This window comes from Thalassophryne amazonica, chromosome 11 (genome assembly GCF_902500255.1).
Source record: "Thalassophryne amazonica chromosome 11, fThaAma1.1, whole genome shotgun sequence".
NCBI lineage: Eukaryota > Metazoa > Chordata > Actinopteri > Batrachoidiformes > Batrachoididae > Thalassophryne > Thalassophryne amazonica.
Window position 1 is genome coordinate 82477072 of NC_047113.1, and position 72089 is coordinate 82549160.

Here is a 72089-nt window from a genome sequence, read left to right on the forward strand (position 1 = left end):
GACGATCTCACCCGTCTGGTCACAAGGTCGAGTCTCTGGCAAATACACACTGTATACTCCAGTCTTAAATGCCACCATGTTCCAATCCATATAGATGCACCTCAGCTGTGAGTCCGGACGAGCCGCAGGTGATCAGGGTGAGGTCCTGATAACCTCAGCAACACAGCCACTCAGTCCCAAATGCAAGCCACCTGGAAGGAAAAACAAAAGACAGAAACAAAAAGGCAGCCAGGCCCCCCAGCCACACAACAAGGAGTCTGGAATTGTTGCTGTACTTTGTAATGATATCGGAAAAATATCTCTCCCTAGTTTTGGTTGAACACACATAGCACTACTTTATACCTTTCCTAATGTATTTTTTATTTCATTCTTTACACATTTCATAATGACTCTGAAACTTTGACTTGTGCCATAGAGTGCCATACTGTTTGTATTTCTTCATAACTGATGTAAATGAAGTTCAAGACATATTCAGTGGCAGCTTCAACACAACCACCACAGGGAGCCTCGTCCACAAGAACAGGGAGATGTAAACTTTTGATCAGGGTCATTTGGGTTGTTTCTGTTGCCATTATGATTTAAAAAGAGGAAACACAGTTGTTTGACAATAAATGGCTTCAAACAACCACTAACCATGAGTGATTTGTGTGTGTGTGTGTGTGTGTGTGTGTGTGTGTGTGTGTGTGTGTGTGTGTGTGTGTGTGTGTGTGTGTGTGTGTGTGTGTGTGTGTGTGTGTTGTTATTTATAATGTCTGAAAAAATGGCCCAAAAAAAACCCCCCTAAAAATTCTGCCAGGGTATGTAAACTTTTGCACACAACTGTAAAAATCAACTCCTCACTGAATCAGCAAATTGAATCCGAAGCAGCTGCTTCAAATTAACAGTGCTGTAAACCAATAGAGTGCAGGCTTTACCTTTAAAAACTCATTGTGTTATTCACTTCCTTCTGTTTGCAGTTGCTACCCAAAGCTCCCTCTGCCACCCCTCCACCACCAGTTGGTCCCTGTCTGTCATGGGCAAAGGGCTCCACTCCCCCCACCTCCGTCACTGATGCTCAAATGATGCTCTGCTCATCCCATGATGGGGACCAAGGTCAAAATGAACATTGTACATTATAGCAAGTTGTGCAGTAAACTCCTTTACTTTAATTAAGCAGCTGAGTCTTTTGGTAGAACTGCACACATGGCAGAATGGATCTGGCACACTGTGACAGATTTAGTAAACTGATTAGAATGTATTTAAATCATTTACCCAGCGGCAAAACTGGCCTAATCCATCAATCTCCAATGGATTTGGATGTGCAATGAGCAGAAGACAAAGAGATGCACAAATAAAACTAACAGCTACCAGACCATCACTGTCAACTGACTAACAAGGACAGGAGTACATGGTAAAAACAAATGTGCAACCACTGGGGAAGATCTCAGTCTGATGTCTGCTCAAAGTTTTGAGTATGCACAAACTGTCCGATTTTCAAATACAATTCTAATTTATTACCGAGCTGATCAGTTACATTACAACACACACTACTCTTTGTAACATGAATAAACCAACTTAATACAGTGCACTGTTACACCCAATATAACCATTGTCCACTGTACACTGTACAGTATCTCATTTGGAAAAATTATACTCATATTTTCAGGGACCTGATGAGGGGTGGTGGCCAAATAAAGTTTTAGTTTTACCATTTACTCAGTAAAGCAACATTACCCATCAGTGTACTGTCAATCATTTACTCTACTGTACATACTTTGCATTGCAGTATTAAAAGTATTTATTGTGTACCTTATTTCCTAGTTTTTGGCAGTATAGCCACTCCCCGGTACAGCTGAGATCTGTAGGATAGGTACTGTCTCAGACCCTTCCTGTGTAGCGTCTCCTATCAGACATGGCTACGAAATGGTTTGGATTCTCGTCAGTAAACAGAACAAAAACCGACACATTCTGCTTGAGTGTAATCTCCAAGTTCACCAATTCTGAATATCCTGCAAACACGCCGACATCTTAAACACAATGAGAAAAATATGCAGCAGAGCAGATCAACCTCCCATCTCAGCATTTTCTTTTCTTTCACACTCCAATGTTACGGCGTCGCTCCCCGCCCCCTGTCACCGCGAACGAGTCCAGGAATGTGCACATTACAATGAAAAAAGTGCATTTATTCCAGCATGTGTCTCAGCCAAAGCTAATGAATAGATTTCCTGACTTTGGCATTTGAGCGTAAAAAGCCAAGGAGGAGAGAAAAATGGGAGCTTTCAGAGCTGCTATTTGTTCAGCGTATCAAAGAGCTGCAGACTGTCTTTTTCTTTTTGGTCTCATTTAGCCTCATCTGAAATGAGTTTGGTGCTTACACATGTAACTATCCAAATTCAATTTTCTGTGGATATTTCTAATGTAGTGCACACATTACAAGAAGTATTTGCAGAAACGCAGGCGGAGAGTCTGAAAAGAGAAAGTCCTCCAGTCGGGCTTATTACCCTCACGCCTGGACTCAGGCGCAGAGCAATTAATCATATTTTTGCTTTGGGTTAGAATACTGATTTCCATCTCTGCACACAGGAAATGTAATATTTTTGGAGCTGGAAATTCATCGAGCAGTGAGTATAATTTGGCTCTGAGGCTTTCTGCTCCCTGCCGTGCCGAGCGCTATAAAATAATGTGAGAGGAGCTACAAGACAGAACGTCTGCTGCTCAGCTGGACGCTGGAAATGGACCGTTCGTCCATCCGTCTGCACACTGGTAATGTGCTGCAGTGCAAAGTGTCATTTGTTTGATGTTCAAAAAAGCAGATTTCAGTGAGACATCGTGAACTTCAGACTTTTTTTAGAAATATAGTTTGAAGTAGATCGGAAGGTAACGTGTTGAACCTCTGTGACAGGGTGAGCTGGGAGGTCAGCAAAATATCAGGTGCTGACAGATTTAATGCTTCTGTCATATAACGTGTCTGTTGAGATACAGAACGTGGCTTTAAGTGCAGATTTTTAGCCTACATTTTGTGGGTCAAATCGAGTCTGGGAGCATGCTTTGGTGTTGCCATATTTACCACACCAACCACCTTGTGTCAACCATCAAGACAGACAATCAATCAATCAATCAGTCAATCCACATCTTAGTCCATGTGCCAAGCAGGTTTTCTGTACCACGTAAGAGGACTAGACTACACTTCCAGTCCATCCTCAGTGCATCATGGCTGAGACAAAACATATGGGAGCTGTAGCCAGGTAGGAGTCAATGAAGGGTTATACAAGGGTCAAAATTTAGAAATGCTGCTATCATATTGAACGGTATATCAAGTTATTGGTCTGATCCTACAGATTCCAAAAAGGTATAGTTTGGACAATCTATGACTAAATGTTGTGGAGTTATGGTGTAAATACAGCAAGAAACAGGGACAAAGGCCAGTTTCAGTTTGTCCAAGGGCCAAAACTTAAAGATGCTCCAGTTTTACTGAAAAGTGATGCAAATATTTGGAATGATTTACAAGTTAATCTTCATGAAACCATCGACATTTATAGCTGCAAGCTATGCCCCTTTACCTCCTGGACCACTGACGAGTGACAAGGACAAGACAGGAAATCAGGCTTGAAACAGATGCCAAGCGTCACGGCGGACATATACGGCAGAAGATGCAACATTCACATGTGTGCATTTAATCCAGGCTGCATTTCAGCTGTTTGTGTTGTGTTGCTCGTACAGTAAATCTGGAGCATTGATAAGAAGTTTTATTCCAAACTTTTTTTTTGGGACTTGAATTTTATAGTTTGGGCTTTTCTGTGTGCATGCACAATTTTTATGTGTTTCTTTTTACTGGCTCATTTAGCAGATATGGCCGTCACCCAACTACATCTCCCTGCAAGTGCCCCCCCTTGTTGTGTGGGCCGCCGAAGAGGAGGTACTGCTGGCCCACCACCAGAGGGCGCCCTGCCTGTTGGCAGGTTTCAGGCACCAGAGGGCGCAGTGGCCTGGTTGGATCACCAGGGGCACCTGAGCTGTCAACTGTCATCCATCACCTCATCACACCATTCCATAAAAGCCTGGGAGCGACACCATAACTCTGCCGAGTTATCAGCTTACCTTACAGGTAAACCAACTCAGCTGTTTTGTGCCGTATGCACGTTTTTGCTTCTGAAGTCTTTGCAGTCGTAACCTTGTGTATACTTGCAGCTTGGAGCTGGTTTTGTGGAAGTTTGGAGGAGCTGGCGTTTGTTCCTGCCAGCAGTACCGGATCTGAGAGCTGGAGCGGTGGCCACCTGGGGATTCAGGACTTGGCAGCTCTGGTGTGTTGCAGGTCTCCGTTGGCGGTGGAACTTCATGGGTCCCAGCTCTTCTCTGGATAGGCGTCTCCTACCCTCGGGCCTGCCCACGCGTCACCGTTTTTGGATTGACACTCTAAAGCATATTTGGTTATTTGTGCACTTTTGCAAAAATAAGTTGTATTTATTTGGGAAATCTATTGACCATTCATTTACGCCCCCTGGCGTGGGTCTTTGCATTCACTTTCCCCAACACTCATGTCGAACGTTTCATAATATATAAACTTAAAACGATATGAATATATCAATACAAAGACTCACAGTCAGTGTTTCCTTTGTTATATTATTTTTATAATCACAGGCCTTCTTGTGATTTTAGTTAATGAGCATTTGAATAAAATGAAGAGCCAAAAGTGATTTCTTGTAACCAGACAGCAGTTATGTGACTTTTTTAGTCAATGAAATGATAAAAACTACACTCATATCTTTATTGCTGTGATTTTTTTCTGTGTTGTTAAGGTTTTAATTATTTTATGTTGCTGTATGATGTCTAAATGTCCATTTTTCATGCATGCTGGGAGCAGCATGGGAAATGTGACACAAAAGCCCAGTCTCACGTTTTTTGTTGTTGTTTTATTTGTGCTCCTGTGACGAAATGAGTCAAACTGTCATGATTTTTTTTAACTCACTATTACTAACCCTACTCCTGCCCCCAACCCTAATCTTAACCATAAACTAATCCTACTCCTTCCCCCAACGTTCCCCCGCCCCCCGCTTCACTATTAATTTCATGCAGCCATCATGAAATGAATAAGAATGAATTTGTGCTATCGTGAAGAAAATGAGGCGCTTTTCGTCACAATATCACGAACCAATAGGTTAATGTATATTTTGTTATATTTCAATATAATATATATATAATAATAATATAATATATATAATAATATAATATATATAAATATAAATATTTCATTCTCGTATATTTCAACTTGCCGTGAGACCAGGTTGGACACAACACACACTTCTGGGACACTTTGTTCATGTTTGCATGTGCAAGGTTTAATCTGTTATGACCAATTCACACTCTGACAACTAGCCAGGTCTGCCAGACTTTGCAGGAGCTAAGGTGAATGCCAGAGGCTTGTCTGGATGCGTCACCTCCTCTGGATCCCTTGGGCATCAAGAAATCTGTAGAAATATGAAGGAATATGATGAACCTGTCTCCACAACACACCTGTAACAAGTGACGCAATCACAGAGTTCCATTGAGTTTATTTAGGCTACATCGTGTGATGTCTCAAATGGCGAGTCAACAGTCAGCTCCGCCAGACCTCCGAAAGTTGAACAATGTCAAAGAAAATGTAGTGCCAAGACGTGACATTCAATAAAACGCCCCATGGCTTTGTTCTGCCACCACCATGTTGGACTGTTTTAAACCCGTCTGTGGTCAGACCACGTGATCTGGCTGACAAAAGAAGCCGATATTGCCGCAGCTGCTGCAGAAGAGACCTTTTTCTTGTTGTTGTTTCCTCATACTTTCATACTTTGAATAAGTAAAATAAGTGCATTAATACTTAGGCAGTCTTAACATGTAATGAACATGTAATGAGCCCCAACGATGTTCATATTTCTGTCTGAAGCTGTCTCTATTTCCAATCTAAACAAATCCACGGCCAGCAAACAGGAAGAATTCCTGTTAGATCCTGTATTTCATTTTTTAATGAACAAAAGCAAGGTCTGCATCATGTGAAGTAGACGTGTCGGCAGACTAAATGAAGCTTTTAAATCTGACGACGTTAACTTTGTTTCTCTCCAAGTTAAAAATCACAGTTTGACGAAAATGTATCCACATGTGATGTCTGGAAGTACTTTAATTCCTTATCGTGGAATTGCGTGTGAATAACTGTAGTGTTTTGAAAGAAGTTCCTCAGTGTTTGCTCCAGGTGCGTTTCTCAGCCAACAACAAGCCAAAAATAAATCACTTATTTTAAGAGCTGAAAGTCTTTCCTGTGCTTATTTTATTAGTCACAACCGCCCCAACATTCACCACAGCTATCCATCATATCTTCAGTATTCTGCTCGGGATGAAAATAAACCCCAATTTTGATCCATCAAGACAAAAAAGGTATGTTAAATTACTGTGTCCTGAATGCTGATGTCATCATCAGCAGTCCAATGGCGACAGCGAGGCCCGTGGTTATTGTCTAAAATGCATCTTTGACTATGTACGTCCTATAGTAAGTAAGTAGACCACCACCAAATGGCGCCCTCTGCTGAACTACGTCAACCTGCGTTGAAGACAGGAAATTAGAAGCGAGTCTTCTCCGTATTTCACAGAGATTTGTGAGACTCTGCTGCGTCGGCCCCTTCACATTATTGTGTGAACGGACCCTTAACACGGAAGCCAAAATGAAAATCAACACGTCAGACCTGCATGTGCTACTTGCAGCATGTTTCAGGATTCGCAAAATACCCGGTACTTCATAGGTGAGTCCTGCTGCTTTGGTAGAATCATGCACATGACCACCGCAGTTCTAGTTCCCACTTCCAGTAGTGGACTCTGCAGAAGGTAAGCGCCTGGTCAGACTGGAGAACAATTCTGCACTTTCCCCTTTTTCAGTATTTTCATTTAACATCACTTCCATCTCGCCATGTCAAAAGTTTCCAGAGTTCACAGAAACTCATTTATGTTTGTTGGCTTTAGAAATACCAACTTTCCACTTTCCGACTGACAGCCTGTGAGACGCCGTCGACTTTCAGAAACGCAGCAGGTGCTGATGCGCGTTTAGGCATAGTGCACGTGGAGTTTTCGGCTCTTACATCACAAGGTTGTTTGTCTTTGACAGACGACTTTTAATTACATCTTTTGAATTTGCAGCTTGATGATCGAGGCGGCGCTTTGAAACGGGAAAAAAACCTTGAAAAGATCTCAGCGTGTATGAATTAATTTCTTTCAAACTCCTATTAGTACTTTATTAAAATTATAATTGTGAATAATAAATGCTTTCTAGCCATTAGTTGAATGTCAGACGCTTTTTCAGCAGGATATTATGTGAGGTGGTCTTGGTTTTTCAGCTCCCTGAATATTCAGAAGAGAAGCTTTAGAGTTTCGAAACAAGAAGGGCACAGCGCCGGGTTTTCTGGTTGTGTTTATCACCTTGAGATAAGAACTGTGGCCAATGAAAACCCACAGTATCAAAACACACACACACACACCTGAGCGTTTCTGTTTTCATCCACTGAATGAAAAAGCTTCGTCGTCATGTTGTCATTGAATCAGGTTTTCTGACACCTGATCATTTTTTTTGGGTTTCTTTGCTTCATGTCAAATAGCACAAACAGGAAAACGTTCTTCTGTTCCTCCATCTGGAAAATAAGCTGGGAGACAAAATTCACACAGTACACTTACTAAACATATCTATACTAGGGGGCGCTATTGAGCAGCGAAGCAAGATGGCAGCTTAGATCTGAGGCTCCACTCAATTCCGCAAAAAAACTATTTTCATACTTCTTGTAACAGAAAAAAGGGACTTGAGAACATGTTTAAGACAACAATAAACACCCGCGGTAACGTTTCTGAAAGGACCAGGGGCGCACAGAGACCGAAACATGGCTCTCAGCTCGAAGAGGAACACGAGGAAGCTGCAACCAGTGTGGCTGATTTAGCATCCATGCTAATGGAGCTGAGGGCCCTTCGTTCCGACTTTGGCTCCAAGCTTGACACGACTAATGGCCATCTGGGAGATGTGAAAAACTCTATCAGTGCTCTAGAACACAGTATGATTGAGGTGAGAAGTACTGTCAACTCCAACACGACGCGTGTCACTGAAGCTGAAGAGCGAATATCAACTTTGGAAGATTAACTGGAAGTGGTTAAAGCTGATTTGGCTAGTGCTAACAAGCGTATCGCTCGTTTGGAGGCAAAAACAGATGATATGGAAAACCGAAGCCGCCACAAGAACCTTCGCTTGTTTGGTGTACGAGAGAACGCCGACCGTAATCAACCGCTATTGGACTTTGTGCAACAAATACTGCCAAAATGGTTGGGCTTGGGAGAAGATCGGAGTTTTACTCTTGAGCGTGTACATCGCACTTTAGCACGACCAATACCAGGCCAAAACAGAGCTATTATCATTCGCTTTCTCAAGTTTCAGTACCGGGAGTTTGTTATCAGCACCGCAAAGCAATTGAAAATCCAACACGAAGGAAACAGCCTACTGTTTGTCCCAGACCTATCGGCAGAAACCACGCGTCAACGTAACGAGTTTAATACAGTGCGGAAAAAGTTTGCGGACAAAGGATTTTATCGTGGATTCCAGATTAATCCCTGCAAGTTGAGAGTCCTACATGAAGGAAAAATCCAACTTTTTGCTACCCCCCAGGAGGCAGAAGACTTCTATCAGATACTGAATTAATACGGTGGTGAGACGCTTTAACTATCTGATATGACTTTTTAAGCGATATATTCCCTAATTCATATTCTATATATTTTGTATTCTACTTTTTCCTATAACGAGGCAATGAGTATATTTAGAATTATTTTGTTATCTTGTTTATTTCATTTTGAGTTTTATTTATCTATGCCTGTTTCACTTTCCCATTTAATGTTTTCACACTTTGCATCCACTAATGGTGGACTTTTTAGGTGGACTTAAGATATTTGAACATGCCCAATCCATGGTGGTCTTTTTTTTTTTTTTAAGTGCCTATATATAGCTTAAAAGTCCTTATTTTTATTGTTTATGGTTATGTTTATCTTTTAAAGTTTACAATAATTTTACTTTATAAGGGAAACAAATATTGCACACTTTATATTAATGAACATTTTGATTTCTGTTCAATCTATTGTGGAATGAGTAGATCCTTTTTATTCTTTATTTTTTTATTTGACTTTATTTTTTTTTTTCTTGTCGTTGTTTGCTCCAATAGTTCGACCACTCCTCTTGGGTGGATTGGTGCTAGCCCCCATTTTATTTTCTTTTGAGTAAGGGATGGGGGAATTTGGGTTTTTTGCATTTGTGAATGTTTGTTTTATGGTTTTGATGTTCTTTGGTTCACGTCACACAGACATGTTAATCCAGGTTATTTTACTAAATTTGAACTTTACATTGTTATGGAGAGTAAAGATCACAAAAATGTTGATTTAAATATAACAAGTTGGAATGTCAGGGGTCTTAAAAATATATTAAGTGGAAACAAGTGATGAATAGGATTAAATTATTAAACTCAAAGATAGTTTTTCTTCAGGAAAGTCACTTGCTTGATTCAGAAATAAAAAAAGATTAAAAATAGGTGGAATGGACACGTAATGCATTCAGCATTCAACAATTATGCACGGGGTGTTTTAATCCTCATTCACAGAAACCTACCATTTGAGATAACAAACATAATTCAGGGCATGTCTGGGCGCTATGTAATAGTTTAGGGTACTATTTTCTCTCTCACATTGAATCTTGTGTGTGTATATGGACCAACTGAGGACAATCCCAAATTTTTCGAAGATCTTTTTCTTACTCTATCTACTTTATACAGATCTCTTATCATAGGTGGAGACTTTAATTGTGCCTTAAATCCCACAATGGATCACAGCACAGGCTTGGACCCAAGTAAATCAAAAACACGAAATCTGTTAAAACAATATTGTGACAATTTAAATTTAGTTGAAGTTTGGAGATACCTAAATCCCACTAAATTACAATTTTCATGCTTTTCAGGTTTTCAGAAGTCTCAATCACGTATTGATTATTTCCTTGCTTCTCAAAATCTTTTATCAAAAGTGAAGGATTGCTGGTATGACAGCATTGTATTTAGTGATTATGCACCAATATCTATGAATATTCATATAGATAAACTTTTTCATTGCCCCTGTAACTGGCGCTTTAAATCGATTTGGTTACAAAATAAAGATTTTGTTTCTTTCAAAAAATAAAATAGATTTATACTTTGAATTAAATACAGATGAAACTGGATCATGTACAAGATGGGAAGCCTTCAAAGCTTACATTCGGGCAGAAATTATAAGCTATACAAGTACCAAATCCAAACAACAAAAAGTAGAAATATAGAAACAGATAAAATTATTGGAGAATGAACTAGATCAGAGAGATGATTTATTTAAACAAAAAGAACTTCTTTTTTAAGAAGTAAAAATAACAAATTGTCAACTGATAATGCTGCAAAAAGCATGTTGTGGCTAAAGCAAAGTTATCATGATCAAGGAGAAAAGGCAGGAAAATTGCTGGCTTGGAGAATTCAAAAATTACAGACAGAACGATCAATTAATAGTATAAGAACATCTGATGGAAATCTGACTATTGACCCTCAAGAAATTAATAACAGTTTTAGAGATTTTTATGAGCATTTATATAAATCAGAGATTTCCCAATCATCGAATGAGAGGGACGCATTTCTTGATTCACTAACATTCCCTGCACTGTCGGAAGACGCTAAATTAGACCTTGATAGTAATTTAACTTTAGAAGAAATCTCTGCAGCTATTGAAAATATCAATACTAATAGTGGTCCTGGACCTGATGGCCTAACTATAGAGTTCTACAAAGCATTTAAAGAACAGTTATTAACGCCATTAATGGAAATGTTTCAGGAATCTTACAATAAAGAGACCCTTCCACCTACTTTGAGACTTGCCATGATCACATTGATCCTAAAACCAAACAAACCCAACACTGAATGTTCTTCATATAGGCCAATAGGTTTGATGGGATGTGATACAAAAATACTTTGCAAGGCACTTGCATTACGATTAGATCAATATATATACCTAGTTTAATACATAATGATCAAAATGGTTTTGTGAAGAATCGTCAAGGATTTCGTAATATAAGATGGGTCCTAAATATAATTCATGAAAAGGCAGGTTCCAGGGACACAGCGCTACTGTCACTGGATGCCCGTCAGGCTTTTGACAGAACTGAATGGCCTTTTTTATTTAATGTTCTGCCCAGGTTTGGATTTGGGGAAAACTTCCTCAAATGGCTGAAAATTTTATACACCAATCCCACTGCTAGCATTATTACAAACAATATTTCTTCTAAACCCATCACACTGGAAGGATCTACACACCAGGGCTGTCCTCTTTCACCATTGTTGTTCATTTTAGCTATAGAACCCTTGGCCATGTCGATTCGTATGGATGAGGGCCTGACGGGTATCCAGATAGGAGATCAGGAACACAGAATATCTCTTTATACAGATGATGTTATTGTGTTCCTGACTAAGTTGTCCACAAGTCTTCCAAATTTAATGAAACAGATTAACATCTTTGGTACTTTGTCTGGTTACGTTATCAGCAGTGATGCTGATAATCTGACCACTTTTTTTAGTAACGAGTAATCTAACGCGTTAATCTTTCCAAATCAGTAATCAGATTAAAGTTACTTCTCCATGTCACTGTGTGTTACTATTATTTTTCATTGTGGGTCGATAGCAGCACTGAACTTGGTCTGTGGGCAGGAGGTCGGGGTTCGACTGAACTGGACACTTTCAGTGAGCTGTGAGCTTTTCATCCGCGTTTTTTTTGCAGCTGCTCGACTCGTCCTCACCTCTTAAAGCGTGGTGATCAGCACACCTGCACTGAGCTTTACAAAGACATTTTTATACTTTTTTTCCTCCTTTATTTAGAATTCTGAGCTGAGCCGCTCTGTATCTGGTCATTAAAAACAGCTGATCCTCTGCGACGCGTCAACAACTAACACTATTTTCCACTCAAATGCACCTAAACTCTCTTTCTGAGGACCACATGATGTGAAAACGCAATAAAACTTTCTTACCTGTAAATCTGGTCATGTTTTCTGCATAAATAAATGTAATCCATTCTTTGTGCTCAAACGCCAAAGCAGGGGCGAATCCAGATGGAATGGGGGCGTGGGGGAGGGATGTGCCCCCCTCACAACACCCCTAGATTAAAGGTCCAGTTTTGAAGCCGTTTTTTACTACAACTACTAATATTGCTTAAAATAATAATAATTTCGACAAGTAAAATGTTTAGAGAGAATTTAAATGTTAGAAAAATGTTAGAATTTAATAGTTACATTTATAAAAAAAATGTAGGTTCGAAATTGCAAGTTTTACTGTTACAGTGCCACTGTTACATGCCAGAACATGTCCCGTGAGGCTTCATACGGCATACGCCATACGGCACCGCCGCGACGCGCGAAGCCTCCGCTCCTCTTTCCGTGACAAAAACTCCTGTAACAGTGGAATGTGCCGTTCATTTCCAAACTGGACGCTGTGTTTTATCTGGGACGTCATCTGACTAGCACAGAAATTGTGAAAAGACATGGACATCAGCACTTTTTCGGCACATTGAGACAGACGTGCGGAGGAATTCCGTGCATTGCGACGGTGCCGCATGGCGCACAGCAACCCTGTGATGAAGCCTCACGGGACATGTTCTGACATGTCCAGGCACATCCACAATTTCTCGGATAATCACTTGATGGAAAAACCACCGACAGCTGTCTGAACGCCATCTCAAAGCCGTCCTGTGAGACCAAAACGGAGGTGTTCCTTTGTCTCGCTCCATCAGCAAATCAGTCGTGATGCGCAAAGCCTCTGCTCGGCTTTCCATAACAAAATCTCTTGTTAAAAGTGAAATCTGCCGGAAAATGGTTGATGTCCAGCTCTTGTGATAAGCAGAGAAAGTGCACACGATGGTCCGGCTTCACAGAGCCATCCGTTTAGAAATGATCCGGTGGTTTGTGGCTCTCGATGGCGGCACGGAGCGCGGCGTGCCGAGCATCCTTAAAGCCATCCTTAAAGCTGTAGTAACTTAGTAGTCCTTATTCTCTGTGAAGCCCGTAAAATTTTCACCGAAAGCCAGATAAATTTTTCAAATGGTTTCCAGGTGCCAGTCTCTAACAGTTTCTGAAAAAATTCTGATGGAAAAAAAGCCCAAATCATTCCGCCATGTCCTGACAATGAAAATCCGCCGAGGGGGTGGACCACTCCTCACTCAAAGCCTGCTCACAGGCGTATGATGCAACCGACAGGCGTGGAAAAACTCACGCATGCACATGAGGGCTCAAGCTTGTCTGACGCAATCACACGTGATTCAAATCCATATGGTTTTTGAAAAAAATAATAAGGTCGGATACTTTTCTAATAGACCTCGTATGTCTACGTCTTACGCAACAGATCAGATTGTTCCATCATGCTGTCCAAATAGATGTGAATACTTTCGTTTCACATTTGTGAAACCAAACAGCTATTAGACAGCTATTAAAAGTTCAGATGGTTTTATCAGTTAGACAGCTATAAAAAGCAGTTAAGTTAAGATCACCAAATACAAGGACATTTTGGATGTGCGTCAGCCATTTTGTGTTATACATCATGGAACACTCTGACAGTACAGATAACACATTAACCCTCAAGCAACAAAGTGGGGTCATTTATGACCCAGGGCATATATTTTTGTGCATCATATTTTTTATTTTAATTGGAAAAGTTTTCTATCATGAATTTGTCAACCTATTTGACCTGCATTTGTTCATAGAACTTTCCAAGTATTGGCTGATCCGTGTGGTAAGTGTAATCCAAACTTGTGCAGGGTCATTTATGAGCCCAGGGAGATCTATGAGATTTTTAACATTATAGCTGATATAGATGGTATTGTAATTTGCCAACTCTGATCATTATATTTTACTGTTTTGCAGGGAAGCATGGCCAGTAGTCTGGGTGGGTGTCTGTTCCGGAAAACCTCCTGTTCTGTTCACCGGCAACATTTCCTGTATGTTTGTTTTGTGAATTGTTATGTAATTTGTATCTGTAGTATGGCCCAACCAGAAGGTCACCCCTTTGAGTCTGGTCTGCTTGAGGTTTCTTCCTCAGAGGGAGTTTTTCCTTACCACTGTTGCTCTGGGGGTTGGTAAAGTTAGACCTTACTTGTGTAAAGCGCCTTGAGGCAACCTTGTTGTGATTTGGTGCTATATAAATGAAAATAATTTCAAATTAAATTGAATTGAAAATAGTCCTAGAATAGCAAGATTTAAGCTGCACAAGCATTGCGACTAATTCTTGATGCCCAGAGTGAGGATGAAATGGAAGATGGACAGACATCTTACAGAGTGAAATAAATATGAAGAACCCTAAAACAATCATTTATATAGACGTAGTCCAATATAAGTCAATGTTGTCATAAATAACCCCACTCGGTCATATTAGTTGCTAAAATATCTTGGTCGCTTGAGGGTTAAGCAGTGGTGGGCCCAGATAACCAAAAAAATTCACTTCAATAACAGATAATCAGATAACTGAAAAGTTATCTTTGATAAAGATAAAATGATAAACCACCCAAAAATGTATCAGAAGTTACAGATAACCGATAAATTCCAGTATTGTATTTGGTACATTTGCAACTACTAACAAACTGAATTTGAGTTTTAACACCACGATCACTTCTGGTAGCATCAAAAGCGACAACAGACCCAAACAATGAGCCCGCACTTCTGTCTTTGAACATCTTGTTCTCTGCTGGAAACTCTTGTTTACCACATGGCTTCCACCACAGCAGCAATCTGAGAGCAGCCACAAAATCCAGCTCTCTACTCAATAACAATGCTCCGGACAGGCGGAGGTCTTGGAAAATAAAGCCATGCTGACTTATGGTTTGGTGTATAAATAAAATGAATACTGATAGAATAACTCCATTAATGTCAATTCTGTCATTTGTACAAACATATATCTTTTAATGTTGAATAATGCACTAAATCTGAAGTTTTGTAAAAAAAAATAAAAAAAAAACACAGACAGATCACAAAGGATTCTGGGTAAAATGTGCCTCTTCTGCTAAACAGTGATTGGTTGAGTCATTCATTATGTAAACCAACACGTTAATGTGACATGTGTCATGTGTTGGTGTTTACAGATAAGTGTGCTTTTGTAAAATATTCCATTTTTATTTGTAAAAACAGGCATTTTTACAGAGCCCTAGAAGTGTAATCGCAAAATGTTTTGCATGTGGAGAGAATGTGCACTCATTTTATTATATTGTGCGCACATTTAATGATGTTGTGTGCACGTTTTATTATATTATGCACATGTTTTATTATATTGTAAAACGTGCACTTGCTGCACTGTGAGATCTCAGTAACATTGGGAACTGCATTGAGACGCTCTGATCACGCTGCACCTTAACCGCTGACACGGACAACACCATTAACATCGCAACATAAAACTATTTTTATATTGTGCCTAAAACTCTTGTGCATATATTCTCTGGGTTTTTAGACATTGTTATTGTGTTTATTTTATGTAAACATGCGAGAATCACAGGCTGTCTCTCAGTTAGTTTCAATGGGAGCTGCTGTGAGCTACAATCGCTTCCTGATCATGTTGTTCTGGGGGAAAGTGAAGTTTGCTCTTTAACGTCTTGATTGTTGTTCTTTAAAACACTGTTTGTCCTCTTTGTTTGAGACTAATATATATGTCTGAAATTCGGTTTGCATTTATTAAATTCCACGCAGATTAAATGTAACAGACACGGATTATTTGTTATAATTGTTTTAGCAAGTTTTCAGAGTATCATGCAGCAGTCTCTTATTAACGTGATGAAAAGCATAAAAAAATTACATTTCAGTTCTCCTTTGCCTGCAGAGGATAGAGAGGTTTCTTCTTAAAGCAGCTTTTCTCTGTTTTGCAGAGGGTAGAACTACACATCAACTACGAAACGTTTAACAGGTAGGTGCTCAAATGATTTTAAGGTTTATAAATATTTGTAGCTGTTCAGCTTTATTTATCACGTTATCGGTCTAAAAATTATCGGACAAAAATTTATCGTAAGATAATTGGTCCGATAATGGTTTTTAAAGTTATCTAAAAAGATAATCCGATAATGAAAACATTATCTTTGATAATTATCGGTTATCGGATTATGGGAACTGTGCCCACCACTGGGGTTAAGTACACACAATACACAAAATATACATAATATAGAAAGTATCCATAATAAACTCAGCCACATGGGGTGTGCAGCCAGTACATTCTGAGTGCCGGTCTCAAGCCCGGATAAATGAGGAGGGTTGCGTCAGGAAGGGCATCCGGCGTAAAACAAGCCAACCCAAGTATGCAGACTCAGAATCGAATTCCCATACCGAATCGGTCGCGGCCCGGGTTAACAACGTCCACCACCGGTGCTATTGCACAACAGGGTGCCGGTGGAAATTGGGCTACTGCTGGGCGAAGACGACGAAGAAGAGGAGGATAACGTTGCCACGAACAGCGGGAGAAGAAGAAAACTAGAAGGGTGGAAATGAGAGTGGGGACTTTGAATGTTGGTAGTATGACTGGTAAAGGGAGAGAGCTGGCTGATATGATGGAGAGGAGAAAGGTAGACATATTGTGTGTGCAAGAGACCAAGTGGAAGGGAAGTAAGAGCAGGAGCATCGGCGGTGTATACAAGCTGTTGTACCATGGTGAGGACAGGAAGAGAAATGGTGTTGGGGTCATTTTAAAGGAAGAGTATGTTAAAAGTGTGTTGGAGGTTAAGAGAGTGTCTGACAGGGTGATGAGTGTGAAGCTGGAAATTGAAGGGGTGATGATGAATATCATCACTGCATATGCCCCACAGGTAGGTTGTGAAATGAAGGAGAAAGAAGATTTCTGGAGTGTTAGATGAGTTGGTGGAGAGTGTGCCCAAGTATGAAAGAGTGGTGATAGGAGCAGACTTCAATGGGCATGTTGGTGAAGGGAACAGAGGTGATGAGGAAGTAATGGGTAGATATGGTATCAAGGATAGGAATGGGGAAGGACAGATGGTAGTTGATTTTGCAAAAAGGATGGAAATGGCTGTGGTGAATACCTACTTTAAGAAAAGGGAGGAGCACAGGGTAACATATAAGAGTGGAGGAAGGTGCACACAGGTGGACTACATTCTTTATAGGAGATGCAAGCTAAAAGAAATCAAAGACTGTAAGGTGGTAGCAGGAGAGAGTGTCACTAGACAGCATAGGATGGTTGTTTGTAGGATGACTTTAGAGGTAAAGAAGAGAGTGAGAGCTCAACAAAGGATCAGATGGTGGAAGCTGAAGGAGGAAGACTGTTGTGTGAAATTTAGTGAGCAGGTGAGAGAAGCACTAGTTGGAGGGGAAGCAATTTTGGACAACTGGAAACGTACTGCAGATGTGGTGAGGGAGACAGCTAGGGCAGTACTGGGTATGACATCTGGACAGTGGAAGGAAGACAAAGAGACTTGGTGGTGGAATGAAGAGGTCCAGGAAAGCATAAGGAGAAAAAGGTTGGCGAAAAAATTTTGGGATAGTCGGAGAGATGAAGAAAGTAGACAGGAGTACAAGGAAATGCAGCGTAAGGCGAGAAGAGAAGTGGCAAAAGCAAAGGAAAAGGCATATTGCGAGCTGTACAAGAAGTTGAATAGTAAGGAAGGAGAAAAGGACTTGTACCGATTGGCCAGACAAAGGGACAGAGCTGGAAAGGATGTGCATCAGGTTAGGGTGGTAAAAGATGCACATGGTAATGTGCTGACAAGTGAGGAGTGTGTGCTGAGAAGGTGGAGGGAATATTTTGAAGAGTTGATGAATAAAGAAAATGAGCGAGAGAAAAGGCTGGATGATGTGGTGAGAGTAAATCAGGAAGTAAAAGAGATTAGCAAGGAAGAAGTGAGGGCTGCTATGAAGAGGATGAAGAGTGGAAAGGCAGTTGGTCCAGATGACATTCCAATGGAGGCATGGAAATGTCTAGGAGAGATGCAGTAGAGTTTCTAACCAGATTGTTTAATAAAATCTTGGAAAGTGAGAGGATGCCTGAGGAGTGGAGACGAAGTGTGCTGGTTCCTATTTTCAAGAACAAGGGTGATGTGCAGAGCTGCTGTAACTACAGAGGCATAAAGCTGATCAGCCACAGCATGAAGTTATGGGAAAGAGTAGTAGAAGCTAGGCTTAGAAAACAGGTGAAGATCTGTGAGCAGCAATATGGTTTCATGCCGAGAAAGAGCACTACAGATGCAATGTTTGCTCTGAGAATACTGTTGGAAAAGTACAGAGAAGGACAGAAAAAGCTACATTGTGTGTTTGTGGACTTAGAAAAAGCTTATGATAGGGTGCCAAGAGAAGCGTTGTGGCATTGTATGAGGAAGTCTGGAGTGGCAGAGAAGTATGTTAGGGTAGTGCAGGACATGTACAAGAATAGTGTGACAGCGGTGAGATGCGCAGTCGGAATGACAGACTCATTCAAGGTGGAGGTGGGACTACACCAAGGATCAGCTCTGAGTCCTTTCTTGTTTGCAGTGGTGATGGACAGGTTGACAGATGAGATCAGACAGGAGTCCCCATGGACTATGATGTTTGCAGATGACATTGTGATCTGTAGTGAGAGTAGAGAGCAAGTTGAGTCTAGTCTGGAGAAGCGGAGATATGCTTTGGAGAGAAGGGGAATGAAAGTCAGTAGAAGCAAGACTGAGTACATGTGAGTACAAATGAAAGGGAGCCCAGTGGAATAGTGCAGTTACAAGGGGTAGAAGTGGTGAAAGTAGATGAGTTTAAATATTTGGGGTCAACTGTTCAAAGTAATGGAGAGTGTGGTAGAGAGGTGAAGAAGAGAGTGCAGGCAGGATGGAGTGGGTGGAGAAAGGTGGCAGGAGTGATTTGTGACCAAAGAATATCAGCAAGAGTGAAGGGGAAAGTTTATAAAACAGTAGTGAGACCAGCTATGTTGCATGGTTTAGAGACAGTGGCACTAACAAAAAGACAGGAGGCAGAGCTGGAGGTGGCAGAGCTGAAGATGTTGAGATTCTCTTTGGGAGTGACAAGAATGGACAAGATTAGGAATGAACATATCAGAGGGACAGCTCAGGTGGGACGGTTTAGAGACAAAGTCAGAGAGGCAAGATTGAGATGGTTTGGACATGTGCAGAGGAGGGACCCAGGGTATATAGGGAGAAGGATGCTGAGGATGGAGCCACCAGGCAGGAGGAGAAGAGGGAGACCAAAGAGGAGGTTCATGGATGTGCTGAGAGAGGACATGCAGGTGGTTGGTGTGACAGAGGAAGATACAGAGGACAGGGTGAGATGGAAACGATTGATCTGCTGTGGCGACCCCTAACGGGAACAGCCAAAAGACAAAGAAGAAGAAGAAGAAGAAGAAAGTATCCATAATACACATAGCCAATGTTCACCACAGTGCTTGTTCCAGTAATGAAAAATATACTTTCAGCACATCAAGACAGTTCTGAAGGAAGGAGCGACTTCTAAAGATCCAAGGTGGTCCACATTATTCGGCATTAGTCTGTGTTAGCCTGGTAATTCAGGCTTGGTCTGGATTTGTCCAGGTGCGCCTGGGTTAATTCAGGTTATTCTGTGTTTCTCTTGACTGGGCAGGTTATTTCAGGTTAGTCAGGCTTAGTCTGGGTTAGTCCAGGTTAATGTGGATTAGTCCAGGTTATTCTGTGTTAATCTGGATTACTCCTGTTTCTTCAAATTAGTCTGGGTTAATCCAGTTTAGTCTGAGTTATTCTAAGTACATCTGGATTTGTCCAGGTTATTCTGTGTTAGTCTAGGTTTGCCAGATTAGTCTGGGTTGCCCAGTTTAGTCCACATTAGTCCATCTTTTTCTGGGTTGGTTCTGGTTATTCTGTGTTCATCTGAATTAACTAGGTTAGTTTAGGTTAGTCCAATTTAGTCTGGGTTAGTCCACATTGTTCTTTATTCATATTGGTTAGCAAGGTTAGTCCAGGTTGTTCTGCATTAGTCTGGGTTAGCCGAGTTAGTCCAGTATCATTTTTGGTTGTTTTGGTAAAAACTGATGAAAACTATTGTTGAGCTAAAATGATTAATAAATGGAATAGCTTTGTCTGTGTTGAATGATTGGTCCTCCAAAGTAAAGATCAAACAAGGTCAAGGTCCATTGGGTTTTATGACATGTGACATATGTTACCCCATAACTTGATCACAAACATAAGAGATGGTGCAAAATATTCCTTTTTAAAACCCTGTTAAATGAATCAGTAATTTGCATCATTTTTTAACAAAATTGGAGAAACTTTCATTTTTAACCTCTGTACAAAATTGAAAAATTAAATTGACGTTTTTCACTATCTTTGCTGTTTTTACCCCATAACTCCAGAGCATTCAGTCACAGATATCCCAGACTATAACATTTTGGAATTTTTTTATGATCAGACAAATAACGTTGTGTACTTGATACACAACATACACAATATGTTGTGTACTTGATGTGTACTTGATTGGAGCATTTTAAAATGTTGTCCCCAGTTTAGTAGACTACCCCCCCCCCCCCCCCCCGCCCCAGGTGTCCACTATACATTTGTGGTTGCCATGAGGCAAAGCATGCCATAATTCGATACAGTCGGGAGGAAAAGAGGCATGGTCTGCAGTGTCGGAGCGCAGACAGACTGCCTAATCCACACCTGTCACATCGCATCCTGAGTGTATGTAGACGACACAGACTGTTGTCAGACAGCCATAAAAGGCGCTTCAGACTGCTCGATCTCCAAATGTCTGGATGGCAGACCGGAGCGCTGTTTTCCTCACACGCACGTGCGCTCGGCACACACACACATGGGGCTGTAATTATCACTCAGCCGTGTGTGTGTGTGTATATATATGTATGCAGAATACTGCATGGGCCACTAAATGCACCTGCGGGGTGCACATGTGCGCACCTGCCACTGGACAGCTTCTCTCCAAAGTTTGCTGGCATTGGGCCATGCAGTCCCTCAGATGGATCACCTTTCCAGGGAACTTTCTTGTTTCTTGTTTGCACACTTCATGAGCACAACGCAGCTCTGGACACTGTGATGGCTGGATTATCACATGGAATAAATTTTTTTCTTTTGGGTGAGAGGATTCTAACTGCAGGCTGCTGTCCCGGCTTCATGTCCATGTGTGTGCTGTGAAACACTCCTGGACCACTGTTGGAGGTAAGATGCATGTTTATTAATGGCGTAACGGCCTGGTACAACCTCAATGTCATATCTCCTCCAGCATTAGAAGGTGAACATTTATTACAGCATGAGATCCATCCAGCTCCAAGTCTGACGCGTGCAATTACGCATTACTGCACACCACGAAGAAGTGCAGCTGCCGGTGTTATGATGGAGACAAGAGCATGACACGGGAGTGGATTTTCACTCCCGTCCCATCCCGCTCCCAGAAAAAAAAATCCCATCCTGTCCCAATCCTGGACTGGAGTAAAAAAAATAAATCCCATCCCGTCCCACTCCTGTAAAGATGACTCCCAATCCCATCCTGCTCCCACTCAAAATCAGTCCCACTCCCATCCCACTCCCGTATGTCTCGCACGGTGATGATCAATCAGGGACTGAATATGTAGTGACGTGGAGATGTCTGGAGTTTGACTACAGATGTGAACATGTCCTGTATCTGGTAGCAGCCTGTGAGCAGGACTTATGTCTCTTTTGTCCGTTATTTCACAGTTATGACAGAGTTTTTGGAGCGAGCAGCAGCACCACAGCAAGCAGTGGAGTTTCTTTCTCTTTTTATTTTATGTGCACACGCGAGCGAATCGTCTGTGGAGAATATTTTATTAATTAACTACACAGATGTATAATAAAGCAAATGGTGACTGGTTTCTAAACACAATTATGACAGAGTTTGTTTGGGAAAGAGCGAGGAGCAGCCTTGCAGCAAGCAGTGGAGTTTCTTTCTTTTCTTTTTTTTTACGTGCGCGCGAGCGAATCGTCTGTGGAGAATATGTTATTAATTAACTACACAGATGTATAATAAAACAAATGGTGACTGGTTTCTAAACACAATTATGACAGAGTTTTTTGGTGGAAGAGCCAGCTGCAGCAGGCAGTGGAGTTTTTTTTTTTTTTAATTGTTTACATGTGCGCGCGTGAACGGGACAGTTGGTTCTCAAGTTGGGTCCTGCAGAGGTGGAAGGACTGCTGAAAGCAGCCGTCATCCAGACTCAGCTCCTGCAGCAAATAATGATACTCTCTGTATTGGGAGCTTTCCACAACAACTCGCTCCGTGTGATCAAGGTCCGTCATGTTAACTTGACTGACAACCGGAGACGGCGAGCGGAATGGAAGCGCCTCCTATTTTATGACGCACCGGGGCGAATTTTCGCAGCAAAAGCAGAGTGACACACCGTGCGAAGGAGGTGCGTCCGTCGCCACGCGACCCCCGCGAATTTGTAGCGTCTGATCGCGCCCGGTGTGAACGCATTTTGGTTGTTTTAAATAGATGAAAATCATCATCTATTTTTGGCATTCCCGCTCCTGCCTGCTCCTGTTCATTTTTATTCCCGTCCCATCCCAATCACGGGATTGATAAAATTTTGACTCCCATCCCGCGGGAATCCCACAGGAATCACGTGACCCACGGGAATTCCTGAAAAATGTCATCCTCTAATGGAGACAATAGTTCACATTAGCATTAGCGCATGGAGTTTCCATTTGATAGCCGTTGTTCACATTCACTATACATGACAATAATTCATAATTATTATTGTGATGAAGCGTGTCACATACATTTTAACAGTTCCTTTGCACTCCGGTATGGAGCTAAATCCAGGCCAAAAGTTTTGTAATCTGAAAATAAAAAAAGATTGAAAAAATAAATTTTGAAACTGAAAATTCAATGTTTGTTCTTGAATTTTATAATTAATTAAAAAGTATTATTAAAATAAAAATAAGTGTAAGATATATATTTTTCAGTTTAAATAAATTTTTGATTCAGCTCTGTAATTTTTTTGATCAAATAATTTATTTTCATTCATATTTCTTTTTTCACTTTCAGATCTTATTTTTTCAGTTTCAAACTTTTGGCATGGGAGCACGTGGCTTCGATTGAGAGGGGCGTGGAATTGTGAGTGACAGCAGAGCAATCAGTCCTCACATGATGTTGCTTTCAGGAAATGTGGGTACTTTGATAGATAATGACTCTGCTCCTGTCTCCATTGTTTATTTACTACGCAGCTGGCGCGTGAAACAAAATAGAGAGAATAAAAGCTTATTACAAGGCTTAATACCCTCAAGATAAAGCTATTTATTGTGATCGATATGTAACAATTGGTTCAGTGGATCCGTATGTTGTACCGGATAGTGAATTTAATGACGATGTAACAAAGTGTCCAGCAGTTTCACAGCGTAAACTTAATGTGACCAGAACCAAGCAGACCATCCGTAAATCCAAATCCAAAGCCGCCTGGAAGAGCGCTCCGGCTACCAGCGGTGTGACGAAGCCTCACCGTTACAAGCCCGGCACTGAGGCGCTGAGAGAGATCCACCACTACCAGAAATCCATTGAGCTGCTGATCCACAAGCTGCCGACCAGGTCAGCCTCGTTGGCCTCCTGCAGTACATCACAGTGGAGCTCTGAAAGCGGAGGTCGGTCTTGAAGTCCTGAGCGATTTCTCTCACCAGGTGCTGGAAGGGCAGCTTGTGGATCAGCAGCTCAGTGGATTTCTGGTAGCGGCAGAGTGCCACAGTGCCGGCTTGTAATGGTGAGGCTTCTTCACACCGACGGTAGCCAGAGCATTCTTCCGCGCGGCTTTGGTTTTGGATTTATGGGTGGTCTGCTTGGTTGTGGCCATATTAACCCTCTGGGGCCAGAGCCATCATATACGACGGCTAAGACAAAGCTTTACTAAATTATAAATAACTCTTTAATGATATGAGATAGAAACTTACTTTTTTGCTGAAAGGTTAACTCCGCGGACTTTTGAGCCAGCCATCGGCCATCTTTGTACTCCTCATAGAAGCTGTGTGATGATGTGTGCAATCGGAATTCGTTCACTGTCACATTATTTTCCAAAATCCAATCGTAGGGCAGATTTACCTCGCTTGAAAAGCCAAAGATCATTTTCAGGAGTGATATGTTACTAGTTGGTCCATTTCAATAGCCCCCTGGGTGCTCCAATGAGTACATACTATTAGTACATACTCAGTGCGCCCCAGCGAAAGCAGATGGAGAGCCTCTGATGACAATCTCACGTGCTCAAACAAAGAGTGTGTAACTATCAGGATTGCTCCACTAGTTTGCATGTGAATGTTACTGGATAACTCTGTTGCTTTCTCTGCGTAAAGCACTGTTTACAGTAGTGTTCAGAATAATCCTAGTGCTATGTGACTAAAAAGATTAATCCAGGTTTTGAGTATATTTCTTATTGTTACATGGGAAACAAGGTACCAATAGATTCAGTAGATTCTCACAAATGCAACAAGACCAAGCATTCATGATATGCACACTCTTAAGGCTATGAAATTGGGCTATTAGTAAAAAAAAAAGTAGAAAAGGGGGTGTTCACAATAATAGTAGCATCTGCTGTTGACACTACAAACTCAAAACTATTATGTTTAAACTGCTTTTTTAGCAATCCTGTGAATCACTTTGGAACCAAGATTTTGCATGTTTACTAGTGTGTGTGGGGTCATTGTCTTGTTGAAACACCCATTTCAAGGGCATGTCCTCTTCAGCATATGGCAACATGACCTCTTCAAGTATTTTGACATATCCAAACTGATCCATGATACCTGGTATGTGATATATAGGCCCAACACCATAGTAGGAGAAACATGCCCATATCATGATGCTTGGACCACCATGCTTCACTGTCTTCACTGTGAACTGTGGCTTGAATTCAGAGTTTGGGTGTCATCTCACAAACTGTCTGCGGCGCTTGGACCCAAAAAGAACAATTTTACTCTCATCAGTCCACAGAATATTCCTCTATTTCTCTTTAGGCCAGTTGATGTGTTCTTTGGCAAATTGTAACCTCTTCTGCACATGTCTTTTATTTAACAGAGGGACTTTGCGGGGGATTCTTGCAAATAAATTAGCTTCACACAGGCGTCTTCTAACTGTCACAGCACTTACAGGTAACTCCAGACTGTCTTTGATCAGCCTGGAGCTGATCAATGGGTGAGCCTTTGCCATTCTGATTATTCTTCTATCCATTTTGATGGTTGTTTTCCATTTTCTTCTACGCGTCTCTGTTTTTTTTGTCCATTTTAAAGCATTGGAGATCATTGTAGATGAACAGCCTATACTTTTTTGCACCTGCATATAAGTTTTCCCCTCTCCAATCAACTTTTTAATCAAACTACACTGTTCCTCTGAACAATGTCTTGAACGTCCCATTTTCCTCAGGCTTTCAAAGAGAAAAGCATGTTCAACAGGTGCTGGCTTCATCCTTAAATAGGGGACACCTGATTCAAACCTGTTTGTTCCACAAAATTTATTAGCTCACTGACTGAATTGCCACACTACTATTATTGTGAACACTCCCTTTTCTACTTTTTTTTACTAATAGCCCAATTTCATACCCTTAAGAGTGTGCATATCATGAATGCTTGGTCTTGTTGGATTTGTGAGAATCTACTGAATCTACGGGTACCTTGTTTCCCATGTAACAATAAGAAATATACTCAAAACCTGGATTAATCTTTTTAGTCACATAGCACTACTATTATTCTGAACACTACTGTACCATATTAAAATAACAAAACGCATAGACCATTTTGTATATATTGTTCAAAATGTGCATTTGTGTTTATTGTTTGAACCTTTCTGTTGTACAGTCTTTCACACAAGACCTCAAATTACCTACATAAAGTGTCAAAACAGTTGTTTATTATAGTTTGCTTTATTTTTTCCTTGCCTATTTTTGATTGTAAACCTTTATTACACTTATAAAACACAACAAAAACATATATATTCTGAAAGCACAGGTTGTCCTGAAAAAAAGAAGACATAAGACTTGATTGTGGGATGCAGGGAGAGCTGTTAATAGCAATAATAAATCATTTATGCCAGGTGAGTGAACTGTCCAAAAAATGCCCTCGGAGTGTTAAAGCTTCCTTCAGATCTACTGAGCCAGATCTCACTGTGTGTCACTTAGAAAGCTCATGTGACCGCAGGACCTTTGTGGCCGGGACGGTGGTGGGATCGAACCCGGACGGCTCGCACTAAAGACCATTCCTCTACCAGGTCAGCCAAAGGGGAATTCCCCGTAGCCAAACTAGCGGGAACGTATTTTCAATCAGGACCCGGGACCTTCATCCCGCTACATATATCCCCACCATTTTTGACTTCGTCCCGAATTCACAGGTGCATTTAAGCATGTTCTGTGACTACCCACATCCTGTTCGTGACGCCAGATTGTGACCACAGGACCTTTGTGGCTGGGATGGTGGTGGGATCGAACCCGGATGGCTCGCACTAAAGACCATTCCTCTGCCAGGTCAGCCAAAGGGGAATTCCCTGTTAGCCAAAAAAGAAAAATGAATGAAAATAAATTATTTGATCAAAAAAATTACAGAGCTGAATCAAAAATTTATTTAAACTGAAAAATATATTATTTGATCAAAAAAATTACAGAGCTGAATCAAAAATGTATTTAAACTGAAAAAATATATATCTTACAATTATTTTTATTTTGATAATACTTTTTAAATGATTATAAAATTCAAGAACAAACACTGAATTTTCAGTTTCCTCCTTTAATTTTTTCAATCTTTTTTTTTATGTATTTTCAGTTTACTAAACTTTTGGCCTTGATTTAGCTCCATACTCTGGGGCGGGGGTGGACATTATTATATGTGGCATGTGCAGGTCATATTGTGCCATATCTGTCTTGAGGTTCCTTTGTATGCGCTCTAATAATTTTGAAGGTCCTCAGATAACACATGAACTGCCGTCGGATAGGTGTCCAATCTGGACTGTGCCTGGAGAGTTTTGAACATGTGCATCACACTCAGGGCCGCTGGCCAATTTTGAGCAACTGTGTGGACTTCCACAGATGGCTGTCAGAATGTTTTGTAACTGAAATCCGACACCTTTCGGATGTGCGCCAATTCATAAGTCCGATGCCACTCTGTGTGATTCCGGCTATGTGTCATGGGGGTATAAGTGTTTTTTAGTCCCCTTAAGTGGTACTGAAAACCTCCCTGACCCATGGACTATAAGTGGAAAGTATTTTAAGAACAGAAATAAAATCATAGGCCTTCATCTCTCCGCCTGAATGTTGTTTCATATCACGTCAGTTTCCCCTCCATCAGGGAAGACAAAAAAAAAGTTGACTTGCCAATTAAAGCTGCCATTTGTTATCTTCCTGTCCCTCAAAAAGAAGCTGTTTTTTTCACTTATCCACATTTCAAGGTGGCACCTGGATCCACATTTAACAGATTAAAATCTTAAATGTCAGAGATACCAGACAAGGAGAGACATGTTTTGATTTGTCTTTCATATTGTATGAAGAAACTCTTGATTTTTACCACCTTTATTTCATTTGCCAGATCAAAATGCTCCGGTGTTCTCTTCCCCGGCTCGGTGCTGCTCAGACAATGCCAACTTCTGATCAAACTTTTAACCGTCGGATCAAAGGCTCCTTTCCTGCATCGTTTTTGATGAGCCGATATTAAAAATTCTCTACAAGGTTTTTTGAACACATGCCGGCTTCATCTCTGGGGGGATCAGATAACAGTAACATCAGTATGTACATCCGTGCGAACTCGCCACTTCCTGCATGTACGCACATACGGCTCAACGACAACACAAAGTAGAGCAACAGACAGCTTAAAGGAAGAAGACTGCCCCCTTTGAAGTTCACCCACACTTTACGGATACAGAATTAGGAATAGTATGGGATGGTAATGGTGTCTTTTTATTCAACATAATAGGAAAAATGGCCTCAAAACCACGGTTTACTACATTTCCAGTGTTGCTAATGTCTGTCTGTTCTTTACACCAACCTCAAAAAAGAAATCCTTTATTGCAAAATGTATATAGGGTTTTTTAAAACAAAAAAACAAAAACAAAGTTGGTTATTTGTAAAATTAAATTTCATTAAATCTGCTTGTGAGATGTCGGACTTAAGCCCCACTTTAGAATGTAAACCGTTCTTTGACCCTTGGCCACCCCTCCCCAAACCCCCCTCCTTGGCATCGAACAGAACAGCCATTGGCACATTTTAACAGGTCTAATGATGCTCTTTCCTGGAAAAAACAGTCATATGTAGATTGTACTGTGGCCACATGCATTGTCAGAACGTTTTTAGCCCTTAAATGTGATTTTTGGATGTATTGTACAAAAGACGCTACTGTCCCCCATCTGGAAAGCAAAAAGTTAACCTCTGAGCATTTCTTTCTATTGTGGGAGAAGCACTGGTTCCACAGGGCAGGATTCACACTTAATAAATTCATATATGTTGCCAGACTGAAGATAGAAACAGGGGAGGTAAAAGCTCAGAGCACAGAGGGAGTGTTGCTTCATTTTCAGCACAGGCTGTCATTAAGTCAGTTGTTTTTGGCTGTTGTATTGATGTATAAAATACCAATCATAGCACCTTCTAAAGAACTTTGATGATGTTTGTGTTGTCCTCTAACCAAAAGGATGGTGGTTTGGACCCTACTACTCCTTGTCTATGAGCCAGTAGTCAATTTTGACATAATCAGTACCACTTAAGGGGAGTAAATGACACTTACAATCCAGCCTCAGTGTACAATGACCTACACAAAAAAATATGGTTGCCATTCCAGGGTGGTAGCTGTAGCCAGTTAGGGGTCAATGAAGAATTACACAGTGGTCAAAATTTTAAAATGCCCCGATCGTATTGAAAAGCATACCACATTTTTGGTCTGATCATCCAGATTCTAAAAAGGTATAATTTGGGATATCTGTGACTGCGTGTTTTCAGGTTATGGGACAAAAGCTGCCAAAATGGTGGCAAAGGTCAATTTCAGGTTGTACAGGGGTTAAAATTTAAAGTTGCTCCAATTTTGATGAAAATCGATAGAAAATACTGGTTGAGTTCATGGGATTCATAAATGGAATAGTTGTGATATGTTGAATGTTTAGTCTCCAAAGTAAACAAGGTGGATGTCCACCTTGTGACGTGACATATATTACCCCGTAACTTGATAAGACAGTTGGTGCAAATGATTTCATTTTAGAATCCTATTAGTTCAACCAACAATTTGTAGCAGTTTTTTTTTTTTTTTTATCAAATTGATGCAAATTTAACTTTTGATCCCTTTACAAACTGAAATTGACCTTTGTCACCACTTTTGCTGTTTTTACCCCATAACGCCAAAATATTCAGTCCAAACTATACCTTTTGGAATCTTTATGATCAGTAATATAACGTGGTATACTTTTCAATATGATTGGCGATTTTTAAAATTTTGACCCTTGTGTAATTTTTCATTGACCTTTACCTGGCTACAGGTAGATGTATGGGTGGACACCATACATTCTGTGTAGGTCATGGTGCACTGAGGCTGGATTGCAAGTGTTGCTTAGTCCGGTAGTGGTACTGAAAACCAGCTGGTCCATGGACTATCCTGGTTTGTTTGCTGAAGCACCACCTTGAGGAAAATGATGAACTGTAGCTTGCTGTCATGGAAACAGAAAAAGTCGATGTGAGGTTCTGCTTCTGTGACTATCCTAAAAACTTTTAAAGTTGTGCAATGGTGTCGTGAGGACACTTTCCCTCCATTAAGAAGCTTATCATCGCTGATAATCACCTCTCATTACCTCTGCATCACTCTGCTTAACGGGATCAGAATCAATCAATGGCCGCTGGTCGCCGTGACACCCAGAGCTGCTCTGCAGGCGGGGAGAAACGCCAGGTGGCTGTGGATTACGGGGCCGGCGCCCGGAGCGGCTCTGATGACACCATCCAATCCTAATGGGCTTCTTCACGCCACGCTCACCTAATCACCCGTATCAAACCCTCTCAGAGAAGAGTTGCCGCTCTTAGTTATTTGATTTCTCTCACATTAAATTATATAGGATTTAGCAAAATGATTATTTTTTTACACTTGTAAGAAGCCTGTGGCAATTAATTAAGGCTGAAAATAATACTGCAATTATTTTTGCACGAGGTTGAGAGCAGAGATTTTATGGCCTCTGAGTGTTCCCTTAATTATAATGTTGCACTTTGACTGTTAATTTCTCCACAAACTTCACAGCGTTTTGTTTGTTGTTGTTGCATTTTTTTTTCCTCTCTGTACTTTCGCTCGGCTGTGAGTCCATTGTTATGCAGACTGGTGTTTATCAGCGCCGCTGCTATCAGTAACGCGGCTCATCATTCACTGCCATATTGTTCCAACAAACAATGGATCTGTGTTTGCGGCGTGCGGAACAGAAATCTGATTTTCCGATCAATGGGCTCGGCAGTTTTGTCTTGCACACAATGAGCTGTGATGAAACCATGACAAGCTGAAGGTGGAACAAAAGCCAGCAGAAGTTTTTCTACTTTACTTTTTTATTTTGTTCTTGTTTGCAGAAATTAAGTGTTTTTTGTTCGCGATGCGAGGCGCCGAAACATCAAATTCAATGACTCGTGCTTTCATTTACAAGAGGTTTGAAGGTTGACGGCAATGAATGTGGTTATGTCCAATCTGTTGATTTTTTGTTTTTATTTAACATTCAGTAAAAGCACTTTTTTTCTGATGATGAAAAACATTTAATGTTTTTTTTTTTTCAACAAGGTCACCAGGTTAATGGATTCACTCATGGGGAAAAGAAAGAAGCAAAATCAAGGTTTTGTCAACTTTGATACATAAATTTGAGCTGTTGTCATGGTTTAATGCTAAAGTCATTTCCTGTTTGCAAAGTAACCCAGTCATTAACAGTGTAAGACTTTTGTCGGGTTTACAACGTTTTATAGTCGTGATTTCTCAGTTAAACAGGAATCGATTGGTTATTAATGGGAAATTTTGACTTCTCCGAAACAGTCAGCCCACTTTTTTTTATTTCTTGATGCTGAGATCGCAAATATAATTACAACCCAAAATCAGAAACAAGACAATATGGAAAATACAATCAAATTTATTTATTTATTTATTTAAATTTCCACTCATTTCTATTTAACTGCAAATAGTACGAACACAACAAATTTCATGTTTTCTAGTCAGTTTTATTTTATTTGTTAATATTCATCCATCTAAGGCATGAAACATAAAAACATAATAAAATAAAATAAAACATTGGGACAAGCATCACCTTAACAGCCAGCTTTGTTGAGATAAATCAGGGATGAACACATGAACATTTCCAAGTCACAAAATGACTTCACTGACATCAGTCATTAAAAAATACAGTGTGGCAGTTCTCAAAAACTGAGCGATTGTGTTAGAAGGAGACAAGAGAGGGAAGCCACCAAGACACCCATGACAGCTCTGAAAGAAATCTAGGTTTCTGTGGATGTGGTTGGAGAAACTGGGGAGGTGCACAATTTTCCTGTTGCAGCCCCATTCACAGCTTCATGTTGGAGTGGAGTGGAGAAGGAGTGTAAAACAGGAAAATATATCAAATCTAGGTTCGGGTTTCCCATGTGTCTTCTGGCAAACTGCAGCTGAAATTTCCCATTTTCTTTTCAATAAATTTCCTCCTCTATCCCCCTTCATCATGAAGCTGTATAACCACTGATGCAACAGACAAAAGTTTCACGATGCACAGTTTCTCCAACATCATCCACAAATGCTTAAGAGGACTTGGTGGCTCCCCTCACTTGTCTACTTCAGGCATGGTCGCTCACGTTTTGAGAGCTGCAGATTTGACAGATTTACCTCACAAAACCATTCTGCTTGATATTCTTCATGATTGATGGATGTGAAGTCCAAGACATCCTGATGACATCAGATGTGGGAGAGATTTAAATTTTAAAGTCGTTTATAGAGGATCTGATTGGCAGCTTCATGGATCTATCAGCTGTTGTTTAGCCATGACAGCAGTGAGAGTTTGCCAGGTGTAAAGTCTAGTGGTTAAGGTGTTGGGCTTGAGTCCAGAAGATCATGGGTTCAAATCCCCGCCTGACTGGAAAATCACTCAGGGCCCTTGGGCAAGGCCTTTAATCCCCTGTTGCTCTCGGTGTGTAGTGAGCGCCTTGTATGGCAGCACCCTGACATTGGGGTGAATGTGAGGCATAATTGTAAAGCGCTTTGAACGTCTGATGCAGATGGAAAAGCGCTATATAAATGCAGTCCATTTACCATTTATTTAAAATATGTGTAAAATAAATGCTGTCTCGCTGCCACAAGATGATGTGTGGAAGTGGAAAAAAATGAAACTGCAGACAGAAAATCCTGGTGGTGTGATGGAGCCCTAACAAAAGGAGCAATAGTGAAAACACAACAGTAACATCGAGCAACGTGTTTCCATCAGCGACTTGGTAGAATAACTTTGCTTATTCAGTCATGTGAAGACCATCTGCAGCTCCACGTTGCTTTCTGACTGTAGCTATAAATCGGTGTGATCCAGAAACCTCCAGGGAACTTAGACACCAACTTCAAAGTCTGTAGGAGAGTTTGAGGGAGCGAGGAAATGCCTTGTGTGTCCTGGGAATGTTGATTCGGTGTCGTTTCTTCTGCAGGACAAAAGGTTTCAGAGTTAGTTTGTTTTTCCCATGAGACACGTTCAGATGTTTGCAGAAATATTTTTGTTGGACAAAAGCAAATGAAGAAAAGATTTCTGGGCCCTCTCTCCTGTCCCTCTGCTTTGGTGGACAGCCGTAAAGAACGAAGTTGGAAAATTTTCCCTATAGTGAATCAAACTCTGGCAACTTTTCACCAATTCAAATGACTCTGGATTATTGTTGGAGAAAAAACAGATTTTGAGTTGTAAAATTGCTGATGTTTGGGTGTGAAGGACGACACGTTGTACTCCAAAAAAGCCCGCAAACAAACTAAGCACATCATCATTTGTTTTCAAGTTTGAATAAATATACACAAACCGGCCGGATGGGCGTGTCTCACAGAGGACAGGCCGGCTGGGTGGACGTCTCTCACAGAGGACAGGCCGGCTGCGTGGATGTGTCTCACAGAGGACGGGCCAGCTGGGTGGTCGTGTCTCAAAGAGGACAGTGTGGTTGAGTGGGTGTGTCTATCAAAGGACAGGCTTGTTTAGCAACCCAAATTCGAATAAAGTTGGGACGTTGTGTAAAATGTAAATAAAAACAGAATACAATGATTTGCAAATCCTCTTCAACCTATATTCAGTTGAATACACCACAAAGACAAGATATTTAATGTTCAAACTGATAAACTTTATTGATTTTGTGCAAATATTTGCTCATTTTGAAATGGATGCCTGCAACACATTTCAAAAAAGCTGGGACAGTGGTATGTTTACCACTGTGTTACGTCACCTTTCCTTCTAACAACACTCTTGATGTACGACTTCAGTTGTTCAACAGTCCGGGATCTCTGTTGTCGTATTTTGCGCTTCATAATGCGTCACACATGTTCAATGGGTGACAGGTCTGGACTGCAGGCAGGCCAGTCTAGTACTCGCACTCTTTTACTACGAAGCCACGCTGTTGTAACACTTGCAGAATGTGGCTTGGCATTGTCTTGCTGAAATAAGCAGGGACGTCCCTGAAAAAGACGTTGCTTGGATGGCAGCATGTGTTGCTCCAAAACCTGGATGTACCTTTCAGCATTGATGGTGCCATCACAGATGTGTAAGTTGCCCATGCCATGGGCACTAACACACCCACATACCATCACAGATGCTGGCTTTTGAACTTTGCGCCGGTAAAAATGTGGATGGTCTTTTTCCTCTTTTGTACAGAGGACACAACGTCCATGATTTCCAAAAACAATTTGAAGTGTGGACTCATCAGACCACAGAACACTTTTCCACTTTGCATCTGTCCATTTCAAATGAGCTCCGGCCCAGAGAAGGCGGCAGCATTTCTGGATGTTGTTGATGTATGGCTTTCGCTTTGCATGGTAGAGTTTTAACTTGCATTTGTAGATGTAGCGACGAACTGTGTTAACTGACAATGGTTTTCTGAAGTGTTCTTGAGCCCACGCGGTAAGATCCTTTACACAGTGATATCAGTTTTTAATGCAGTGCCGCCTGAGGGATCGAAGGTCACGGTCATTCAATGTCGGTTATCGGCCTTGCCACTTACGTGTAGAAAGTTCTCCAGATTCTCTGACTCTTCTGATTATATTATGGACTGTAGATGATGGAATCCCTAAATTCCTTGCAATTGTACGTTGAGAAACATTGTTCTTAAACTGTTGGACTATTTTTTCATGCAGTTGTTCACAAAGTGGTGATCCTCGCCGCATCTTTGCTTGTGAATGGCTGAGCCTTTTGGGGGTGCTCCTTTTATACCCAGTCATGACACTCACAATTAGTGTCCTCAGTTCCCAAACGCTTATGGAGTGTTGTTAGAAAGAAAGGTGATGTAACACAGTGGTAAACATACCACTGTCCCAGCTTTATTGAAACGTGTTGCAGGCATCCATTTCAAAATGAGCAAATATTTGCACAAAAACAATAAAGTTTATCAGTTTGAACATTAAATATCTTGTCTTTGTGGTGTATTCAATTGAATATAGTTTAAAGAGGATTTGCAAATCACTGTATTCTGTTTTTATTTGCATTTTACACAATGTCCCAACTTCATTGGAATTGGGGTTGTACATCATTATGATTTTTTTTACTCAAGATTCTTAGCCTGATTGGCAAGACGTGATTCAGTGTTCAAGGTCATAGGTCAAAGGGTAGAGTCAGGAAAGAATCTTGGAATAATCCCTGTCTTTAATATTGAATGAATCAATAAATCATACCTCTGTCAAAAAAGGCTCAAAATTATTTCATATTTGAGAGGTTTATGTAGGATGGTATCCTTGATCAACTGACAAAGTTTGATCCAGATCTGATCCAGGTTACAGATTTTGTGGCCATTTAAATGTAACATTGAAAACCTTATTTAATGTACAGTATATTCTAAATTATATCTTAAACAAACATGCCCCAATCACTCTCATATTTCAACTTGAGGTACAGACTGACACTCACTATCACCTGACAAAGTTTGATCTGGATTTGATCTGGATTGTGGATTTTGTGGACATTTGAATTTAATACTGAAAAGCCCATTTGATGCATATTTTGCGTTATATCTCAATCAAAAGTGCCTCAGTCACTCTCATTTTTCTGTTCTTGATTTACCTACACCACCAACATTGGATGGAGGTTCCAATTTTATGGCTGGATTTGTCTTGCAGTTATCACTTGGAAACCTAGTGCCAAAAAGCAATGGCACATTGTGAACAGCAGAGATAACCAATGTTCTGTGAAAATGATCTGAAACAGAATTCAGAAATGGAAAAGTTTAAAAAAAAACTGACAACACCACAAATAAACTTCAGTTCAAGTGCATGAACTAAATACACTTAACAAAAATATAAACGCAACACTTTTGGTTTTGCTCCCATTTTGTATGAGATGAACTCAAAGATCTAAAACTTTTTCCACATACACAATATCACCATTTCCCTCAAATATTGTTCACAAACCAGTCGAAATCTGTGATAGTGAGCACTTCTCCTTTGCTAAGATAATCCATCCCACCTCACAGGTGTGCCATATCAAGATGCTGATTAGACACCATGATGAGTGCACAGGTGTGCCTTAGACTGCCCACAACAAAAGGCCACTCTGAAAGGTGCAGTTTTGTTTTATTGGGGGGGGGATACCAGTCAGTATCTGGTGTGACCACCATTTGCCTCATGCCGTGCAACACATCTCCTTCGCATCATCCGTGAAGAGAACACCTCTCCAACGTGCCAAACGGCAGCGAATGTGAGCATTTGCCCACTCAAGTCGGTTACGACGATGAACTGGAGTCAGGTCGAGACCCCGATGAGGACGACGAGCATGCAGATGAGCTTCCCTGAGACGGTTTCTGACAATTTGTGCAGAACTTCTTTGGTTATGCAAACCGATTGTTCCAGCAGCTGTCCGAGTGGCTGGTCTCAGACGATCTTGGAGGTGAACATGCTGGATGTGGAGGTCCTGGGCTGGTGTGGTTACACGTGGTCTGCGGTTGTGAGGCTGGTTGGATGTACTGACAAATTCTCTGAAACACCTTTGGAGACGGCTTATGGTAGAGAAATGAACATTCAATACACAAGCAACAGCTCTGGTTGACATTCCTGCTGTCAGCATGCCAATTGCACGCTCAATCAAATCTTGCAACATCTGTGGCATTGTGCTGTGTGATAAAACTGCACCTTTCAGAGTGGCCTTTTATTGTGGGCAGTCTAAGGCACACCTGTGCACTAATCATGGTGTCTAATCAGCATCTTGATATGGCACACCTGTGAGGTGGGATGGATTATCTCAGAAAAGGAGAAGTGCTCACTATCACAGATTTAGACTGGTTTGTGAACAATATTTGAGAGAAATGGTGATATTGCATATGTGGAAAAAGTTTTAGATCTTTGAGTTCATCTCATACAAAATGGGAGCAAAACCAAAAGTGTTGCGTTTATATTTTTGTTGAGTGTACATCCTCCTGACATTTGATCACATCTAATTTACCTTATGAAAAGTCAATTCTAACAGGAATTTGACCTTGAAAACTTTTTCCAAGGTAAAATGTTGTGGAACTGGAAACTAGTGTTGGTGCTCCACGAGCGCGGTGCTCTAGTCTTTTTATTTGTTCAAATCCAAGAAAAAGACATTGATTTAGCAGTTAAGATGTTTTGTGGCTCCCCTCCTTTATACAAATCTAACGCATATTTTATAGCTTTTTAAAATTTTTTTGTTCTGTTTTTATTTAAAGATAAACTCCATAATTATCAGTTCGAATTCTTCTGAACCTGTCCAGCCTCCTCGAATGCAGCAAACAAACAGAAAGAAGACAGGACAAAGTAAAAGTAGATAAATAATGAGTTGTAAATATAAAATCCATTCCACGCTGACCTTCCGGCCTCTTGTCTCATCTTTGCTCTGAAGGAAGTGAGGAAAAGGGATCAGTGTTTAGAAACCAGCTGCCAGACGCCCGGCGAGCCTCCCTCACTGCCGCACACTCACAGGCAAGAGAAAAACACAAAAGGTCACAAAGCGCACGATTGGCAGCTGATATTTGCAGCGTAGGCAGCAGTCCAATGTGTTACCGTGAACAGCCGCCGTGACACCAACAAGTGCCGAGCGCCCCATGCGGATTTCCACTGCCTGATGGACTCCTCTGAGGGCTATGAGCACTGTGTCATCTCCTCTTTTTGAGTCACACATCAGACTGACATGAACCCAGAAGATGACAGACAGAATGATTATTACAGACTGACACAGAGGTTTGTTTCCAGCAGGAGCCGCGGCTCAATTCAACAAGGACTTACTGTTACGGTTTATCTCTCTTTCCCAGGGCGTGGCCAGCTCGTGGTCACTTGCCGTTAATGTGCATAATGTTTATTGACAGATTGTAACATTACTATGAGTTCGACCTCCGTGCTCGACTGCTTCATGGAACCAAAGTTCTCTTGATTTGTTTCAGTCCAACGTCTCCCATAGTCATATTACTCTATCACTAGCTAGCATGCTAACATCACCGTAGCATGTCTTGCAAATCACTCCAGAGGTGTTTTCTGGTAAATAAACTGTGTTTTTTGTTTTTAGATTTAGAAGTGCTAATTTCTCACTAACCTTTACAAAATGTGCGATAAAGAGATTTATACAGAAATAAGCTGTTTTGGAGCACTTTCCACCATTTTGGTCTGTTTTACTTCAGCTTGGACTGGCACTCACCATGTCACGTTAGTCATTATTTTAATAAAATAGAATTTTTGTCTAATTTGGTGCCACCTAGCTGGCAGCAGAGCGATTGTTGTGTCTTGTCACTGCAAAACACACACTATTGTTGTGAAAGTGTAGGAACACGGACCCACAACTGGGGGCGTAAATGAACGGGCAATGGATAAGCCAAAACAGTAACAATTTAATGTTATGACGTGCACAACGGAATACAGACAAAACAGGTTTGGAAAAACAGTCAATTATACGTTGAGTGACATGTGGGCAGGCTCGAGGATAGGAGACGTCCGTCCAGAAATGAGCCGGATCCCACACGGCTTCCACCACCAACGGATCTGAAGAACACCGGAGCCACCAAGTCCTGGGTCCCCAGGTGGCCACCGTCTCCAGCTGTCAGACCGGGTACTGCTGGCAGAGAGAACAGAAACAATGCAGGTGCGTGTGAGTTCACACACTCAGTAATTCTTCAGTCTGTGTCCTGTAAGGAGGGAGAACCTCCACCTCCAATAACACACTCGTACAGCTCCTGGAAAACCACTTATCTGGTTGGGGTGTGAGGCGAAGCCGTCGCAGTCCACACCAACGCCAATGCAGCAGATAAGGACACGTCACAGGAAAACGGCTGTAAATGAGATCAGACTCTTGTTCGTTATGGATGCACCAGAGAAGTTACCTTTAGGGTAGCTGATTTCTCGGCGGGGAGGTGAAGTTGCAGTCCGGCCTTTATGGTGATGGTGATGATTAGTGGATGAGTGACAGCTGGTACTGATAAGTGACAGCTGTCACTCCCGGTCGCTCCAATGCCCTCTCGTGCTTGAAGCCCGCACTTCAAGCAGGGCGCCATCTTGTGGTGGTGGGCCAGCAGTACCTCCTCTTCAGCGTCCCACACAACAACTATGTTTGAAAATGAATGGTAGGTCGTCGCTTTGCCTCTGTCGCTTGTAGCTCAGGTAATTATTTCACTTTGTGACATCATAAAGACTACTTACATCCACACACACTTGTTGATTGGTGTTGGCTCGACCACATGGTGTCTGAACCCCTACATGTACCAGGTGTATCTGTGGGATAAAGAGGGGACCTGGGTTCAAATCCCAGTCAGGCTACCTCCCTGTGTTCTTGCAAAGTGCGTCATCTGCACCGTCTCAGCCATAAATGGTTGCTGTCCAGGGGGAGTCACAGACTCTTACCCGCTTCAAACACCCGCACCTACCACCAATAAAAACCTACATTACAAATAAGTTATTTTATTCCAAAGTTAAAATTGTTGTCAACATGTCAAGTCAAACTTGTCACAATGCAGATTAATGTCTAACTTTTACTTTATTCCAGAAATAATTTGCACTGCCCCTTAAAAAAAGTATCCTTAAATTTTATTTTAATCAATCAATCAATTTTTTTATATAGCGCCAAATCACAACAGTTGCCCCAAGGCACTTTATATTGTAAGGCAAGGCCATACAATAATTATGTAAAACCCCAACGGTCAAAACGACCCCCTGTGAGCAAGCACTTGGCTACAGTGGGAAGGAAAAACTCCCTTTTAACAGGAAGAAACCTCCAGCAGAACCAGGCTCAGGGAGGGGCAGTCTTCTGCTGGGACTGGTTGGGGCTGAGGGAGAGAACCAGGAAAAAGACATGCTGTGGAGGGGAGCAGAGATCGATCACTAATGATTAAATGCAGAGTGGTGCATACAGAGCAAAAAGAGAAAGAAACAGTGCATCATGGGAACCCCCCAGCAGTCTATGTCTATAGCAGCATAACTAAGGGATGGTTCAGGGTCACCTGATCCAGCCCTAACTATAAGCTTTAGCAAAAAGGAAAGTTTTAAGCCTAATCTTAAAAGTAGAGAGGGTGTCTGTCTCCCTGATCCGAATTGGGAGCTGGTTCCACAGGAGAGGAGCCTGAAAGCTGAAGGCTTTGCCTCCCATTCTACTCTTACAAACCCTAGGAACTACAAGTAAGCCTGCAGTTTGAGAGCGAAGCGCTCTATTGGGGTGATATGGTACTACGAGGTCCCTAAGATAAGATGGGACCTGATTATTCAAAACCTTATACGTAAGAAGAAGAATTTTAAATTCTATTCTAGAATTAACAGGAAGCCAATGAAGAGAGGCCAATATGGGTGAGATATGCTCTCTCCTTCTAGTCCCCGTCAGTACTCTAGCTGCAGCATTTTGAATTAACTGAAGGCTTTTTAGGGAACTTTTAGGACAACCTGATAATAATGAATTACAATAGTCCAGCCTAGAGGAAATAAATGCATGAATTAGTTTTTCAGCATCACTCTGAGACAAGACCTTTCTGATTTTAGAGATATTGCGTAAATGCAAAAAAGCAGTCCTACATATTTGTTTAATATGCGCTTTGAATGACATATCCTGATCAAAAATGACTCCAAGATTTCTCACAGTATTACTAGAGGTCAGGGTAATGCCATCCAGAGTAAGGATCTGGTTAGACACCATGTTTCTAAGATTTGTGGGGCCAAGTACAATAACTTCAGTTTTATCTGAGTTTAAAAGCAGGAAATTAGAGGTCATCCATGTCTTTATGTCTGTAAGACAATACTGCAGTTTAGCTAATTGGTATGTGTCCTCTGGCTTCATGGATAGATAAAGCTGGGTATCATCTGCGTAACAATGAAAATTTAAGCAATACTGTCTAATAATACTGCCTAAGGGAAGCATGTATAAAGTGAATAAAATTGGTCCTAGCACAGAACCTTGTGGAACTCCATAATTAACTTTAGTCTGTGAGGGAAGATTCCCCATTTACATGAACAAATTGTAATCTATTACACAAATATGATTCAAACCAACGCAGCGCAGTGCCTTTAATACCTATGGCATGCTCTAATCTCTGTAATAAAATTTTATGGTCAACAGTATCAAAAGCAGCACTGAGGTCTAACAGAACAAGCACAGAGATGAGTCCACTGTCCGAGGCCATAAGAAGATCATTTGTAACCTTCACTAATGCTGTTTCTGTACTATGATGAATTCTAAAACCTGACTGAAACTCTTCAAATAGACCATTCCTCTGCAGATGATCAGTTAGCTGTTTTACAACTACCCTTTCAAGAATTTTTGAGAGAAAAGGAAGGTTGGAGATTGGCCTATAATTAGCTAAGATAGCTGGGTCAAGTGATGGCTTTTTAAGTAATGGTTTAATTACTGCCACCTTAAAAGCCTGTGGTACATTGCCAACTAACAAAGATAGATTGATCATATTTAAGATCAAAGCATTAAATAATGGTAGGGCTTCCTTGAGCAACCTGGTAGGAATGGGGTCTAATAAACATGTTGATGGTTTGGATGAAGTAACTAATGAAAATAACTCAGACAGAACAATCGGAGAGAAAGAGTGTAACCAAATACCGGCATCACTGAAAGCAGCCAAAGATAACGATACGTCTTTGGGATGGTTATGAGTAATTTTTTCTCTAATAGTTAAAATTTTGTTAGCAAAGAAAGCCATGAAGTCATTACTAGTTAAAGTTAATGGAATAATCAGCTCAATAGAGCTCTGACTCTTTGTCAGCCTGGCTACAGTGCTGAAAAGAAACCTGGGGTTGTTCTTATTTTCTTCAATTAGTGATGAGTAGAAAGATGTCCTAGCTTTATGGAGGGCTTTTTTTATAGAGCAACAGACTCTTTTTCCAGGCTAAGTGAAGATCTTCTAAATTAGTGAGACGCCATTTCCTCTCCTACTTACGGGTTATCTGCTTTAAGCTACGAGTTTGTGAGTTATACCACGGAGTCAGGCACTTCTGATTTAAAGCTCTCTTTTTTAGAGGAGCTACAGCATCCAAAGTTGTCTTCAATGAGGATGTAAAACTATTGACGAGATACTCTATCTCACTTACAGAGTTTAGGTAGCTACTCTGCACTGTGTTGGTATATGGCATTAGAGAACATAAAGAAGGAATCATATCCTTAAACCTAGTTACAGCGCTTTCTGAAAGACTTCTAGTGTAATGAAACTTATTCCCCACTGCTGGGTAGTCCATCAGAGTAAATGTAAATGTTATTAAGAAATGATCAGACAGAAGGGAGTTTTCAGGGAATACTGTTAAGTCTTCTATTTCCATACCATAAGTCAGAACAAGCTCTAAGATATGATTAAAGTGGTGGGTGGACTCATTTACTTTTTGAGCAAAGCCAATAGAGTCTAATAATAGATTAAATGCAGTGTTGAGGCTGTCATTCTCAGCATCTGTGTGGATGTTAAAATCGCCCACTATAATTATCTTATCTGAGCTAAGCACTAAGTCAGACAAAAGGTCTGAAAATTCACAGAGAAACTCACAGTAACGACCAGGTGGACGATAGATAATAACAAATAAAACTGGTTTTTGGGACTTCCAATTTGGATGGACAAGACTAAGAGTCAAGCTTTCAAATAAATTAAAGCTCTGTCTGGGTTTTTGATTAATTAATAAGCTGGAATGGAAGATTGCTGCTAATCCTCCGCCCCGGCCCGTGCTACGAGCATTCTGACAGTTAGTGTGACTCGGGGGTGTTGACTCATTTAAACTAACATATTCATCCTGCTGTAACCAGGTTTCTGTAAGGCAGAATAAATCAATATGTTGATCAATTATTATATCATTTACCAACAGGGACTTAGAAGAGAGAGACCTAATGTTTAATAGACCACATTTAACTGTTTTAGTCTGTGGTGCAGTTGAAGGTGCTATATTATTTTTTCTTTTTGAATTTTTATGCTTAAATAGATTTTTGCTGGTTATTGGTAGTCTGGGAGCAGGCACTGTCTCTACGGGGATGGGGTAATGAGGGGATGGCAGGGGGAGAGAAGCTGCAGAGAGGTGTGTAAGACTACAACTCTGCTTCCTGGTCCCAACCCTGGATAGTCACGGTTTGGAGGATTTAAGAAAATTGGCCAGATTTCTAGAAATGAGAGCTGCTCCATCCAAAGTGGGATGGATGCCGTCTCTCCTAACAAGACCAGGTTTTCCCCAGAAGCTTTGCCAATTATCTATGAAGCCCACCTCATTTTTTGGACACCACTCAGACAGCCAGCAATTCAAGGAGAACATGCGGCTAAACATGTCACTCCCGGTCTGATTGGGGAGGGGCCCAGAGAAAACTACAGAGTCCGACATTGTTTTTGCAAAGTTACACACCGATTTAATGTTAATTTTAGTGACCTCCGATTGGCGTAACCGGGTGTCATTACTGCCGACGTGAATTACAATCTTACCAAATTTACGCTTAGCCTTAGCCAGCAGTTTCAAATTTCCTTCAATGTCACCTGCTCTGGCCCCCGGAAGACAATTGACTATGGTTGCTGGTGTCGCTAACTTCACATTTCGCAAAACAGAGTCGCCAATAACCAGAGTTTGATCCTCGGCGGGTGTGTCGTTGAGTGGGGAAAAACGGTTAGAGATGTGAACGGGTTGGCGGTGTACACGGGGCTTCTGTTTAGGGCTATGCTTCCTCCTCACAGTCACCCAGTCAGCCTGCTTTCCCGGCTGCTCGGGATCTGCCAGGGGGTAACTAACGGCGGCTAAGCTACCTTGGTCCGCACCGACTACAGGGGCCTGGCTAGCTGTAGAATTTTCCATGATGCGGAGCCGAGTCTCCAATTCGCCCAGCCTGGCCTCCAAAGCTACGAATAAGCTACACTTATTACAAGTACCGTTACTGCTAAAGGAGGCCGAGGAATAACTAAACATTTCACACCCAGAGCAGAAAAGTGCGGGAGAGACAGGAGAAGCCGCCATGCTAAATTGGCTAAGAGCTAGTAGCTACGCTAAGCTAGCAGATTCCTAAAAACATGCAAAGTGAATAATGTGTAAATAATTTAGAGGTGATTCAGCAGAAGGAGTGCTTTAGTTAAGGCACGTAAAGATTACACTGGGAAACAAATCGTAATCTAGATAACTAGATCAATCTAACTGCGCAGATTAAACAGCTAACAGATACAGAAAAACACCGCTGTGCTCCGGAACAAGAAGTGATACAATACCGCAGTGAGAGCCAACCACCAGTAGAGGCAAGCCTCTACTGGTGGTTACTAAAGTTTATTTTACAAAATAAACTTTAGTAACCCTCAAGGTTTTTTTTCTGAAGTAAGCTTATAAGTGCACTATTCAATGCTTGGCACTAATTCAGTACTTCTTGGAACTAAACTGGCCAAATTTTAGTTGATAAATGTGTACATTGACGTATACGAGTAATAAACGTTGAATACACAAGTCGTTTTTATTTTATACCTCACAATTTGTGAATTTAGTCATTATACACTTTTAGTCTACCTTTTAGTTCATAAAATACATCTGCTCAAGCAGGCTTATGCTGTGTTCATGCCAGCAGAAAGCAGTGAAAACCGAATGTTCCATTCTTTTCAATGACACGTTGATAGAAAAATTCTGGCCGTGAGCATGAAAACTGCGCACCGATAACACTTTATAAAATTTCCATTTTTTTCTGCAAACTGCAACAACAAAAATGAGGAGGAAAAACAGACAGCAAGAGATGGATTTTTTTAAGTGCAGAGAGTTGCCTGGACACAACAGAAATCCTGCTATAATGACCACTGTGGCGGTTTTTCTGCTGCTGATGTGTCAGTGCAGCATTAGCGATTTTTGGGGTGTGACAGGGATTTGAACCAAGGATATTCTGGTCATTAGTCTGCCTTGCTACATGTGAAAAGAGAGCATCAACTTGAAAGCATAAGAAAGCTTGTGTAATAAACAAGTATAATGCAATACCAAAGACTGTACATCAAGTATACATCAATTTTTCTGTGTACTTGTTAGTATAAGTAGTTTAAGTCTAATCCGTCTGATAAATACATACTGAAAGTATATAAGATAATACAACAATAGGTAGCTGAGTGGATAAGAAGCTGGCCTGCTAGTATGTAGACCTGGGTTGGAATCCCGCTTATGCTACCTGTCTATGTCCTTGGACAACACACTTATTCTACAGTCCACCCAGCTGGAAATGGGTACTGGCATCAGCTGAGAATGTAACCTGTGTCAGACTGGCATACCCTCCAGGCAGAGTCGTAGACTCTCATCCGTTTGATGGTACTGAATCCAGAGTTAAGCACCAGCACTCACCTCTCAGGACCTATATAGGACTTACTTCTTCTAAGTACATCCGTAAATAAACTGAAAGTACGCTTGTTTATTTTTAAGTTTAACATAAGTGTACTACTAGTAAACTTGGTAAATGTCTTGTTTTTAAGGGGCAGGTTTCAATGATGACAACTATTAAAATAACTCACTGAGTCAGATCAGCCACACTTTGCCCAAAATCAGAAAGTACAGGCAACACACATTGCCAGGATTCTGTGCCAGCAGATTCCTCAGTGTATCCATGCTGCGTGATAATGCTCATACGACTCCACCTCTTCGTGCTGCTCTGCACTCTCAAAGCTCCATCTAACATTTGCCTCCTCCATCTCTCTCTCTCTCTCTATTGCTCTCTGGTCGACCCTCATGCTCTCTGGCCTCACAAATATCATCCTGCCAGCGCCGGCCAAGCGTGCGGCAGAGCCGGGTCTCCTTTGCAGCCACTGGGAGGGAAATCTGGGATCAGCAGCAACCGTACAGTGACACTTAACAGATCAGTCACATGTGGAGGCGAGGCAGTCCTGCATGCCTGTAAAACTCAATCAAACCACCCACCCGCTGAACCTCGGCAAGCGGGCGGGGCAGCGGCAGTGGAGGTGAGAGTGGTTTGTCTAAGGAAAACCGGGATGGCAGCTGGAGACTGGCCTTTTAACATCAACACATCCTGCGGGTAAATAAAAGAGACAATTGTTTGGTCACATTGAGATGGTGCACATGCATGCTGAGAATGTGGCGGTGCTAGAGCGTTAAATGCTTATTTGCTTTGACTGCCTGAGCCAATAAGATTCAACCAGGCCTGGAGGTGTGGACACACAGCGAGGCTTTGTCCATGATTAGGCGACGTGGTCGGAGCTGAGCTCAGGGATTAATGACCTCAGAGATGGAGACAGAAATATTTAAACAGGCAATGATGGACATGAAGCATGTCAAATCAAATCAAATCAAATTTATTAATTTATATAGCACCAATTCATGATGAAATCGTCTCAATGCGCTTCACACAACATAAAACAACAAAAAACTGAATTAAAAATTTAAAACACAATAAAAAGATGACCATAAAAGAATACAAAAATAAAAGCACATCATAACACTAATGATAAAACAAGGAAAACAAATAAGTCTTTAAACGTAACTTAAAAGTCTCCACAGTATCCGACTGCCAAATGTGTGCTGGGAGATCGTTCCACAGAGCTGGGGCACGGTAGGAGAAAGCTCTGTGACCGGCAGACTTTTTATTCACCCTGGGAACACACAGAAGTCCTGCACCCTGAGAACGCAGGGCCCGAGCTGGTACATAGGGGCTTACCAGGTCAGCCAGATAGGGAGGTGCAAGTCCATGAACAATTTTATAAACTAATAACAGTAGTTTAAAATCTGATCTTGCAGCAACTGGAAGCCAGTGCAGGGATGCCAAAACGGGCGTAATGTGGTCAAACTTTCTGCTTTGTGTCAAAAGTCTGGCAGCAGCATTTTGAACCAGTTGAAGACCCCTAATCCTGGACTGCGGTAAGCCAAAAAATAGAGCATTACAATAGTCCAATCTAGAAGAGACAAATGCATGAATCAAAGTCTCAGCATCAGCCATAGACAGGATGGAACGAATCTTCGCTATATTTCGCAAATGGAAGAAAGCAGTCCTCATAATGTCTCTAATGTGGAGATCAAAGGACAACGTAGGATCAAAAATTACTCCAAGGTTCCTCACTTTATCCATATGATGTATAACACACGAAGCTAAGCTAAGTGTTAGCTGATCAAATTGATGCCGATACCTCGCTGTACCAAGAACCATAACTTCAGTCTTATCAGAATTTAAAAGTAGGACATTACTAGACATCCAACTTCTTACTGATACAAGGTAATCTTCCAAAGATTTTATGTGAATGAGATTACTAGCAGTTATTGGCATGTACAATTGAGTGTCATCAGCATAGCAATGAAAGAGAATCTCAAAGCGCCACATTATATTCCCAAGGGGTGCTACATAAAGGGAAAAAAGCAGGGGGCTTAAAACGGGTCCCTGTGGAACCCCAAACTTCATGTCCCTATGATCAGAGGAGGTGCCATTACACAATACACAGAACGGCTGGACAGGTATGACGTCAACCATGCAAGAGCAGTTCCAGTAATCCCAAAGTGATTCTCCAGCCTATTGAGTAAAATATGATGATCCACAGTATCAAACGCAGCACTAAGCTCCAACAGCACCAAGACTGTAGTGGTATCTGAGTCCATTGCTCACAAAAGGTCATTCACTACTTTAGTAAGTGCTGTCTCTGTGGAGTGATATTTTCTAAAAGCAGACTGCAGTGGCTCAAAAGGATTATTCTCAGTGAGGTAGTCCATGAGCTGTCGCGAAACAACTTTTTCCAGGAGTTTAGAACAAAATGATAGATTTGATATTGGTCTATAATTTTTCAATACACTAGGGTCGAGATTTGATTTCTTAAGTAATGGTTTAATCACTGCAGACTTGAAACATTTAGTAACAGATCCAGAAGTTAATGAGAGATTTATAATTTCCAGCACAGTCAGTCCAAGAATGGGCCACAGGTCCTTAAACAGTTTTGTTGGTATAGGATCAAATAAACAGGTTGTGCTTATTGTAGACGTCATGAGCTTCGTCAGCGCGCCTAGTGAGATACCATCAAAAATCTGTAAATCTGGGTAACGCCTCAGTAGGCGCATCCACCTCCATAGCAGTATGCGGTGGCTGGACCAAAGCCTGCTGAGATACGCTCAACCTAATATCCTCAATTTTCTTCTCGAAATAGTCCAAGAACTCCTGTGCTGAAAAGGAAGAGTGAATAACAGGTGGCTGTCCATGAATGAGAAATGCTACAGTTTCAAACAAAAACTCTGAATTATACTTGTTTTATTGATCAAATCAGAATAATAGGCACGCTTTGTAGCCAGTAGTGCATGCTTATAATCTAAGACAGCATCACGCCATGCAAGGTGGAACACCTCTAATTTAGAACTACGCCATTTCCATTCCAAACCTTGAGCCTTCTGCCTAAGGTCACGCAAGTAACTATTGAACCAAGGCGACTGCGCCCTGGGAAGGCGTGGCCTTAAAAGAGGAGGCGCAACCTTATCCAGTGTAGCCTTGAGCACTGAATTCAAGCCATCCGTAAGACTATCCACTGATTGAACATTCTCCAAACCTGAAGCCAAAATTTCAGGCAGTCTGGCTTCGAGTTCAGTCATAGTTTAGGGATTAATGTGTCACTGCAGAGATAGACAAGGCTTTCGCTCCACTAAACGCGGCAACATAAATGCACACCTAATAAATGAGTGGTCAGAGACCACCGAGGCAAGAGGCAAAATGTCAATGTTCGTGACAGCAAGGCCACATGTGAGAACCAAATCAAGGATATTTCCACTAATGTACGTTGAATCCTGAATACATTGCTGGAATCCCCATGCATCCACAAGTTCCATAAATGACTTGCAAAGGGGATCAGAGGGCTTATTTATATGAATGTTAAAGTCACCAATAATCAAAATGTTGTCCGCACTAGCTGACAGGCTAGAGATGAATGCACCAAATTCATCTAAGAATTCAGAATATGGGCCAGGAGTCCTATAAACAATGACAAAATAACATGACTGATTTCCATACTTCTGACCCTGACAATATGTAGCATCATGAGCAGAGCGGAGAGTCAGATGCTCAAACGAATTATATTTATGACCCCCAACAGTCAATAAGGTAAACCTGGATTTATAAATAAAGGCAACATCCCCGCCTTGCTTCGCACCACGAGACACGTGACCAAATGTATACGCCGGTGGGCAGGCCTCATTCAGAGGAAGAACAGCTGTGGGTTTGAGCCAGGTTTCACATAACCCAATCATGTCCAAGTGATGATCCATAATTAGATCGTTGATCAACAGGGATTTTGAGGACAGTGATCTGATGTTAATGAGACCCAAACTGAAGACTTCTGTTGGTTTGACAGACTAACATCTTTGAATAGGTCTGAGTAGCTTAAAATCCACTCCACGTTTTCCATCCAGCGCCCGGAGAGTGTCAGAAACCACTGTCGTCACATCAGGACTACAAGTCCCAGAAGCTGCAGTGCTCTGATGACGTGGGCGCCGAGCGCCGTTGCGCTCAGCTGACCAGATAACCGGCACAGACGACCCAGTCCGATGGAATACAAACTTTCTCCGGGAGCCTCTGTGGACGCAGCGAGGTCGGCGGAGCAAACCAAGCTCTCTGATAGCGAGAATGTCCCGAGGGACGTTGTTGTTCAGGCTCCGTAGCTCAACTGCAGAGTAGCTTAGCATCGCGCTAGCTGAGGGAGTGAAGTGCGGTGTCATGCAGTGTAAACAAGGCACTAAACAATCAAAAATTGCTAAAAATGCACACTGAAGGACCAAGAACCACATCAAGCGCATACCCAAAGATAAAAAAATCACACTAAAAACCAAGTTACAATGAGAAAACTGGAGAAAACCAGAGGAGCGGCGAACACACAATGCCAGTCTCACACCCCAGCAATGTGCAGCATGTGATCGATCCATCCATCCATCCATCCATTTTCTTCCGCTTTATCCGGAGTTGGGTCGTGGGGGCAGCAGCTCAAGCAAAGCCGCCCAGACCTCCCGATCCACACACACCTCCCCCAGCTCCTCCGGGGGAACCCCAAGGTGTTCCCAAGCCAGCCAAGAGATGTAGTCCCTCCAGCGTGTCCTGGGTCTTCCCCGGGGCCTCCTCCCAATGGGACGTGCCCGGAACATCTCTCCAGCGAGGCGTCCAGAAAAGATGCCCGAGCCACCTCAACTGACTCCTTTCGATGTGGAGGAGCAGCGGCTTGACTCCGAGCTCCTCCCGAGTGACCGAGCTCCTCACCCTATCGCTAAGGGAGCACCCAGCCACCCTGCGGAGGAAACTCATCTCGGCCGCTTGCACTCGCGATCTCGTTCTTTCGGTCATGAGCCAAATCTCATGACCATAGGTGAGGATCGGAATGTAGATTGATCGGTAAATCGACAGCTTTGCCCCCTACTCAGCTGTCTCTTCACCACGACGGTCTGATACAGTGACCGCATCACTGCAGATGCTGCACCGATCCGTCTATCGATCTCACGCTCCATCCGTTCCTCACTCGTGAACAAGACCCCGAGATACTTAAACTCCTCCACTTGAGGCAAGGACACTCCACCAACCTGAAGAGGGCAAAGCACCTTTTTCTGGTCGAGAACCATGGCCTCGGATTTGGAGGTGCTAGTTTTCATCCCGGACGCTTCACACTCGGCTGCAAACCGCCCCAGTGCACGCTAAAGGTCCTGATTTGATGAAGCCAACAGAACCACATCATCTGCAAACAGCAGAGACGAGATTCTGTGGTTCCCAAACCAGACACCCTGGCTGCGCCTAGAAATTCTGTCCATAAAAATAATGAACAGAACCGGTGACAAAGGGCAGCCCTGGCAGAGGCCAACGTGCACTGGAAACAGGTTTGACATACTACCAGCAATGCGAACCAAGCTCCTGCTGCGGCCGTACAGACCTTAGCAAAGGACCCCGGACCCAGTACTCCCGGAGCACCCCCCATAGGGTGCCCCGAGGGACACGGTCGAACGCCTTCTCCAGATCCACAAAACACATGTGGACTGGTTGAGCGAACTCCCATAAACCCTCGAGCACCCCATGGCGCGTGTAGAGCTGGTCCAGTGTGCCGCGACCAGGACGAAAACCACACTGCTCCTCCTGAATCCGAGGTTCGACCATCGGTCGAATTCTCCTCTCCAGTACTCTCGAATAGACCTTACCGGGGAGCATGGACCAGCTGCAGCATGTGAGTCAAACAATATTTAATTTCAGGAATGATTTGTTTGGATGGCTTTAAGGTGGGCGTGTCTTACTAAACAGGGAGACTCAATAGAACTGTGTGTAGCAAAACCTGTATTTCAGACATTATGAAGGAGTTTTTCCATTAATTCTTAGTTCCTTGACTTGTGGAATACAAAACCTGTAATTGTGATGCTGACAGTCTTCATGTGGAAATGCAGCGCAGCGTACATTCGTCAAGCAGCCACTCAAAATCGGTTAATTAAATGAAGCGTTAAAGGAAGTGTTTCCTATTTGCCATCAGCTCTCAACTAATAGGAAGGCATACAGTAGTGTTCGGAATAATAGTAGTGCTATGTGACTAAAAAGATTAATCTAGGTTTTGAGTATATTTCTTATTGTTACATGGGAAACAAGGTACCAGTGTGAATCAGGTGTCCCCTATGTAAGGATGAAGCAAGCACCTGTTGAACATGCTTTTCTCTTTGAAATGGGACATTCAAAGACATTTTTCAGAAGAACAGCGTAGTTTGATTAAAAAGTTGATTGGAGAGGGGGAAAAATGAGGAGTTAGAGGGTGGGTCTGTGATTGTCCTTGATAATGGCTAAAATCCAGTCTTTCAATAACTTGCTGCACTACAAAAGTGTGTCTTGTGAAATGGTTGACCTTTTTCCATCTTCACTTGTTTTAGCAATGACATTTCTGTCTCTGGGCCTTGGCCTCTGAGATCCAGAGATGCCTGGCAGGAGCTCATGGTGTCACTTGGTCACTGGACAAAGATCTTGGTGGATGAAAGCCCCAAGTCTCTAAAGTCCTGGTTATTCCGGTCTTACTGTATGGTTGGGAACCTTAGATCTTAATGTGTTTGTTATTAAATATTCTGTGCTGTGCAGAATCCCTGAGTATCGCTGGAATGAGTACTTAAGGACATTCAGATAAGGTGAAGGAACATTTGGCAATGCTGTGTTTCTCAAGGCATGATTCTGCACACAGGTTCCTCAGTGTTGAGGACCCCAGTGACTGGAGATGTCCAAAGACACACCTATATTTCATTTGGCTGCAGCATATAGCTGGATACTTTTGAAAGGTGTGGTTGAACCAGTTGTCTGCCTCAGTGGTTGCCATCCAGGACCCTTAGCAGTTTTGTAGTGTGTTGGATGTCCGGGATACTACAAGACCTGACCTGGACTTTTTAACCGTCTGGGGCCGGCGCCGTCGTATATGACGGCTAAGACGAGGCTTTACTAAATTATAAATAACTTTTGAATGATATGAGATAGAAATTTACTTTTTTTTTTTTTTTGCTGAAAAGTTAACTCCGTGCACTTTCGAGCCAGCCATTGGCCATCTTTGTAGTCCTCATAGAAGCTGTGTGATAACATGCGCAATGTGAGTGTCCAATCGGAATTGGTTCACCATCACATGGTTTTCCAAAATCCAATCGTAGGGCAGATTTACCTCACGTGAAAAGCCAAAGATTGTTTTCAGGAGTGATGTGTTACTAGTTGGCCCATTTGAATAGCCCCTGGGTGCTCCAATGAGTACATACTATTAGTACATACTCAGTGTGCCCTGCGCCATTACGCACAGCGATCAGTGAAAGCAGGAGCAGACGGAGAGCCTCTGATGACAATCTCACATGCTCAAACAAAGCGTGTGTAACTATCAGGATTTCTCCACTAGTTTGCATGTGAATGTTACTGGATAACTCTGTTGCTTTTTCTGCGTGAAGCACTGTTTACCATATCAATGGACAACAAAACGCACAGACCATTTTGTATATATTGTTCAAAATGTGCATTTGTGTTCATTGTTTGAACCTTTTTGTTGCACAGTCTTTTACACAAGACCTCAAATTACCTTTATAAAGTGTCAAAACAGTTGTTTATTATAGTTTGCTGTGTGTTTTGAATAAATGTGTGTGGAAAATTATTTTTCGCTTTAATTTTTCCTTGCCTACTTTTGATTGTAAACCTTTATTGCACTTATAAAACACAACAAATACATATATATTCTGAAAGCACAGGTTGTCCTGAAAAAAAAGAGACATAAAACTTGATTGTAGGTTGCAGGGAAAGCTGTTAACAGCAATAATAAATCATTTATGCCAGGTGAGTGAACTGTCCAAAAAATGCCCTCGGACCCCAGAGGGTTAATGCTTAGTTTTTGCACCAGTAAGTACAAAATATCAAGATACTATTGCTGCTGGAGCTCTCACATGGTTTATTGTCATCCAGATCCTGCACCAGCACATGTTCCCTGATGTAACCTCAACCACAACTCAAAATTGAATGGCTTTTATTTTACCTCCAAATTTCTCAGAAATATTTGGTAAGATTGCCTCTGATTTTTTGGCAAAATCAAACAGATTCAGGATGTAAATTTATGAATAGTGGCTGAGGAAAGCACTTTTTACCTTCAGTCTTTCTTGTCGCCTTTAAACATCACACTCAGGGCTGATGCTGCTCTTCTCACAGTTGTTACATTGAAGATCCATTACCTGGAGAAAGAGGCTCTCGTTACCTTTCAGATGGCGACATAATGAGAAGCATCGTTTCATTAAAGGCGGCGTGCGCCCCACTTCCTGCTCCCCTCAACGTCGCAAACATTCGCCCCAGGCTTCAACAAGCATTTCCCACCATTTAAAAACCTTCTCGTCTCTGCCCGCTGCCTGTGACATTTGGATTGAGATTACTTTTATTATTGTGGCAAGCTGGATGCATTCTGGGTAAATATTGCAGGTTAAGGTCACAGAGGGAGCAGCTTGTTTTACAAAGTGAAGCCTGAGGCTGCTGCTTCGCTGAAAAACACACAATACCTTCAAACAGCCACTCACAAAGCTTTTCTAACTTCTAAAAGGTTCAACTGCAACGCTGATAAATTAGTAATAATTTGTGGTAATGTTCACTGCAGTGTGCGCCGGCTGTTTACAAACCCTACGCAACATCTTCAAGTACAAAACATTCTCAAACCTTTAAAAGCAACCATGATTGAATTAGCAATATGCTGTAAACTCCACTGTGTGAGACAAGGGGAGGACAGGTTAGGCTTCAGACTGCAAAACACTTGGGGGTAAAACACTTGGGGGTGGTACGGTGTCTAAGCAGTTAGCACTGTCGCTTCACAGCAAGAATGTTCTGGGATCGCTTCCCAACTGGTCCTTTATGCATGGTGTTTGTGTGGATTTTTTTCTTGGTGCTTCAGCTTCCTCCCTACTTATAGTCTGTGTTGCAGCAGATTTCGTGCTGGTCCTCATCATGGCAGAGAGTAGACTTGAGATGATTGGCAATCCAGCTGTTGGAAATGACAGGGGCAGAGCCTACCCCCAGGTAGAGGATGGAGACCAACTGGTGGCAGTGGGGTGGAGGAAGGGATGTCTTGTCAGTGATCTGCAAACAGGAGTAGGTGAGGGAGAACTGGTGATTTAAGGAGCGTACACAGGTCGTATTAGTTAAAAGCTGATGACTAATAGGAAGCATTTGCTTTGTTTAGAGATTAAAGCTGATGCTAATGAACCAATTAAGAGTCAGTACTTAAAGACCTCAGTCCTGTGGAATAAATTGTGCTGTGCTGCATTTCTAAAGACATGCAGATTAGGTAAACTGGTGACTTTAATTTTACTTTAGATGTGAATGTGCTTGTCTGTCTGTAAGTGTCGGCCCTGTAATGGACTGGCGACTAGTCCCAACAGTCAACACTGGGATGGGCTCCAGCTCCCCATCATGTCCCTTAAATGAAATAAGTAAGTACAAAAGTGAATGAATGAATGCAAGAGACTGATCCAACACAACAGCAAGGCTAGATGATGCCCCGAAAATATTAAACCAAATGCTTCTACTGATGGCCATACCAAATGGAACCGGACAGTAGGAAACCACACCAGGCAGGAAGCTGTCAAAAAATGCCTCCAACCTGTCAGTTATTTTTAAGTTCAATTTTTAATGCATTTGTTTTATTCGACATAAGCACATTTGACACAGCTGGAGACCTAATCCATCCCATAAACACTGTACACTTGGGAGGTTTTAACATTATTGAACATTAATTGTACAAAGGGCTAAATTTATCATAGTTAACTCAAGTCTGGGAGCATGCACTGATGGTACGACACCACAGAACTGCCTTGGGTCCTGGATGGCAACCACCCAAGCAGACAACTGGTCCATTCCCACATCTCTAAAATAAACATCTATCTGCTGCAGCCAGGAGAAACGTGGTCATCCTCTTGGCATTCTGCTTCTGCACACAGAAACAGGCCACATGGCCAGAAAGCCGTAGCTGAGGCTTCCTCACAGTGCAAGTGATCCTCCTCATCCCAGTCACTTGTAGTAATCACGCGTTTGATACAAAGTCATTCCAACAGTGCCCAAGGAATCCTCTGACAACACCGAGTACCAAAGACATCCAATCCTTGCTTTAGGTCAAGTTTCACAACCATACAATGACACAGGCAGCAAACAGGGCTCTAAAATCTTGGATCTTCAGTCACTAGCAAAGACAGGGGGGAGGTGATGGTCTAGTGGTTAAGGTGTTGGGCTTGAGACCAGAGGATCCTGGGTTCAAATCCCCGCCTGACTGGAAAATCACTAAGGGCCCTTGGGCAAGGTCTTTAATCCCCTATTGCTCCCGGTGTGTAGTGAGCGCCTTGTATGGCAGCACCCTGACATCGGGGTGAATGTGAGGCATTATTGTAAAGCGCTTTGAGCGTCTGATGCAGATGGAAAGGCGCTATATAAATGCAGTCCATTTACCACTTACCATTTACATTGACATCACAAAAAAAAAAAATGGCTTTGATTTAGTTGCAGTTAGTTGGTTACTGTGTGATATTTTTTTTGATGATGCCAAAAAATTATCATATAGTAACCAACTGTTTACTGTTTTTGGCAATTCCAACTCTCAAATAGTTACAGTATAATAATTTTTTGGCATCACTAAACTTCCTCCTATTTCAAATGCAGACTGCACACTGCAGGCTGCATTTGAAATGGATGTTGCCATGGGAACAGGCTCACTGATGGCATGAGGACTGCTGTGTGACCCCTGCATGGAATTTTGTTATTATGTCATCTTGTTTTGATTTCCTGTTTTCTGTTTCTTCAGCACTGTAAGACTTTGTAAAAACCTTGTAACTGTTAGAATGGCCTAAACAGAGGGTCACCGCTTTGAGTCTGGTCTGCTTGAGGTTTCTTCCTCAGTGCCATCAGAGGGAGTTTTTTCTTACCACTGTTGCCTTGTGTTCTTGCTGTAGGGGTTGGTAAGGTTAGACCTTATTTGTATAAAGCACCTTGAGGCAGCTGTATTGTGATTTGGCACTATATAAATGAATTGTTCATATGGAGACCTGTTCTTGATTTGCTCAGTCTTCCACAGTTGGTGCATGGATGACTTTTCCCCTTTAAATGTTCTTTTTGGATGTTTTAAAGTCTGCCATTGACTTGATTTTTGCCGTCCATTCGTCTTTGTTTGCTATGAGCTGTTGCCACTCTGCACGTTCAATTCCTGTTGTAAGCTGGCGTTTCAGCCGCTCTGTGATACACTTACTGAAATGCCTTCAGGGGTGACTGTGGCTGTTTTAATGTGATGTTAAGACTGTTCTGTAGAGAGATTGAGGTAGTTCTAAGTTGGGTATGGACAGCCCAACTACATCACAGCTAGTTAGCCTAGCGCAATCATTACATGCCAGCTAATTTGGCTACGCAGCGCAAACAAGCATCTGAGTTCATTTGCAAACAGATATTATATTCTGCCTGTATGTGCTCAGCATCAGATTGCTCCTCTGTTGGTGGTTTTCCTCAATAATTTGTTTCTGCACGATAATTAGCTGCACACTGATAGCACCATTCTGTTACCCTGCACAGGAGAAAACTGCCGGTGTCTGTCATTAGTGTTAATTTTGCACGAGAGTTCACAAGATGTTTGATGTTGTGACACCGTCCCTGTAGCTGATGTGGAGCGTTCTGGTCTGCGATAAAAAAAATCCTGCAGAAGGAGTTCTTTTTCCAATTTTACAGTAGACATAAGAAAGATTACAACTTTACTTCTTGCATTGCGTCTGAAGAGCCGTTAAACCGAGATAATCTATGCATAAAATGATGATACATTTATTCTGATTTAAGATGTAAACTGACAGGCTAATTGAACCATTTTGGCTTCATTGTTATTTCCCATAACCCCCCACTGCTGCAGCCGCTTCCTCGTGATCCAGTCTAATTCCTCCCTCCTCGCTCTGACTGCTTCCTTGTTCCACCAGAATTAATAGATGGAAATTAGGCAGCATTAAAGATAAATGATGTGAGATCGTACTCACTGTGCTGCACCATATAAATCACATTTACACCGGCTTCAATAAAAGCATTATCTACAAGAAAAATCACCTCAATATCCAGGTTTTCTTCACAGAATATTTTATATGCAGGTGGAAATGCCAAGAATTTAATACTTAAATTGTATCTGAGTGTGTGTGAAAATGGGCGGAGCTATATGTGTGGTCATATGAGTTCTTGCAGTTTACCAACATCAACAGGTGAATAAACACCAAAACAATTAATAATTGGGATGTTTTTGGGCTCAGTCAGCACGACCCTCAGATCCTGGACTGAAGTCTACAGATGTCCAGTCTGTCATATCTCCAGCCTGATCTCCATCTTTTCAGCAATGCTGTCGTGAGCCCAGTTTAAGATGACACAGACAAGACAAAAAGAGAGAAACACTGTGACCCTACAGCAGGTGACCTGTTAGACGTGGCCTCCTTCCAAAATCCACACCCCAAAGAAAACCTACAGAGCAGAGACCAGGAAAGAATGCATCAGAACTCAAGCTGCTGCAGAGACTCAGCCAGAGAGATGGGCGGCATCCACAGAGGAGTCAGGACAACCAGCACAAAGAGGACCGGCAGAAGAAGCTGCAGAAATGGTGACTTCAAAGAAAGCAAAGCAAAGTCTTGAGTAGGTTTTTTTTTGTTTGTTTGTTTGCTTTTTATTTGAATTTTGAACAAAATGGTCCAGTTGAATTCTATTAGGATTGTTATTAATAGTAGCAAAAACAAGAAAAATGTGTGTGTGTGTGTGTGTGTGTGGTGGGGGTTGTGAGAGGGTTGTGTGTGGGGGAGCATTGTCTCATACATACATACAATAGAATCAATATTTGTATGTGTGTGTGTGTGTGTGTGTGTAAGGAGAGGAGGTTGTGCATGTTGGGGGGGGGGTTTCTGCATACATACATACATACATACACTATAGGGATGTGGAGATTAATGGATACGAATCAGTATCTAGATACAAACGTGCGTGATGTGAGTGCATCATTCATTTGGGGGGGGTTCCCATGATGCACTGTTTCTTTCTCTTTTTGCTCCGTATGCATCACTCTGCATTTAATCATTAGTGATCGATCTCTGCCCCCCTTCACGGCATGTCTTTTTCCTGGTTCTTTCCCTCAGCCCCAACCAGTCTCAGCAGAAGACTGCCCCTCCCTGAGCCTGGTTCTGCTGGAGGTTTCTTCCTGTTAAAAGGGAGTTTTTCCTTCCCACTGTGGCCAAGTGCTTGCTCATAGGGGGTCGTTTTGACCGTTGGGGTTTTTCATAATTATTGTATGGCCTTGCCTTACAATTATTGTATGGCCTTGCCTTACAATATGGAGCGCCTTGGGGCAACTGTTTGTTGTGATTTGGCGCTATATAAGAAAAAAGTTGATTGATTGATTGATTTGGCAGGCTGAATCGTGTTGCATCGCAAATCATCGCATTGTTGTTCTGGTGTCTAACCCTGCTTGCATCGATTTTTTTCCGATGCACATTGAATGCAGCTTGGACGGAAGCCAGAAAGTTTAACAATTCCCTTATTGGTCCTTCAGTTCATGACATTGGAGCAGCTGTTGTTTTTGAGGGTGTTTATCTGGAAATGATCATTTCTCTACGTTGATTGCCGACTGCAGTGGGTCTGCTTGAAGCTTGAAGCAACGAAGCAGCGCTTCGACCCGCTGTTCGCTGGTTCTCTGCTTTGCTTCCAGTGGCAGGTCCACAGTGTCTTCATTAACCCCTCTCAAAGCCATTTAAAGATGTCAATTGTGAGTCACCTTTGTGTATATTAAAGTCACGAACTGGGATTCTTGTCCTGTTGCAGGCAAGAAATGTCCCGTGTTCCACACCGGAGTTTTACGCGATGGTTCTCTGGCGTAAGCACCAGTCGTGCGTAAAATGAAGTTGTCCATCAGATAATGGAAATAACAATAAACATAATGATAGTAATGCGAGTGAAGCGCTGTGCAGCGCCATGAAGCTCGCTCATGGTACAGGGAGTCCCAAACAGGAAGTGCCAAATTTTGAGTCCACAGTGAAACAGGAAATGTCAAACACTTCCAGGATCGACACTTACTGGATTGACAGATGAGATCCCATGGAAAATCTGAAGGACCTAAATGATATGGTTAGATGGTGAGGAGCTTCCAGGCATGTGAGAGGCAAATAAAGAAAAATGTTTAACAATGCGGGGGTCAGAGCCCCCCAGAAGCTGCAAGGTTGTAGCCATGCTAATGCTCCCCTGAAGCATTTACTCAAAAAAAAGTCTGAATGAATGACATGGTGAGATGCTGAAGAGCTTCCCTCGTTCATGTCTGTGACATATACATATACATAATAATAATAATAATATCCTCTGTTTTGTGGGACTATAGTGTACAGCTCCAAAGAGCCGCACAGATTTTTGTCTGAATTAATAACTTCAGAGCAAAAAACCCCTCAATACTTAAATGTATGCAGACGATGCAGTCATTCGCACCTATGGTTCTACAACTGATTTAATATCTTACAAACTTACCAATATTTTAAGCAAGGTACAAGACTGGCTTAATGATAATTGTCTTATGCTTAACACAGCTTAAAACAGTTTGTATGACATTTTCAAAAAGACCAGTAGAGCAGAACAGTCTCAAAGTGTCGATAGGTGGACAAGTACTTGAAACGGTATCCCAATTCAAGTACCTTGGAATCGTCTTGGACTCTAATCTTTCCTTCAAAAAACATGTGAAAAAAGTTGTCAACACTGTAAAATTTAATCTTCAAAACTTTAAAAAAATCAGGCTTTTTATTTTGACTGATGCTGCTAGATCGTACTTTCGTTGTATGATCCTGTTTCATATTGAATATTGCTGCACAATGTGGTCATTTGCTGGTATGACAGTACTAAAACCTTTAGAGCAACTTTATAAAAAAGCCTTCAAAGTGTTTGCCAAAAAGCCATATTCCACTCATTACTGTGAAATTCTAGAGAAATACCATCTTTTAAGTTTTAACAATTTTATAATATTTAAGCGTGCTTGTCTCATTTAGAAAACTCTCCATGGCCTAGCCCCTCCTCATTGGGAGGAATTTATTAGACATAGAGATCGTAACCTCAGGACTAGGTCTGTTTCTGGAGGGGACTGTGAGGTGCCCTTTAGACGAACTGCCACAGGACAAAACACCATTTCTGTGAAGGGTTGTACAAACTGGAACAGCCTTCCAACAACTGTACGAGACAGTCCCACCCTGAGTGCTTTTAAAAATGAGCTTAAAAACAATCAAACCTGTCGACACAGGTGAGATGTATTGTGTATAATTTAATGTGTTGTATTTATTCTAATTGTTGTTGTTGTGTGTCTGAGGACTACAGATGGAAAGTAGCTTTTAGCTAAATCTGGCATATTTATGTCATGAAAATGTACAAAGTGTTCATTAATGTCCATTGTTCTCATCAAATAAACAATAAAGAAAAAGAAAAAAGAAAAAAATGACACCTCTTTCCAAACGTTATAATACAAAAAATGACCTACAACTGACCACCCCCCGCGTCCTGCGTTTTTTTTTTATGAATTTACATCCTGATGTGCAGCAGGCTAAAGAATTCAGTTCAAAGTGTATGGAGTTACATTGGTGACATTAATATCTGAAAGGAAATGCTATAACAAAAACTACAGATTTTGTTTATTTCTGTTTCTGTCCAGAGATCAAGGATCCATTATGTACATCAAAGAGTGATTTTTACTGTTGTCCAGAGATCAGGGATCCAGTGACCATGTACGGATTTTATTGATTTTTATTGATGTCTAGAGATCAAGGATTCAGTGACCAATTTCATATTTATTTACTTTAAGACTCAATAAAATGTTAACATAGAAAACCTGTAAAGCCTACTTTTAGTAAACAGAAAATTCACAGGAAGTATTGATAAAGGATATGATAAAAAAAAATGTATCGATAAGCGTAATCGATAATGGCATTGATATTGATAAAATCTTATCAATACCATCATTAATCGTGTCGCACCAAATTGCATCGTATCGACAAATACATATCAAATCGCTTCGAATGAAACTGCAATGGATCGGTCACTGCGTGCGTGCATCGTTTTCTTCCAAGGCACACTGAATGCACCACAGATGGAAGCCTGAAAGCAAAGCACATTTCTACTGCAACAAATCTATTTCAAAACAGAGGCCCGCGACAATGGTGCAAGCAGTTTTAGGAAACTTTTGATGCACCTCAAACATTTAAATCAGGTGTATGGAATTATTTTGGATTTTTTTTCAAAAAGATATGAAACTTGGCAAGACACAGGTCGTTTGGAATGAATGCCGTGGCTGCCGCTGCGCCCCCCAAGTCATAAAACTGGTGAGAAGAGTATCTCTAATTACTTTTGCCAAGGCTGTACTTTGTCAGTGAGTGACTCACTTTAAGTCACTCACTGAGAGAGATGTTGTCTTACTGTTTAAGTTCTGAGTGCGATCAAACAGGTTCCACATATGAGGGAACTGATTCCTGTTCCTTATTGTTGAATCTGGTCAATTTTCTGCTTATAAGGAGTAAAACAAATCCTCTGCCTCTATTAGAATCAGAAGAAGAAGAAGAAGAAGAACACCATAGTACCATACTGAATTGCAGCTTCTTATTTTCTATTTAAATTTTTGGTATAATTTCTTTGCATCATGTTGAATCGCATCATATCGCACCAGATCACATTGCATCACATCGCATTGTGAGGAACTGAATCACCATCAAATAAGTATCAAAATGCATCGAATTGGGAACTGGAGTGAATCGTATCGCATCATATCATTAGTATCGTCATGGATTGCGATATGTATCGTATCGCTGGTAATGTATCGAGATGCATATCGAATCGTTGCCAGTGATGAGATTCACATGCCTAATACACAATGTACACTGTGGTGGTGTTGTATGTTTTTGTTTTTTGGGGGGAGGGGGGGTGTAGGGGAGTTGCTGCATACACACATATATACATATGTTGCAATTATTACTGCTGTTATTATTATTATTATAAATTAAAGAAACTGACCATAAAAAGCTCATTTCACCCTACATATAACCTGGGCAAAAATTCCTGCCGTGTAGTTTATAATCCAGACACGGTTGCTTTTTTGAGTAAGCAGGTATAGAAAATGAATGAATGAAAGTAGATTTTTGTGTCAATCTGGTGCATCAGTTAAACCTCTTTGTTGTCACAGGGGCTTTGTCTAATATGGTGTTTTGCACGATGGTAGCGATTGTTTTTGAGTTATTGTGTTAATCTGAAGGGTATGGGACTTATTTTATTTCGTCAGTTTTTCAGGGTGCAGCACCTCAGGAAGACTGGGAATGATGACTGTGATTCTCTTTAGAACATACTCCTTTCGTCTGAAAGTGTTGATGCCACATCTGTTTGTGCTGCCGTCTCCGGAGAGAAACACACTTCAATCTTTTCTGTTTCCTCCCACGCAGGGATGTCGGAGGTCAGAGGTCGGGGTTTTACGGCACTGATAGGAATCGATGTGTTGCTCAGGGACACGGCGGTGGGTGGTGCGGGTGTCGAGAGGTGGTTGTCAGTACATGATGTGTCTCCATCACAGTAATAAAAAGCGAAGAGGCCGCTGCTGCTGCTTTCTAAACAACTGCTGCGACACAAAGCCGCTCTGTAATGAATCAGTGGGAACACCGAGACAACATGTGATCGTCTTTCATCTTTCCATTCTATTTATCTCTGAGTGTTTTCCCAGGAAAAAAATAATTGGTGCACTTCCTCATCCTGTGGGAAGAAGCTAATTTATGTTCTTCCACATAAACACACACAGAGGGACACCAAGACCCCAAAAAAGAACATATTCCTCAAACAGACTTCACCCTCACCATCAGCGGGCAGCAGCCAACCCTGGATGTGATGTTACACTGCTTTCTGAAGTTTTCTTCCCATAACTCCCAATAAGAGCACTGTGGGATCAGTCGCAGCAGGCCACGCCCCCTGGTGGTCTCTGATGTTACAACATGGAGGTCTTGACTGCTTAAACATGATGCTTTGGTCAACAAGGCCAACTAGCGTTTCTGTTTCAATGTTAATAAATAATAATAAAACATGATTCCAACTACAACCTGTTAGTAGATAACATTTGGTCCCAGTCCAAATAGAGTTAAATATACTCTTTCACAGTGCTAAATCAGCTCTATCACAGTGTAAAATCAACTCTTATTAGAGTACAAACACTTGATTTGACAAGACAGTAAAGCTGATTTCACTGTGTAATACAACCCTAATTCCATTGAAGTTGGGACGTTGTGTAAAATGTAAATAAAAACAGAATACAATGATTTACTAACCCTCTTCAACCTATATTCAATTGAATACACCACAAAGACAAGATATTTAATGTTCAAACTGAAAGACTTTTTTGTTTTTGAGCAAATATTTGCTCATTTTGAAATTTATGCCTGCAACACGTTTCAAAAAAGTTGGGATGGGACAACAAAAGACTGGGAAAGTTGATGAATGATCAAAGTGTTTGGAAACACGTGAATGTCACGATTGGGGTTAAAAGGAGCATCCCCAAAAGGCTCAGCTGTTCACAAGTAAAAACGGGGTGAGGATCACCACTTTGTGAACAACTGCATGAAAAATAGTCCAATAGTTTAAAAACAATGTTTCTCAATGTTCAGTTGCAAGGAATTTAGGGATTCCATCATCTACAGTCCATAACACTGGTCAACAAAAAAATAAACCTTTTTGTCTGCTACCTGAAGAGAAACAACTGATTTTGACTAATTTGAGTATGCTGATTTCAAATATGCAAACAATTTCTCTAGCACGTCAAGATTTTGAGTTATGTGACTATACCAATAAATGTCAGTTGCCAAATTGTTCTCAATGATTTTATTAAAAATGAACACACAGCTGGTGAAAAAAATTACACAGATACCAAAATATCAATCATTATGAGGAAACTCAAATTAATACACTCCACAATTAGTCTTAACAGTTCAAAAGTGAGCCAAACACTTGCTCTTGTGCTTGTGGGTCACAGACGTTTCACGCTGTAGAAACCAGCAGTAGTCACCTATCATGTTTGCATTATAACGCCCCTTGTACCTGGTCTCCATTTCAGAGATATCTTGGTGGAATCTTTCACCATGCTCATCACTCACATCACCCAAATTGGGTGGAAAGAACTCAAGATGAGAGTGCAGGAAGTGAATCTTAAGTGACATTCTGCAGCCCATGCGTTTGTATAATTTGAGCAAGTTGTCAACTAGTTCTTCATAGTTTGTGGCTTTGTGGCTGCCCAAGAAATTTTGTACCACTTGCACAAATGATTCCCATGCTCTTAGTTCAAGGGGTCTGAGCTTAGATGGAAAGTCTTTGTCTCTAATAAGCTCACGTATTTGAGGTCCATCAAAAATCCCAGCTTTAAGCTTGGCATCACTTTGGACTGCCCCAAATTTTTGCTTCAGGTATTTAAAGCCATCTGAGCTACTGTATGATCCATTGCCTTCACGAAGTTCTTGATGAGGCCAAGTTTTATATGCAGGGGAGGAAGGTATACTTTCTGTGAATCAATCAATGCATGGTGTTTTACATTGTGTTTTCCAACTGTGTGTTGGACTCGTTCCAGCCACGTCTTGATTTTTGATAGATTGTTCCTTTCTCATAAACATTTGCAGTGTGATTTGATGCAGATTTGATGCTTTTGCCAAATATCTCTAGGTCTCTTTTTCATATTTTGCATTTCTGATTTTAGAACATTGAACAAACTATTTTTGAGGCTAGATTAATCATATATATATATATATATATATATATATATATATATATATATATATATTCAGTGCGCCAGCAGTATTCATCACTTGATGTACATGTACCACAAAACTTGGTTTTCATCTGTAGACTGATCAAAGCAATCATTATAAAAAAATTACAAATTTCTGGCAACGTTGGCCCTCAATATTTGTTGTGTGGGCCGCTGAAGAGGAGGTACTGCTGGCCCACCACCACCAGAGGGCACCCTGCCTGGAGTGCGGGCTCCAGGCACCAGAGGGCGCTGCCGCTTCACAGGAGCAGCCGGGGTGACAGCTGACACTCATCACCTGTGACAGCTGTCACCACTCATCTGATCTGCATCAGTATATCAGCAAGACGTCATCTCCACCTCTTTGCCGAGATATCGTTCTACCTGAAAGGTAATATCCTCAGCCTGACTGCTTGATAGAAAGCCCTTTTTGTGATTTTTGTGAGTGATAACAGACTTTTTCTCCAACGAGAGGTGGAGGTAGCTTCCCTGCTGTGCAGATTGCTGGGTGCAGACGCACCCACGTTTAATTGTGTTTTTGTTCCTCGCCAGCAGTACCAGGTCCGACACGCGGAGGCAGTGGCCACCTGGGAGTTCGGGACTTGGCGGCTCCAGTATTCCCGGGGTCTGGTGGCGGAGGAAATCGTGTGGTTCCAGTTCTGCTTTGGACAGGCGTCTCCTATCTTCGAGCCTGCCCACACGACACCTTGTAATTTGACCTCTGATCTATTGTGTAATCTGTTGTGTTTGTTGTGCACGTTCGCAACAGTAAAGTGTTGTTATTTGACCTATTCCATTGTCCGTTCATTTGCGCCCCCTGTTGTGGGTCCGTGTACTTACACTTTCCCAACAGGATATCTCGGCTAACGTCATGGATCCCGAGGGGCGTCAACCGGCTGTTGAACGGCCAATGGAAGAACAGGGTGCACAGGCGCCCGCAGGAGGAATGATCGGTGAGTTGCAGCGGATCCTCACCGTTTTCACGGCTCGGTTGGATTTAATGACCGAGCAGAACGTCCTCCTTAACCGCAGGGTGGAGGCTCTCGCCGCGCAGGTGGAGGCGCGCCCTCAGGGCGCTGCTGCGGCTCTCCCTCCTGTCGACCCTGTGCGTAACAGTGACGTTCCACTGGTCGTTCAACGACCCCTCCCACCTTCCCCGGAAGCATACATAAGCCCTCCAGAGCCGTACGGAGGCTGTGTGGAGACGTGCGCGGACTTCCTTATGCAGTGTTCGCTCGTCTTCGCACAACGTCCTGTCATGTACGCGACTGATTCTAGCAAGATAGCTTATGTAATTAATCTGCTTCGCGGCAAGGCACGCGCTTGGGCTACAGCGCTTTGGGAGCAAAATTCACAGCTCCTTCTGACATATGATGGGTTTGTGAGGGAGTTCAGAACAGTGTTCGATCACCCAAATAGAGGAGAGACCGCTTCAGCCGTGCTGCTGTCAATGAGACAGGGGCGCCGGAGCGCAGCTGCTTATGCAGTCGACTTCCGCATCGCGGCTGCGAGGTCCGGCTGGAATAACACTGCCCTCCGCGCCGCCTTCGTAAACGGACTGTCGTTGGTCCTAAAGGAGCTCCTGGTGGCTAAGGACGAACCGCGGGATTTAGACGGGCTTATTGATCTCGTTATACGATTAGACAATCGGTTAGAGGAACGCCGTCGGGAGCGAGGCGAAGGACGTGACCGGATACGTGCCGCCCCTCTCCCTTCCGGGTTCGAAAAGGGGCCGCCCTCCCCACGCTCCACAGCCGCAGCGCTTTGTGGGGCAACAGCTCCCCCTGTTGACATTGTTAGGGAGACGCACAGGGCCAAAATGGGAAGGCTGATCCGTGGAGAGTGTTTTCTCTGCAGCTCAACAGAGCACACACAGAGAGACTGCCCCAAACGGCCAAAACGTCAACACTCGCCCTCACAGACTGGGCTAAGGGGGGGTCAAGACATTCAAGTGAGACACACACAAATTGCCACACGACTCCCAGTCACAATCCTGAGCGGGGATTTAACCCTTCAAGCCCGAGCACTGGTGGACACGGGGTCAGAAGGGAATCTGCTAGACAGCAGATGGGCAAAGGAGGTAGGGCTCCCTCTGGTGGCGCTTCCTACGCCATTGCAGGTGCGGGCACTAGATGGCACCCTCCTCCCTTTACTCACACACAAGACACCACCAGTAACTCTGGTGGTGTCTGGAAACCACCGGGAGGAGATTGAGTTTTTTGTAACTCCTGCCACCTCCCGCGTGATTTTGGGCATCCCATGGATGTTAAAACACAATCCCCGGATCGATTGGCCGTCTGGGGTGGTGGTTCAGTGGAGCGAAACCTGTCATCGGGTGTGTTTAGGATCCTCGGTTCCTCCCGGTTCCCAGGCTAAGGAGGAGGTCAAAGTCCCGCCCAATCTGACGGCAGTGCCAGTTGAGTACCATGATCTTGCTGACGTCTTCAGCAAGGATCTGGCACTCACCCTTCCCCCGCACCGTCCGTACGATTGTGCCATTGATTTGGTTCCAGGCGCTGAGTTCCCGTCCAGCAGGCTGTACAACCTCTCACGACCTGAGCGCGAATCAATGGAGACCTACATCCGGGACTCATTAGCTGCCGGGCTGATCCGGAACTCCACCTCCCCGATGGGGGCAGGTTTCAAGAAAGATGGCGGACTTCGTCCATGTATTGATTACAGGGGGCTGAATGAGATTACGGTTCGCAACCGATACCCGTTGCCATTATTAGATTCCGTGTTCACCCCCCTGCATGGAGCCAAAATCTTTACTAAACTGGATCTTAGAAATGCGTATCACCTGGTTCGGATCCGGAAGGGAGACGAATGGAAGACGGCATTCAACACCCCATTAGGTCACTTTGAGTACCTGGTCATGCCGTTCGGCCTCACAAACGCCCCCGCGACGTTCCAAGCATTAGTTAATGATGTCTTGCGGGATTTCCTGCACCGATTCGTCTTCGTATATCTAGACGATATACTCATCTTTTCTCCGGATCCTGAGACTCATGTCCGGCATGTACGTCAGGTCCTGCAGCGGTTGTTGGAGAACCGGCTGTTTGTGAAGGGCGAGAAGTGTGAGTTCCACCGCACCTCTTTGTCCTTCCTGGGGTTTATCATCTCCCCCAACTTCGTCGCTCCTGATCCGGCCAAGGTTGCGGCGGTGAGAGACTGGCCCCAACCCACTAGCCGTAGGAAGCTGCAACAGTTCCTCGGCTTTGCTAATTTCTACAGGAGGTTCATTAAGGGCTACAGTCAGGTAGTTAGCCCCCTGACAGCCCTGACCTCACCAAAAGTTCCCGTCACCTGGTCGGATCGTTGCGATGCCGCGTTCAAGGAGTTGAAACGGCGCTTCTCGTCTGCACCCGTTCTGGTTCAGCCCGATCCTAGTCGCCAGTTAGTGGTTGAAGTGGATGCCTCGGACTCAGGGATAGGAGCTGTGCTTTCCCAGAGCGGGAAGACTGATAAGGTCCTTCACCCGTGTGCCTATTTTTCCCGCAGGTTGACCCCGGCCGAACGGAACTATGACGTCGGCAATCGAGAACTCCTTGCGGTGAAAGAGGCTCTTGAAGAGTGGAGACATCTGTTGGAGGGAACGTCCGTGCCATTCACGGTTTTCACTGACCACCGGAACCTGGAGTATATCAGGACCGCCAAGCGGCTGAATCCCAGGCAAGCCCGCTGGTCACTGTTCTTCGGCCGTTTTGACTTCCGGATCACCTACCGTCCCGGGACCAAGAACCAGAGATCGGATGCCTTGTCCCGGGTACATGAAGATGAAGTCAAAACGGAGTTGTCGGATCCACCGGAACCCATCATCCCGGAGTCCACTATCGTGGCCACCCTCACCTGGGACGTAGAGAGAACCGTCCGGGAGGCCCTGGCACGAAGCCCGGACCCCGGAACTGGGCCGAAGAACAGACTTTACGTCCCACCAGAAGCTAGGGCTGCAGTCCTGGACTTCTGTCACGGCTCTAAGCTCTCCTGTCATCCAGGGGTGCGAAGAACCGTGGCAGTTGTCCGGCAGCGCTTCTGGTGGGCGTCCCTAGAGGCCGACGTCCGGGATTATATCCAGGCCTGCACCACCTGCGCCAGGGGCAAGGCTGACCATTGTAGGGCTTCGGGTCTGCTCCAGCCGCTGCCCGTGCCCCATCGCCCCTGGTCCCACATCGGCCTGGATTTTGTCACGGGTCTCCCGCCGTCCCAGGGCAACACCACCATCTTCACGATAGTGGACCGATTCTGCGGATCCATCCTGTATTTCACGTGTCCCGAATCAAACCACATCAGACCTCACCCCTCTGTACTCCGGGTCCGGCACCGCCTCCTGCCCGGATCATCGATGGCGAGCCGGCTTGGACTGTGTGCCGGCTTTTGGATGTCCGTAGGATGGGCCGGGGCTTCCAGTATTTGGTGGACTGGGAGGGGTACGGACCTGAAGAACGCTCCTGGGTGAAGAGGAGCTTCATTCTGGACCCGGCCCTCCTGGCCGATTTCTACCGCCGCCACCCGGACAAGCCTGGTCGGGCGCCAGGAGGCACCCGTTGAGGGGGGGGTCCTGTTGTGTGGGCCGCTGAAGAGGAGGTACTGCTGGCCCACCACCACCAGAGGGCACCCTGCCTGGAGTGCGGGCTCCAGGCACCAGAGGGTGCTGCCGCCTCACAGGAGCAGCCGGGGTGACAGCTGACACTCATCACCTGTGACAGCTGTCACCACTCATCTGATCTGCATCGGTATATCAGCAAGACGTCATCTCCACCTCTTTGCCGAGATATCGTTCTACCTGAAAGGTAATATCCTCAGCCTGACTGCTTGATAGAAAGCCCTTTTTGTGATTTTTGTGAGTGATAACAGACTTTTTCTCCAACGAGAGGTGGAGGTAGCTTCCCTGCCGTGCAGATTGCTGGGTGCAGACGCACCCACGTTTAATTGTGTTTTTGTTCCTCGCCAGCAGTACCAGGTCCGACACGTGGAGGCAGTGGCCACCTGGGAGTTCGGGACTTGGCGGCTCCAGTATTCCCGGGGTCTGGTGGCGGAGGAAATCGTGTGGTTCCGGTTCTGCTTTGGACAGGCGTCTCCTATCTTCGAGCCTGCCCACACGACACCTTGTAATTTGACCTCTGATCTATTGTGTAATCTGTTGTGTTTGTTGTGCACGTTCGCAACAGTAAAGTGTTGTTATTTGACCTATTCCATTGTCCGTTCATTTGCGCCCCCTGTTGTGGGTCCGTGTACTTACACTTTCCCAACAATATTGGCAGTTTGATTGAATTGTTTTACCATATTTGGATTCAGCAACCCAAAAATCACCCAAATTAGTGCTAACTTCTGTTTTATTCTAAAATTAGAAAATTTTAACACAATCTACATTTGCATGAGAAGCGCCATAATAGCAATAGATTAGCTAAATATTGGCATGTGCATAACTCAAGAACCTGATGTGCTAGACAAATTCTTATTACAGATTTGGAATCAGCATACCTGAAATACCTTATATTAGCTAATATTCACCAGGTAGCAAAACCGTTGTTGACCAGTGTAATATAATCAGAAGATTCAGAGAATGTGGAGAACGTTCTACACGTAAGCGGCAAGGCCGAAAGCCAACACTGAATGCCCATGACCTTCGATCCCTCAGGCGCCACTGCATTAAAAACCGACATCATTGTGTAAAGGATCTTCTAAAGTGTTCCTGGTGGGCTCAGGAAGCATTCAGAAAACCATTGTCAGTTAACACAGTTCGTCACTACATCTATAAGTTAAAACTCTACCATGCAACGTGAACACCATACATCAACAACATCCAGAAACGCCGCTGCCTTCTCTGGGCCCAAGCTCATTTGAAATGGACAGACACAAAGTGGAAAAGTGTGCTGTGGTCTGATGAGTCCAGATTTCAAATTGTTTTTGGAAATCATGCACGTTGTGTCCTCCGGACAAAAGAGAAAAAAGACCATCCAGATGGCTACCAGCGCAAAGTTCAAAAGCCAGCATCTGTGATGGTATGGGGGTGTGTTAGTGCCCATGATATGGGCAACTTACACATCTGTGATGGCAACATCAATGCTGAAAGGTACATCCAGGTTTTGGAGCAACACATGCTGCCATCCAAGCAACGTTTTTTTCAGGGACGTCCCTCCTTATTTCAGCAAGACAATGCCAAGCCACATTCTGCATGTTACAACAGCGTTGCTTTGTAGTAAAAGAGTGCGGGTACTAGACTGGCCTGTCTGCATTCTAGACCTGTCGCCCATTGAAAATGTGTGGTGCATTATGAAGCGCAAAATACGACAACGGAGACCCCGGACTGTTGAACAACTGAAGTTGTACATTCACATACACTCACAATTAGTGTCCTCAGTTCCCAAACACTTATTGATTGTTGTTAGAAGGAAAGGTGATGTAACACAGTGGTAAACATACCACTGTCCCAGCTTTTTGGAAACGTGTTGCAGGAATCCATTTCAAAATGAGCAAATATTTGTACAAAAACAGTAAAGTTTATCAGTTTGAACATTAAATATCTTGTCTTTGTGGTGTATTCAGTTGAGTATAGGTTGAAGAGTATTTGCAAATCATTGTATTTTGTTTTTATTTACATTTTACACAATGTCCCAACTTCATTGGAATTGGGGTTGAAGAGTGTATTTTGCTCTTTTTAGACTGGGATCAAAGGTTATCCCTGCAGAGTAAATTTTTCTCAGCAAAATTTACTGTGTAGTCATTGCTTCTTGTTTTTGCAGCTTCATTGCATTTTTACATATTAAATCAGAGTAAAGTGACATGTTGTAATGTTATTACATGATCTATGAAATAGTACAGAAGTTTGAATCTTCGACTGGACTGGGTTGCTTGACGCGAGGACAACATGTACGGAAAGCCCTCACAGTATATGGGTACCCACGATGGTCCCTGGATAAAGTGCAGAAGTCCGAAAGAACAAAGAGACCAGACAGAAAGGAGACGGAGCCAAGAAGAAGAGGAGTGTCTCTCCCTTATTTAGCAGGAGTAGGGGAAAACTACAGAGGATCTTCAGACAGCACAAAATCCCATTTTACTTTAAACCTGTTAACACCTTGAGACAGAAATTACTTCACCCTAAGGACAGGATCCCTAGTTACAAAGAGAGCAATGTAGTGTATTCTATCAGATGTCAGGTCGGTCCAGAGCTTTCTATCACCGCGCCCCGGCTCTGTGGAATGATCTGCCTGTGCAGATATGACAGTCGGACTCTGTGGAGACTTTTAAAGCCAGGCTGAAGACACAGTTGTTCTCCCTGTTTTATCATTAGTATTTTATATGATTGTG

General features: G+C 42.5%; 1 long non-coding RNA gene across 1 annotated transcript; it reads left to right on the forward strand.

Moving 5' to 3' along the window:
• The first annotated feature begins 28636 nt into the window (after positions 1-28636).
• LOC117521014 lies at positions 28637-47731 on the forward strand. The gene is made up of 4 exons (XR_004563850.1): positions 28637-28712; positions 30504-30512; positions 36374-36375; positions 47720-47731. It is a non-coding gene; the product is annotated as an uncharacterized LOC117521014 (long non-coding RNA).
• The last annotated feature ends 24358 nt before the right edge of the window (positions 47732-72089 follow it).